This window comes from Rutidosis leptorrhynchoides, chromosome 9 (genome assembly GCF_046630445.1).
Source record: "Rutidosis leptorrhynchoides isolate AG116_Rl617_1_P2 chromosome 9, CSIRO_AGI_Rlap_v1, whole genome shotgun sequence".
In the NCBI taxonomy this organism is placed as follows: Eukaryota; Viridiplantae; Streptophyta; class Magnoliopsida; order Asterales; family Asteraceae; genus Rutidosis; species Rutidosis leptorrhynchoides.
This window is the reverse complement of record NC_092341.1, coordinates 218,426,792-218,498,880: the sequence shown is the minus strand read 5'-3', so window position 1 is coordinate 218,498,880 and position 72,089 is coordinate 218,426,792. Positions and strand designations below refer to the sequence as shown.

Genomic DNA, 72,089 nt, shown 5'->3' with positions numbered 1-72,089 from the left:
TGCATTTAACCAAAGAGGATCCTAATTTCCTTAATTACCGAAGAACCAAATCTGATTACGAAGATTTTCTCTAAATTCCTTGAATCCCGAAAATCAACCGTAACTACGTCATTAGTTAAGACAAACTTGCATTTCCTCATTTCACTCTTTTGTGGTAGTTTCACTTATACTCTTTGCGTAATCGAATTTTTTTATCCATATTACTCACTGATGATAAAAACTCTAATTTCTAGCTCGTATGCGTCATGAAAATATATTTATTGTCAGCCATGACCATCCCAACCAAATTTCGGGACGAAATTTCTTTAACGGGTAGGTACTGTGACGACCCAGAAATTTCCGATCAAATTTAAACTTAATCTTTATCTGATTTCGACACGATAAGCAAAGTCTATAATGTTGAGTCTCGAAAATTTTGAACTATGTTCATGTATTCAATTACCCTTCGACCATTACCGACGATTCACGAACAATTGGGTGTAAATAAATATGTAATTATATATATATATATATATATATATATATATATATATATATATATATATATATATATATATATATATATATATATATATATATAAGTGTACATATTAAGTTGAATTAATAAAATACAAAATAATCATTTGGAATTGAAAATGTAAAGTAGTATACAAAATAATTAATCTATTATTTAAATGAATCTATATATATATGAATTCTATAAATAATTGATATTATATGCATATTGTAATATATATATATATATATATATATATATATATATATATATATATATATATATATATATATATATATATATATATATATATATATATATATATATATATATATTCAAATAGATTTATTATATAAAATAAGTAATATATGATTAATGAAATATAAAGATAACATATAAAATCTTATTACAAGTTAAAATATAGTTATTATATTAACAAGGTTATTATTACTTTCATTAAAAATAAGTATTATTATTAATCTCAGTATTATGAATATTATTATTATTATTACATATAAAAGTTAATACATGTGATTTAGGATATTAATGTTGTTGTTATTGTTTTAAAAAGGCATTATTATTATTATAGTTATTATTATTATTATTATTATTATTAATAGAAAATAATACAATTTATTATTATTAACATTAATAGTATTATTATTATCAATATTATAAGAATTATGAAAATAATTAAGATTAAATTTTTTTTTATAATTTAAATGAATTCTTATTTTTTTTATTATCATTTTCATAATATTATTACTAGTATTTATTTATTTTTAAGAATTATTATTAATATAATTATTATTAATATTATTAGTACATTACTATTAATATTTATTAAATTAATTTACAAGGAATCAAATGCAGTTGCATGTACACATCAACACTGTATTTGATTTTTGGTTTTGTCTCCAGTTTGTTACAAATCATTTTCAATCACAATTAAAAACAGAGATTATTCATTATATACATGGTACACTACATTAGTGTTAGAGAATATTAACCAAAAATCAAGAAATAAGCTCGTATCCTCTGTTCTTCATCTTTTTCATCATATTTTGATTTTGAATGAATTTTCAAAATATAATAATACAGTCTTGTTAGGAATCATCTATCTAAACTATCTGTAAGTTTTCAATCCTCAATTCTTTCTATTAATCTCTAATTTGAGAGTCAAAGTTTTGGGTTTTAAAAGTCAACTAAGTATTCTTGAATCAAATTCGAGTTTGTTTTGATGTTTCCAGTTAATTTGATGATCCATAAAGATTATAGGAATGATTTGCAACACAATTCATATTGTAATCATAATCTATAACATTCTTAAAATCAAAATCAATTTTTGAGTTCATGTGTTCTTGACAGTGAAATACAAAAACTTGAATTCTAAACAAATTTCAAAAACCAATAATGCAGAGTTGTTAGGATTCTTTTACTCAAACTTGCTGTAAAATCTCAAGTTTCAATTCTTGATAACGAATTCGAATTTGCGAGTCAAAGTTAAATTGTCAAAAGTCAACTGTTTTGTTCTTAGAGAAATTTGAGCTTGTTTTGGTGTTTTAAGTTCAATTGACGATTCCAATAGTTTTTAGGAATGATTTGAAACTAAATTCGTGTTGTAAGAATTGTCCAAAACGTATTCGAAATGGAAAAATATTATTTTTTAAAAAAAAAATGTTACCAGCTGCAGCAGTAAGCTCAATGCAGTTTTTTTTGAATTTTTTTTATTTCAAGAACACTTTAATTTTTTGTTTCATGTTGTTTATAAATCCTAAGTTCAAAACCCTTTCGATTATTGTTGTTAATTTGCCTCCGTTTGATTTTATACATGGTGAAGAAGATGATGAACTAGGCTTAAAGAGATAATAGATATATATGTTTGGGTTACAATATAAATTAGAAAAACTGATATGGCAGAATGGTTAAGTGTGTTTGTGGGTGAGCGAGACGTCTCGGGTTCGAGCCCTGTTCGGGACATGTTTTTTTTTTTAGAAAAGCTTTGGAAGGTAGATTTCATTACCAAAATTATTATTATCATTATTATTGTTATTGTTACTAAAATTATAATTTTTATCATTATTATTGTTACTAATATATGTATTATTACTATTATTATGATTAGGATTATTATTATTATTACCAAAATAACACAAACTATTACTCATTATTACTCATATTAGTATTAGTATCATTATGTACTTATTAGTATTATTATAATCATTATTAACATATGTATTATCATTTTTATTATTAGTATTATCGTTAGTAATAAGGTTATTATTAGTAGGACTATTATTAGTAAATCATTAATATCAAAACTATAATTTTTTTTACAAATAAATACTTTGTACATAAAACATAATTATTACATATACTACAGTTATATCAATATTCCATATAACTATATATAAATCATATTAACTTTACTTATATAAAAACTTACATACAACAAATTAGGTATTTTTAATATAATCCTATATATATATATATATATATATATATATATATATATATATATATATATATATATATATATATATATATATATATATATATATATATATATATATATATATATATATATAACATATAATTTAAGATATAACATAAAGTATATGTTCTTAAATGAAATCTAGTATAAATCTTATATAACTACAAAATATATATAAATAATATATATTAATAAATGAAATTATGATATTTCTATTATATGTTTTAATAGAAATGCAAATGATATAGGTTTGTGAATCCGAGGCCAACCCTACACTTATTCAATGTCGTCATATGTATTTTTACTACAAAATACAGTAGTGTGAGTTTCATTTGCTCCCTTTTTAAATGCTTTTGCAATATATATTTTTGGGACTGAGAATACATGCGCTGCTTTTATAAATGTTTTACAAAATAGACACAAGTAATCGAAAACTACATTATATGGTTGGATTATTAAATCGAATATCTCCCCTTCAAGTCTAGTAATCTAAGAATTAGGAAAATGGCCCCTAATTGACGCGAATCCTAAAGATAGATCTATCGGGCCCAACGACCCCCATCCAGGGTATGGATGCTTTAGTACTTCGAGGTATTATTTAGTATATTAGCTGCGCGCTGTATACTGGGGGATATTCTATATGCATCTTGTTAAGGTCGGTTACCAGGTGTTCAATTCATATGAATGATTTTTATCTCTATGCAGTTTACGAAATGCCTGATACGAGAAGTGTATTTATGAAAAATAAAAATCTTGTGGTCTATTAAAATGATGGAAATGAATGTTTATGATAAACTAATGAACTCACCAACCTTTTGGTTGACACTTGAAAGCATGTTTATTCTCAGGTATGAAAGAAATCTTCCGCTGTGCATTTGCTCATATTAGAGATATACTTGGAGTCATTCATGACATATTTTAAAAGACGTTGCATTTGAGTCGTTGAGTTCATTAAGATTATTGTTAAGTCAATTATAGTTGGATATATTATGAAATGGTATGCATGCCGTCAACTTTCGATGTAATAAAAGTTTGTCTTTAAAAAAAAAGCGAATGCAATGTTTGTAAAATGTATCATAGAGAGGTCAAGTACCTCGTGATGTAACCAAATGTAATGTATTCGTCCAGATGGATTAGGACGGGTCATAAAATTATGTTCTGTAACACCCTGCCAAAATCGCCATTGACGCGGATGTTAACTCTGGTCCCAGTGCTCGACTTGACTTCTAAGTAACAGCAGAGTTCTACAGCGGAAGCAATATATCTAAGTACCTGAGACAAAACATGCTTAAAAGTGTCAACCAAAAATGGTTGAGTGAACAACATAGGTTTAACAATTATAATAAGTTTTTAGACCACAAGATTTAATTATCAAAAGTAAATGCTGAAGTTATGATATCGAGACATAAACAAAGTTACCCCAGGATAGCTTGAACTGTCAGTGTCGTTTAATCATTATTATGTAACCAAAGACCAACGGTCAAATGGTTAGAGACGTCACTCTCAATAGCGTTATTCACAATAACTAAGCTTGCCTTTATACGTAGCAATTAACGATATCATGGTAGGGATTTAGCATGAATCAAATCATATCAGCACAGTTAAACAGTTTTCAGGTACTTGTGTCTAAACGTAAAACAGTTTGAAAGCAAGCATGTGTCTCACTCCAAAAGTTATAAAATAAGTAATAGAGAAAGTTAAAAAGTGGGGCTATGAAGTTCACCTTAATAGCAAGCAAGAAATTCCACGCAAGTAGTATGAACGGAGTGTGTAATCGTAGATCTCAACCTAGAGATATAATGTTTAATTAGTTAATGTCTAATAGACATAAAGTTTATTTATTAATATATTATACTATATTAACAGTGACGGTTTTCGAGAAAAGTTACTATTTCTCAAAAGTTTCTATATTTGGAAACTTACTATTTATGGAAAGCTTCCACTTATAGTAAGCTTCTAGTTTAAGAAGTTCGGGTTATAATTCTTAACAAAGATGTTGTACAATCTCGCCCAAACTTCGTTGCTATTATATTATATAAGTTGTAATATACTTTTTTATTAATGATGTATTATCATTATTTATTGATCTTTAAGTTAAGATAATTTTATTTAATTAACAAATATATTTTATATATTTATTTAAACAGAATTATATATAATTATATTTTAATTCATCCTTAAATTATATTAATATTCAAAAATTATGTACATAACCTTTATAAACTTATTTAAGTGTATAAATACAGTAGGTAACATATATACCACGTTTTATGTGCGTATACGGCACACTTAATATTATATATTATATGTATTATATAAAATTAACCAAATTTATAATATTCGATGAATTAATTTTAGAGGCTAAATATAAATACATTAACTTGTGTTCTTTTCTTGTAAGCCTATGTACTCCAGAGACTATAAGTTTGAATTATAAATACTTCCATGCTTAATTGTCTTCTTTATTTTACCGCTCCTACGACCATCACCATTCTTTAAATCATTTATATTTAAGTTGTAGACCTATACATAGTAAAATGATTTAAAGTGTAAAATTTATCTTAAAATTAATATTATTAATTAATTCTTTTATGAGTTCATTTGTACAAAAGCATGACACAAAATATGCCTTTCAATCTTTTACGGAGTAAATCTTTAATTAAGATTTATGACCCAATTTGAATATTTGAAGGCTAAACCATAAAATACATTAAGGTATAAATATATATAATTATATATATTATATATATACCTTCGTTATATACATCAAGGGTTAAAATTTCACATATCAAGAAGTTTTCTATTTAAAATTCCAAAAGTGATTACTTTAGCGATTAAAATTGTAGTTTTCATAAAATATCAACTCATCGTTTTAACGATATGTACGCTTGAGCGTATATCAAACCATATGTTTTACAGTCTGTACTCATGAGTATATATGTATTTTTAATTCTTAGTGACATTTGTTTTATAAGCTTCTAACCAGTTAACTGAGATTAGTTATAATACAAAGTAGTTAATATAAGTTCTTAAAACCCGATTTGTTAACTGTAACATCCCGTTTTTCCCGGACGTATCGAAAGGTACATACTTAATCGTTTGTACGTTTATAACTCGTTAGCTTATGCGTAAATGTATGAATATGTGTATAGATATATATAACTGTATACTTGATAAGGTGTGCATAAGCAAGACTATATGTGGGTTTTGATAGCGTTAAGTCTTGCGAGACTATAGTTGAAGGTTAGGTGAGAATAGGAAGCGGGTTTGGAATGTACAGAATTAAATTAAGTCGAAACTTGTTTATGATGGTCGAACTATCCAGTTCCAGCCTTAGGCCGCGAAGCGACGAGTTGAGCCGCGCCGCGGCAATACTGCTGGACAGACTCCGGTTTTAGCTCAAATTAAATGACTTTAAGGGGCAAATTGGTAATTTGGTGTATAAATCTGATGGGAGCATTAAATCCCAACCACACACCCATTTCATTTAATTTCTTTTCCCTTTTCTTTCTATTTTCTCTCCCAAAACTCAACACCCATTTAGATTTAAAGTGAGATTTGAGAGTGAAGGATTGAGGGTTGATCTTTGGAGCAAGAATTAAAGTTGTTTCTCTTGTTTCTAGCTACGCGTTGATAGTCTCGGTAAGTTTCAACTCTATGTTTTAAGTTTTAATTGATTAATGGCTAGGGTTTTGGTTACTAGAGACTTGTATGACCCATTTGAGGGTAAAATGGGTGAATTTGGGTTATGATGTTGTAATGAAACCCTAATGGCCACAAACTAGGGTTTTGGTCTTATGATTTGAGGTTGTAAGTGTCAAATGATATTGCTAGTCACTAATACACTTTTGGATTTATGGAAGAAGTGTTAATGGGTAAGTTTGACTTAATTGAGAGGCTAAGTAATTTAAAATGGGTCAAAATGTACTAGTTGACCTAGTTTGGGTGAAATGAGTATGAATTACCCTATGTTTGTGTTAATTGAAGTTAGTAGACTTTAATGCACTAGCTTCAGTGGTTAAAGTCGGGTCTTGGCCATTTAAGGGCGGTATTGGTGTGATTGAGTCATTTAATGCGAATTGGGTCATTAAATGCTCAAGTAAGTGTAATGTGGTTAATTCCACTAGTTGGTGTATTGATTGTGTACTTAATGAATTAGGTACATTGTCTTGAAGTTCGGACGTGCATAATCATCATCCTTGTGTCAAGGTGAGTGGAATAAGTATACATGTACGTATATGATGTGTTTACCTATAGAAATGGATATGTGTTGTCCAAGTTAGTGATATATGCGTTGTACGCTAACGATTTTAAGAACGGATATATGTTGTCCAATTTAGTATTATATGTGTTGTGCACTAATGATTTATGAATGGATATGTGTTGTCCGATTTAGTGTTATATGTGTTGTACACTAACGATTTTATAAACGGATATGTGTTGTCCAAGGGTTAGTGATATATGTGTTGTGCACTAACGGTTGTTATGAACACCAATGGGAAATTAGAGTACCATTCCTTTTACGAGTGGTTAACCATGGTTGTATGAATTGTGCATTAGCATACTTAAATATGAACTATATGCTTTTGTTATTGCTAGCTCAATATGAATTGCGGTTATTGGTATATGCATAATATTTTGCATGGTTGTCGAATTGCTAGCTTGTGTACGGTATTGTGTAAGTGTTTGCAAGTAGATATATTATATATGTGTATGTATAATTATTGCATTCACTAAGCATTAGCTTACCCCTCTCGTTGTTTATCTTTTTAGTTGCAGGTGCGGATAAGGGCAAAGGGGTTATCGGGCACTAGGTAGCCTTTGATGATGTTTTGTTGAAGTATGAAAGTTGGCCTAACATTTTGGGTAGTTTAGTCCCAAACCATGCTCAAAGGGTCGTTTGGATTATAAACTATCGTTGTAGTAGGTCAAACTTGTATTGAACTTAATTAATGGCCTTCGTGCCTTTTGTAAACATTTAAATTGTTGAACGTTTAAATGGAACTTGTGGATTGGTTTACATATTTTATTGGCGCGTAAATGTGTAGTATAAAAAAATATATTTATCGTATGGAATAAGGGTTGGGTTGTTTCATTAACCAAAGTGATAATTAATTCCCGAAACTTTCCGATGACGATCAATGATTTTAAGATTGTTTCATTTATATCCAATTATATATGTAAATATGGTATGATTCACGGACTCAAAAGAAGTTAATATACGATTTAGATTAGGCGTTACCTTTCAAAAGAAACCGAGTTTGTAACGATCGTACTAACGCCATGACCCTTCTTGTTTGCATCTTAAACTCGTTCTATGTGTATCCCGCTTCAATCCTTAAGACCGTGAGATTTAATATTTATTGAATGGATGCGAGCATATGTTTGTTTTGTGAATGAATAAACTTGGCGAGAGTTATTTGTAGTCACATAATTTAGTTGAGAATTGACGATATAAATGGGAAGTAGATATCCTAATAAAGAAAACGTTTTCAAATCGACTCTTTTAATTAACTATAACTAAACTTGCAGCCGAGGAATAATCACAAATTGAGATATTTGGATGTTTAAAACGGAAGCGATATAGTGTTGGTTACATACACACGTTGATATTTGGTATTTGTTTTTTACTTGTTCTCAAAGATTTATACAATGCAGAGACAATTACTAATTTATGTATCTCGAGTGTATAAGTGATAATAATAACACATACATATCGTTTTAAGTTTCTAAAATTACGGTTTTGAGTACGTAACAATATTAATATTGTACAAGAGTTAATTTAGTAATATAAAATCACTTAACTATGCATGAATATTCGTTAACTTTTATATGTACTTTATCACACTTATTAATTTATACCTTTTCTTTACTTAATTATCAGTGAGTGTTGACTAAAAAGCACAAGAGGGAGAGATTTTTGTGGTTCTTAATTTGTGATGCACTTATGGAAAATCATGAAGTCTTTTTATAGAATGGCAATTAGAATCATGATCAAACAAGGTTCACTAGGTGATAAGCTTGAAAATGATTGAGACTTGGATTAGTTTAGTGAGTTAGAATTGAATTAGGACTAATATAACTAGATTAGGATTAGGATTAGTTTACTTAGTTAATAAGTTTTTTTTTAAATTAGTCCCTAACTTTTATTAATTTATCTCGACTCTAATTAGTTTATATTGGTTTTTAAAGGTTATATAATATCACTTTTAAATTTATACCTATAGTTTATATTTTAGGGTTAGGGTTTAGTAGTTAATAGGTAGAGTTAGGTTTAGTGTTTCAAATAGTATTAGGGTTTCAAATAATATTAGTATTAATTACTTTATTTGTTTTATCCGGATAACAACCCTAATGCTAATACACAGAGTATGACATTAGAACCCTAAGGGTAATTTGGTAATTTTAGAACGAAAATGTGAGGGTTGTTATATGTTCACTTGCTGAAACATAAACATAAAGCTATTTTAACATTCAAAAGTATTCCAAAATGAAGTAGATAATCAGCTTGAAAAGACCATTAAAGCACTTCTCTCCGATGGAGTAAGTAAATTTATGAGTCAAGAGTTTTTTGAACCACCTAAAGAATTGTGAGATTGTCTCATAGTTCACTCTACCTTACACACCACAACATGATGGTGTGGCTGAGTAAGAGGAATCGAAATTTACTTGATATAGTTTGATTTATGATGAGTCTGATTTCTATACTACCGTCTTTTAGGGATATGCATGAGAGTCTACTGCAGGCATACTCAATGTGATTCTAACTATGAAGGTAGAAAAGACACCATATGAGTTATGGCATGGAAAGAATCCCAAGTTGTCTTATCTGAAAGTTTGAGGTTGTAAAGCGTACATGAAGCATGACACTTAAAACAAATTAGAACCCAGAACTATCTAATGTTACTTTGTACGATACATAAAGGAAACAATGGGTTACTACTTTTACTACCAAGCTAAAGACAACGTGTTTTCTGCTCGGTCTGCTAAATTCCTGGAAAAAGATCTTCTCTTACAAGAAGTCAGTGAGAGTAAAGTAGATCTTAAAGAAATTCAAGTACTTTAAAGTAACATACCTTCAGTAAGCACTAGCAATCCACACATTGAAACTGAGCGCACTGTTGGTGAGCCAGAACGTGTTACACCTGCACTTTATAGATCTAGTAGAACTCATCGACTTATGATGTTTAATTATCTGATTAATTCAGATAAACCTCAACTAAGGGATTATGATGAACCCTCTAGCTGCGTGAGGCCATATCAAATCCTGAATCTGAAAATGACTAGATTCTATGAATACAGATATACAGTCCATGAAGGATAATTAAGTATGAGACTTGATTGATCTTCTACCCAATTGTAAGACAATGAGGTAAAAATGGGTCTTCAAAGGAAGACTGATATGGACGGTAATGTAAACACTTTTAAAGCTCAATTGGTGACAAAAGGTAATGATGAAAGTTTTTCACCAGTCGCGAGCCTTAAAATAATTAGGATACTTATTGCCATGGTTACTTTTCATGATAATAAAATATGGCTAATGGATGTCAAAACCTCTTTCCTAAATGGCGACCTAAGCGAGGACGTATATATGGTTCAGACGGAAGGGTTTATGAATTCTAAGCATCCTAATAAAGTATGCAAGCTTCTAAAATCCATTTATGGATTAAAGCAAGCATCTAGGAGCTAGAATCTTAAGTTTAATGGGAAAATCAAAGTGTTTAATTTTTCTCAAAACCAAGATAAGCCCTGAGTTTACATTAGAGCTAGTGGGAGCAAAGTAGTCTTATTGATCTTATATGTTGATGACATATTACTTATTAGAAATAACATTCCAACTTGCAAGATGTCAAATCTTGACTTGGAAAATATATTTTCATAAAGGATCTTGATGAAGCTACTTATATTATTGGAATGAGGATCTATACAATAGATCCAATTGGCTTATTGGTTTGAATCAAAGTACATACATTATCTTGCAGAGATTTAGCATGCAAAACTCCAAGCATGGAGCTTTGCCAATGCAAAAGGGCATAACCGTGAGAAAGTCTCAAAAGTTCTATCACATCAGATGAGATAAGACAAATGAAATGTATCACATATGCTTCGGCTATATGATCCATTATGTATGCCATGATATGTACTATACTCGATGTTTTGTTAGTTTTGAGTTTGACGAGTCATTGTCAACATAATCCAGGTGAAATACATTGGATTGTTGTTAAGAATATTCTTTAGTATTTGCAGAGTACTAATGATATGTTCAAAGTTTACGGTGGTTTGGAAGAAGAGTTAAGTATTAAGTTTTATACTGATTCTAGTTTCCAAACTGATCAAGATGATTCTCGATCCAGTCACGTTGTTTCTTTGTCATGATGGGCAAGACAGTTGATTGGAAGAGATCTAGACAGAGCACTATTGAACAATCTACAACAAAAGCAGAATACATTGTTGACTGAGAAGCTGCTCAGAAAGCTGTCTGGATAAGGAAGTTTGTTGTTATACTCAGAGTAGTACATAACATTTAATCTTCTATAATATGTAATGTGATAGTTCGAGTGTTAATATACTTTTGAAAGAATCACATGTACATAAAAGTATCTGGCACATTCTTCAAAAATTTGACTACATTCATTAAGTCAATAAGAGGAATGATATTAGTATTCTTAAAGGTTCATACAAATGATAATGTGACTGACCCGTTCATGAAGCCCATGATACACAACAAGCATGATGATCATTCTAGTAATACTGGACTTTGTTATGCTGCTGATCTTTTTCATTTGTAATTTAGTATTTGGATATTTTTGGAACATTAAGCAGTTTTATATTAATGAATTGATATATAGTTGGTATGATCGTTTTCATTGATATCACTGTGTTCTATATTAGCATGTTTAATCCATGAATAATTGATAATGCTAAAAACGAACATATATTTCATAGCATTATTCTTCAAGAAAGACAAGCTTTTAGTTGCAATTGTTCTATTTAAAAGTGATATTCGTTTAAATAATAAAAGGTGAAGACAAAAGACAGATTCGACGAATTGAAGACGCAAACGACCAAAAAGCTCAAAAGTACAAAAGACAATCAAAGAGGTTCCAATTATTGATAAGAAACGTCTCGAAATTACAAGAGTACAAGATTCAAAACGCAAAGTACAAGATATTAAATTGTACGCAAGGACGTTCGAAAATTCGGAACCGGGACCAGAGTCAACTCTCAACGCTCGACGCAACGGACTAAAAATTACAAGTTAACTATGTATATAAATATAATATAATATATAATTAATTATATTAATTATATATATATATTATATTTATAAAATAAACCGTCGGTAAACAAAGAGCCAAAATGGAGTGAGCTGTAATTACAAACTCCGCGACTCGCGGAGTTTGAAGGCAAAAGTTGCCGCAAGTCGCGGAGCCCCAAAAACTGAAACTCCCTATAAAAGGAAACGAATTCTGATCGCAAAAACCACATAATATATATCCATCCATCTATCTAAACGTATATATTTATATTTATATTTTAATTTTAATTTTAATTTTAATCCTAATAATAAGGGTATGTTAGCGAAAGTTGTAAGGGTGTAAGTCGAAATTCTGTCCGTGTAACGCTACGCTATTTTTAATCATTGTAAGTTATGTTCAACCTTTGTAATTTAATGTCTCGTAGCTAAGTTATTATTATGCTTATTTAATCTGAAGTAATCATGATGTTGGGCTAATTACTAAAATTGGGTAATTGGGCTTTGTACCATAATTGGGGTTTGGACAAAAGAACGACACTTGTGGAAATTAGACTATGGGCTATTAATGGGCTTTATATTTGTTTAACTAAATGATAGTTTGTTAATGTTAATATAAAGATTTACAATTGGGTGTCCCTATAAATTACCATATACACTCGATCGGACACGATGGGCGGGGTATTTATATGTACGAATAATCGTTCATTTAACCGGACACGGGAATGGATTAATAGCCACTAGAATTATTAAAACAGGGGTGAAATTATGTACAAGGACACTTGGCCTAATTGTTAACAAAGTATTAAAATCTTGGGTTACACTCAGTCGACATCCTGGTGTAATTATTAAACAAAGTAATAAAACCTTGTTACAGTTTAAGTCCCCAATTAGTTGGAATATTTGACTTCGGGTATAAGGATAATTTGACGAGGACACTCGCACTTTATATTTATGACTGATGGACTGTTATGGACAAAAACCAGACGGACATATTAAATAATCCAGGACAAAGGACAATTAACCCATGGGCATAAAACTAAAATCAACACGTCAAACATCATGGTTACGGAAGTTTAAATAAGCATAATTCTTTTATTTCATATTTAATTTCCTTTATTTTATATTTAATTGCACTTCTAATTATCGCATTTTTATTGTTATTGTATTTAATTGCACTTTTAATTATCGTACTTTTTAATTATCGCAAGTTTATTTTATCGCACTTTTATTATTCGCAATTTCATTATCGTTATTTACTTTACGCTTTAAATTAAGTCTTGTATTTATTTATTATTTTACATTTGGTTTTAACTGCGACTAAAGTTTTAAAATCGACAAACCGGTCATTAAACGGTAAAAACCCCCCTTTATAATAATAATATTACTTATATATATATTTGTATTTTTACAAAAGTAAACTAATATAGCGTTAAGCTTTGTTTAAAGATTTTCCCTGTGGAACGAACCGGACTTACTAAAAACTACACTACTGTACGATTAGGTACACTGCCTATAAGTGTTGTAGCAAGGTTTAAGTATATCCATTCTCTAAATAAATAAATATCTTGTGTAAAATTGTATCGTATTTAATAGTATTTCCTGCTAAAATATAAAGCTATTTTATATACACCTCGCATAACATCAAGTTATCTTTGGCGCCGCTGCCGGGGAACAATCTAGCTTAAAAGCCGGAAGCGCAACGCTACATAAAAAAAAAAGATTTTTATTTTTAGTGAACTTTTATTAAAATTCATTTTTGTAAAAATACGTTTTTAATTATTCGAAAATATAAAAAGAAAAACAAAAATTTATATATTTTTAAGATTTTATTAAATATTTAAGTTTTATAAAGTTTCTTTATTTTTATTTTAGTTTTTAAATATAAGTTTTTTTTATTATATAAATATTTTAGATTTTAAAACAGAAAACAGAAAAAAATATAAAATAAAATAATAAAAAAAAACGCGTCAAATTTTAAACTGTACCTAAGTTGAAAATTGGAACCCCGCGACTCGCGGAGTTTGCTGCTTAGAATACCGCAACTCGCGGAGTTCTCTCTGACGCGCCTGACAGAACCCTAATCAGCATTTATTATGGAGTAATTATTATTATTAATTTTTAATTAAAACCCTAATTAGGTTTATAGTTTTTAATTAGTTTTTAGTTTTTATTATTATTTTGTATATTTAGTTTATTTAGTTAATTAAATTGTAAAATTAATAGTTTTATAAAATAAATAATATAAAAATAATATTTTTATAAAAATTGTAATTTTTACAACTTTTTGTTTATTTTTATATTTTGTCCCTTTTTAATTGTTTTAGCGTAATATTTGTATTTTTCGCTAGTTTTTAGTTTTAAACTTAGTTTTTGCCATAGTTATTTTTTTTAGTTCTAGATTTTTAGGCTTTGCCGTAAAATCCCTTAAGTACTTTTTCTTTAGACTAAAATTTAAGTACTTTAGAATTTTGCGACGCCTTTTAAGTTTTAGTTTCTTTTTAAGTTATTTCCATTTGGGATTTAGTTTTTCCTCTAAGCTTTAATATTTTTAGACGACTTTTACCTATGTATCAATTATCATTCCAATTAGTAATCTCAATTTGTGATTATAATTTTAAGTTAGTTGTAGTAATAAGGTTAGGTTAGTCAAGTGTTTTTAAGTTTTATAAGTTTCTTTTATTTTTCCGTCACCTTTTATTTTTCAACCATTTTTCTTTTTAGACCTTTTTCGACGAGCTCTTTTTCTTTCTTATTTCTCGCTATTCTAGTTTTAGGACATAAATTTTTATTCTACTTCTTATCTAAATTTCTTAAAATTACGAAAATTTATTTTAAGTGGTTAAATTGATAGACATCAAATTTTTCTGGTTCGTAGTAATAGTTGGATTTGTACGTGGACCTGGTTATTGGAGCCAAACAGTCCTCAATTATATTGAGACCAAACGAATCCTGCCCCTCTGATGCATCTTTTGGCTATTCGAAACGTGGACAAAATCAGAAAAGTCTATTGATTGGATAACTTATTATAATTTTTCTTTCCTTTTAAAAACTAATAGGATATTCAGTGAATGCACCGAGCAAGACGTTTACCACCTTTTGTACGTTCACCACATGTAACTAGATCAAGACATTTAGCAAATATTACTGCCGTTGATTTTTCTTTAGAATCGTCATCCAGTCGACCAAGTACTCCAGTTCAAATTTCCGATAATCCATTTTTTGAACCCGACCTCACAATTGAGAATCCGGAGAATATTCAGGGACGATTCGTAGATCCTGAACCACTAAACTTTCCTCCGGAATCACCAATCATTCAAACAGAGATTGTTGAGGAACGAACCATTAAATCAGAATCCTCTAGTGATTCCGATTCAACAAATTCAATTATGGAAGTAACAGAACCATTAAGTATGGAAGACCGAATGAGAGCTAAACGCACTGGCCAAGGTCACGCAATTACTCATCCAGACATTAATGCGCCAGATTATGAAATCAAAGGACAAATTCTACACATGGTGACTAATCAATGCCAATTTAGTGGTGCGCCGAAGGAAGATCCAAATGAACATCTTCGTACCTTTAATAGGATCTGCACACTATTTAAAATCTGAGAAGTGGAGGATGAACAGATATATCTCATGTTATTTCCCTGGACTTTAAAGGGAGAAGCCAAAGATTGGTTGGAATCATTACCTGAAGGGGCGATTGATACATGGGATGTTTTAGTTGAAAAATTTCTTAAACAATTCTTTCCTGCATCTAAAGCCGTAAGACTTCAAGGAGAAATTGTTACGTTTACACAGAAGCCAAATGAAACTCTATATGAGGCGTGGACAAGATTTGAAAAGTTATTAAGAGGATGTCCGCAACATGGTTTAGACACCTGTCAAATAGTACAAATATTCTACCAAGGATGCGACATCACTACAAGGAAAGACATAGATATAGCAGCTGGTGGTTCTATTATGAAGAAAACCGAAACTGATGCTTACAAAATTATTGATAACACTGCTTCCCACTCACATGAGTGGCACCAAGAAAAAGATATCGTTAGATCATCTAAAACAGCTAGAGCCGATTCTAGCCATGACTTAGATTCTATTTCCGCAAAGATAGATGCTGTGGAGAGACGAATGGAAAAGATGACTAAAGATATTCACTCAATACGAATTAGTTGTGAGCAGTGGGGAGGACCACATTTGACAAAAGATTGTCTCAGTATTGAATTAACAATGGAACAAAGAGAGAATATTTCATACATAAACCAAAGGCCTGGAAATAATTATCAGAATAATTATCAACCGCCAAGACCGATTTACAATCAAAATCAGAATTATAATCGAAATATTCCATACAACAACCAACAAGGTCCTAGCAATCAACAAGTATCCAATAATAATTACAATCAGCAAAGACCTAATTTTCAAAACAAACCACCACAACAAACCGATGATAAAAAGCCGAATTTAGAAGATATGATGACGAAGCTAGTTGAAACTCAAACGCAGTTTTTCACATCTCAGAAACAAACTAATGAACAAAATGCTCAAGCATTTAGAAATCAACAAGCTTCTATTCAAAATCTGGAACAAGAAGTAAGTAACCTAGCAAGGATAATAGGTGAAAGAAAACCGGGAAGTCTACCTAGTGATACAAATGCTAACCCCCGGAATGAAACAGCTAAAGCCATTACCACAAGAAGTGGTACAACACTTAAACCACCTGAAATACTTGTAACTTCTGATGAAGCTATTCCTACTCCACAAGAACCACAACCTGATCAAGATAAGGAAAAAGAACCGGTAGTTAAAAAGGTTAATGAAGATAACACAATTAAGGATAAACCTTATGTTAAACCATACCAACCACCACTTCCTTACTCGAGTAAAATGAAGAAAGAGAAACTTGAAGCCGAGCAATCCAAATTCTTGGATATGTTTAAACAGATAAATGTAAATCTTCCTTTCATTGATGTGATTTCAGGAATGCCTAGATATGCTAAATTCTTGAAAGATCTAATCTCAAATAGAAAGAAAATGGAAGAACTCTCGGCTGTTACCATGAATGCTAATTGTTCAGCAGTGCTGTTGAATAAGATACCAGAAAAACTATCTGATCCAGGAAGTTTCACAATTCCATGTTTTCTGGGTAGTCTTAGTTCAATAGAAGCATTGGCAGACTTAGGTGCTAGTATAAATCTAATGCCATATTCACTATACGCTAAACTAGACATTGGAGAATTGAAACCAACCAGAATAAGCAAACAACTAGCCGATAGATCAATAAAATATCCTAGAGGGATAATGGAGAACATGCTAGTTAAAGTTGGTACTTTAGTATTTCCAGTAGATTTTGTTGTTCTGGACATGGAAGAAGATTCTCAAGTTCCTCTCATATTAGGAAGACCATTCTTAAACACGGCTAAAGCAATGATAGACGTGTTCGGTAAGAAATTGACCCTAAGTATAGAGGATGAGAGTGTTACCTTTTCAGTTGATAGAGCAATGCAACAACCACAATCTGCAGATGATACATGTTATTATATTCAAACTATAGATGCACATGCAGAATTATTAGAAGAATTTCCAGAATTATAAGGAACAGGAGAATGTTCTTTAGGAGAAGGTAATGAACCAATTGATGAAGTTGAAATGTTAGCTATACTTATAGCTAATGGATATGAACCAACAACATAAGAAATTCAAATGCTAAAAGAAGAAGACAGATATCGATATAAATCATCGATAGAAGAACCTCCGAAATTAGAGTTAAAGTCACTTCCAAACCATTTGGAATACGCTTATTTACATGGTGAATCTGAATTACCTGTAATAATATCGTCTTCTCTTACTGAAAATGAGAAATCACAACTCATTTCTGTGTTGAAAGCTCATAAACCAGCCATTGCATGGAAGATTCATGATATTAAAGGAATAAGTCCTTCGTATTGCACACATAAAATCCTTATGGAAGAAGGTCATAAAACGTATGTGCAACGCCAACGAAGACTAAATCCTAATATGCAAGATGTAGTTAAGAAAGAGATTATTAAACTGCTAGATGCAGGTCTAATTTATCCAATCTCTGATAGTCCATGGGTAGGCCCAGTTCAATGCGTGCCTAAGAAGGGTGGCATGACTGTCATTACAAATGAGAAAAATGAGCTTATTCCTACTAGGACTGTAACAGGATGGCGTGTGTGTATTGATTATAGAAAATTAAATGACGCCACCAGAAAAGATCACTTTCCCTTTTCATAGATCAAATGTTGGAAAGATTAGCCGGAAATAGTTACTATTGTTTTCTAGATGGATTTTCCGGATATTTTTAAATTCCAATAGCACTCGAAGATCAAGAGAAAACCACATTCACGTGCCCTTATGGTACTTTTGCTTATAAACGCATGCCATTTGGACTTTGTAACGCCCCTGCAACCTTTCAAAGGTGTATGATGGCGATTTTTCACGACATGATAGAAGAATGCATGGAAGTTTTCATGGATAACTTTTCAGTCTTCGGTGATACATTTGAATCATGTCTAGTTAATCTGGAACGAATGCTTATTAGATGCGAACAATCAAATCTAGTTCTTAATTGGGAGAAATGTCATTTTATGGTTAAAGAAGGCATCGTTCTTGGTCATAAAATTTCAAAAGAAGGAATTGAAGTGGATAGAGCTAAAGTAGATGTAATTGCTAAACTTCCACATCCCACCAATGTTAGAGGAGTTAGGAGTTTTCTAGGGCATGCCAGTTTTTACCGACGTTTCATAAAAGATTTTTCTAAAATTGCCACTCCTATGAATAAACTCCTAGAAAAGGATGCTCCATTCATCTTTTCAGATGAGTGTATCAAATCTTTTAATATTCTTAAAGAGAAACTCACTAATGCGCCGATCATGATAACACCAAATTGGAATCTACCATTTGAACTAATGTGCGATGCAAGTGATTTTGCAATGGGAGCCGTTTTAGGACAAAGGATTGAAAAACGATTTCAACCTATATATTATGCTAGTAAGACGTTACAAGGAGCACAAACGAACTATACAACTACTGAAAAAGAACTCCTTGCTATTGTCTTTGCTTTTGACAAATTTCGATCATATCTCGTTCTAGCAAAAACGGTGGTCTATACCGACCATTCTGCTCTTAGATACCTATTTTCAAAACAAGATGCTAAACCAAGATTAATCCGTTGGATCTTACTATTACAAGAGTTTGATATTGAAATCCGAGATAAAAAAGGAGCAGAAAATCTCGCCGCTGATCATCTTTCTCGTCTTGAAAATCCCGAATTAGAAGTTCTAAATGAATCGGCCATACAAGACAACTTTCCTGATGAATATCTATTGAAGATAGATTATAATGAAATCCCATGGTTTGCAGACTATGCAAACTATTTAGTATGTGGATTCCTTGAAAAAGGATTATCGTACCAAAAACGAAAGAAATTCTTCAGTGATATAAAATACTTTTTTTGGGAAGATCCACATATGTTTAAAAGTTGTCCCGATGGAATAATACGCCGATGTGTATTTGGAGATGAAGCTAGTAAAATTTTAAACCATTGTCACACAGGACCAACAGGAGGGCATTATGGGCCTCAACTAACAGCAAGAAAAGTTTATGATGCTGGATTCTATTGGCCTACAATTTACAAAGACGCACACCTTCTTTGCAAATCCTGTGATGCTTGTCAAAGGGCCGGAAAAATAAGTCAACGTGATGAAATGCCACAAAATGTCATTCAAGTATGTGAAGTATTTGACATTTGGGGTATTGACTTTATGGGTCCATTTCCAAAATCTCATAATAATCTATATATACTCGTAGCCATTGATTATGTATCTAAATGGGCGGAAGCACAAGCTCTCCCAACTAACGATGCACGAGTTGTAGTCAACTTTTTAAAAAGTCTTTTTGCAAGGTTTGGAACACCGAAAGCTTTAATAAGTGATCGGGGTACTCATTTCTGTAATAATCAACTTGAGAAAGTTCTTAAAAGATATGGAGTAACTCATAAAATCTCCACCGCATATCATCCACAAACAAGTGGACAAGTTGAAAATACTAACCGAGCTTTAAAACGTATTCTAGAGAAAACCGTAGGATCAAATCCGAAGGAATGGTCCATTAAATTGGAGGATGCACTCTGGGCTTTTAGAACAGCCTACAAAACTCCAATTGGAACCACACCTTTTAGACTTGTTTATGGAAAAGCATGTCATCTTCCAGTAGAAATTGAACACAAAGCATTCTGGGCTTTGAAGACATGTAATCTTGATTTACATGATGCCGGACGTCTACGATTAAGTCAACTAAACGAATTAGAAGAATTAAGACATGAAGCATACGAAAATTGGTTAATCTATAAAGAAAGAACGAAGAAATGGCATGATAAAAGAATCACAAGTTCAAAAGAATTTAAAGAAGGAGACAGAGTTCTTCTTTTCAATTCACGATTCAAGCTATTTCCTGAAAAATTGAAATCAAGATGGTCTATACCATTCATAGTCAAAAGAGTTTTCCCATACGGAACGATAGAATTAATAAATTCAAATGGGATTGAATTTAAAGTTAATGGTCACAGAGTTAAACATTACATACATGGTCCGATGGAAGAAGACAATGAAGTTAATCACAATTTCGATACCACATCTAACTAAGTATAGGGGATTTATGTATTTCTGTTAGAGTTAGATTGTCTGTTTTCGTGTAGTTCTCAAAAATGGAACCCGAACGGTCTTTCCCTAGCAGACCCTAAAGAACTAGTCTTCTCCCCCCATTCTGAATTTTTATTTTTTTAGGAAATGAAGACTGCCTGTGAACTAAACCATGGTCTAATGCTACACGCTTTGATCACTAAACGTAATAATGACACACTTCCGAGTGAAATAGTATCAGTAATCAGAGAAAGATTGGACGGAGTTAGAAAAGAATCCAGATGCGAAGATAATAAGTTACAATTTGGTAAAGGAAAATCAAAATCCGCAGCGAAAAGAAGAGCACGACACCTAGAAAGATGTCACAAATGCGGAAAATGGTCACATAGAGGTAAATGTTCAAATAATCAAACCTATTCAAACACCGAATTTGTTACTTTATGCAGAGACGGACCGTTCAAATGTTTAGAAGAAAAAACACTGAATGCTCGAGGTTACGCCTATGTAGCAATGGAAAACCAATTAAACCGACTATCTTATGAATGGGATAGATCATATAACTAAGAAATCTATTTCACAGGTATGTTTGTACAGTTTTTATTTTTTTATTTTTATTTTTAACCTTTTGATAATAAACGCTAATTTGTTCGCTATAAAGTATTAAATTGGTATTGAATAAAATTAGGTTTGGCGACCGAAATTATTGATATCATTCAAAAATTTATTACATCACTGCGAAATTTAACGTTTATTCTTAAGGTATAAATATCTTTAATCAATCAACCCAAAATATTTCAAAAATTCGTCATGAGTTAAATTAGGTCTTGGAACCGAAATTACTTTACCGAAAAGAGGGGCGCATATTTTTGATAATATTTGATTGATTAAAGTGTGACAACCCGGAAATTTCCAACCAAATTTAAACTTTAATCTTTATATGTTTTCGACACGATAAGCAATATTTGTTAAGTTAAATTTCAAGAATTTTAAACTATGTTCATACATTCATTCAACCTCGACCAAGTTCCAACAATTCATGAACCATTAAACGAATATGATTATATATGTATGTGTGTATATATATTATAACTTGAAACGTAAACAAAATATTAGATTAAATATTTTATATGATTGTATCTGCTTCAAAATGTTTATCAATAGAATTAGAAGATAAGATCAAATGATTGAATTATCAGATATATTGAATTATGATTATAAATATCTGTTGAAAGGCCCACGTTGATTTGAGAAATCTTTCCATTTTAACAATATTCGGAAAATGGTAAAGTGATTCATAAATAAGAACAAATTGTCAATCATTGAGAACTAGACAAAGGATAGTGGAAGATTGAATCTCATAAAGAATTGATTGATCTATTTAGTTTCAAACGTACAAAAACGTTTTCAGTTTAAAAAGAACTTTATTATTAAAACGTATATAACTTTTATAAATATCTAGAACCACTTTTGACAACTCATTACTTAAATAGTATGATAAAGATAACGATATTTATATTTTATTTTATTAAATATATATAACGATTTAAATTAATATTATATATATTTATACGCGTATTATACGTACATAGTTTTATACTTTTACTATACTTAAACTTTACCTTTACTTTATTTTTACTTTAATAATTCACTTTAATAATTCATACTTTAATAATTCACTTTAATAATTCATACTTTAATAATTCACTTTAATAATTCATACTTTAATAATTCACTTTAATAATTCATACTTTAATAATTCACTTTAATAATTCAAAAATCTATTATAAATAGAATTCAATAGGTTTCATTATTTCATAGAAACTTGAAAATATTTTTCTCTAAACTCTCTCAATCGATTTACATATATATATTTACTCCGTATTATTTCAAGATATTATTAGTATACATAAAATATTACGACGGAGTGCTGTCCGAGTGGTTTCGAAATTGTTTTTCGAGTAGGATAGGATTAAGGAAATTATGGGTTATAGCTATGGAGGTGATTGAGTATGGTTCATGGGTATGCTCGTGAGGTCAATATAGTGTTTATCATTTCCGTTGCGTCTACGTACCTTTCCTGCAATATTGAATCTCAATATTGATACGTGAGTACTCATAATTTAACTTTTACATACTAATAGTGTATCCCTGACTAGTGCTCGAGTATTTAGGATTATGCATGCTTGTACTTTTGATATTGCCCTTAGACAGGTTAGGTTGAATCTTGAATTAGTTACACTTGCGGTTGAGATAAGGTATAAGATATGCATGTCCTTGGAAAGCTAGCGAAAAATTAAGAACTTTTCCTTTAGATATCGAATGGTTTCGATGAACGGATTAGAAGTTATAATCAATTGAATTTTCGATATTTTTATTAAAAATGATTATTATTATCGTCGTTTTTATCGTCGTTCTAGTTTTATCTTATTATTATGATTATTATTATCTTTATCAATAAAAGGGATTTATCATTAAAAATTATTATTTTTTTTATTATTACTATCGTTATTATCGTTAAAGTTATAATTAGTATTATTATTATTATCCAATTATTATTATTATTATTGTTAGTATTATTATTATTATTATCATTATTAATATATATAGCATTATTTAAAAATGGTTATTGTTATTGTTATTATTATTATTACTATATTATCATTAAGATAATTATTAGTATTATCGTTAATAATGTTATAGTAACTATCATTACTAATATTAGTGTAATTAAAACAAATATTTGTAACACCTAATTATTTTGATTACTATTATTATCATTATTACGAACACGATATAAAAGACGATTAAAAGCTATTAAACGAAACGATTAGGAAATAATGGGTAAGAGTATCATGATGAAATTAAAATATTATAAGATATTGATTTAGATAAAATTATTGTTCTTATTATTTTTATCATTACTAATATTATTAAAATTATCGTTAGTATTAAAACTATCATTTTAACAAAAATTATCATTTTAATTGAAATGTCATTGTTACTATAAAATATCATTATTATTATTATTTTAAATAGAATTATTATTTTAAAGATAATATTAAAAATTATCGTAAATATTAAAGTTATCATAATTGGAATTATCGTTTTATCATAATGTCATCTTAGTAATTATAAATATTGATATTTTTATAATAATAATTATTATTACAAAATAATACAACTTTTACTTACTATCATTATAGATATTATTTTATCAAATAAATATTTGATACAAACATATTTTACTACGTGTAATAACTTACTTTAATAATACGTATCATATTATCTTTATAATATTAAATGAACCCTATAAATTTTATTACTTAATATATATAAAAGTATATTTTATTATATAAATATAATATAAAATTTTATTTATTAATAAATAAATTATATTATTTACTCTAATAAATCTTTTAAAAATATTTAAAAATATAAAACGACGATATTTAAACTATATATTAATCATGTATAAATTTTTGGAAATTATTTTGAGTCAAATTTACTTTTGTTGACTTTTGCATATTAGTCTCGAGCATTAGGATTGTGGTACACTATGACTTGACCTAATTCGTTAGACAAATATTGACCAACACATAAATATATATAATTAATTTAGGTTCGTGAATCCGAGGCCAACCTTGCACTTGTTCAATGACGTTATATGTATTTTTACTACGAAATACAGTATGGTGAGTTTCATTACTCCCCTTTTAAATGCTTTTGCAATATATATTTTTGGGACTGAGAATGCATGCGCTTTTATAAATGTTTTACGAAATAGACACAAGTAATCGAAACTACATTATATGGTTGAATGATCGAAATCGAATATGCCCCCTTTTTATTAAGTCTGGTAATCTAAGAATTAGGGAACAGACACCCTAATTGACGCGAACTCTAAAGATAGATCTATCGGGCCCAACAAGCCCCATCCAAAGTACCGGATGCTTTAGTACTTCGAAATATATATCATGTCCGAAGGAGGATCCCGGAATGATAGGGGATATTCTATATGCGTATTGTGAATGTCGGTTACCAGGTGTTCAATCCATATGAATGATTATTTTTTGTCTCTATGCATGGGACGTATATTTATGAGAACTGGAAATGAAATTCTTGTAGTCTATTAAAATGATGGAAATAAATGATTATGATAAACTAATGAACTCACCAACCTTTTGGTTGACACTTTAAAGCATGATTATTCTCAGGTGTTAAATAAATCTTCCGCTGTGCATTTGCTCATTTTAAAGATATTACTTGGAGTCTTTCATAGCATATTTCGAAGAACGTTGCATTCGAGTCATTAAGTTCATCAAAGATTATTATTAAATCAATTTATAGTTGGATAGTGGATATTATGAAATGGTATGCATGCCTGTCAATTTTTGATGTAAAGAAAGATTGTCTTTTAAAAACGAATGCAATGTTTGTAAAATGTATCATATAGAGGTCAAATACCTCGCAATGTAATCAACTATTGTGAATCGTTTATAATGTATATGAACGGGTCCTTTCAGTTGGTATCAGAGCGGTGGTCTTAGCGAACCAGGTCTGCATTAGTGTGTCTAATTGATAAGTCGATAGGATGCATTAGTGAGTCTGGACTTCGACCGTGTCTGCATGTCAAAAGTTTTGCTTATCATTTTGTGTCGAAAATTAACTACTTATCATCCTCAGCAAATTACCTGCTTATCATTTTTAGTCTAAGACACGTCTTGCTGCATTGATTGCATGAATAATGTATAGACAAAAATTCATATCTTAGCATATCTCCTAAATCATATCTTATCGTATCTGTTACTTTAAACTTTGCCTGACATATCCCGCAAAGTCCTCCGTAATCTACGAAATCTTTTGATCTATATATATATATATATATATATATATATATATATATATATATATATATATATATATATATATATATATATATATATATATATATATATATATATATTCTATGTAATTAGAATACCATCCGTTAGCCAAAATCATTTCATATCGAAAAAAAAATCCTTTATCCAATCGTACGAAACGGAATTCGTCATCAGTTCAAGTCACTCAGATTCTGAAATGGAATCCCATTCAAGCTCCGAAAGCAGTGTGACCGGAATAGATCAACCAATTAGTCATCACCTATTCTGGATGAATTGGGGATGGGTTCGTAGCCTCCTCAATCATTGGAGACAAGAAGAAGGTGATCCCTTCCATCCACCACATTGCCCTCTTAACGAAGAACCTAAAGCACTTACCGGCAAACCTGTCCGAAACACCATTTTGTCGCTCATTTCCAGAGTATCTCGTCACGATTATATACTACATCAAATTCTAGATTTTATTTATCCGCTCGTTCCGACCGACAATCATCCTGGAATAATAGAAGAAGTCAACGAACTTCGCGCTCGGGTAGTGGCTTTGGAGAATATGGTGCAGAGATTACAAACACCAGCAGCACCAGCAGCATAACCAGTACCACCATCATCAACGCCAGCAGTACCATTACCACCTCCAACCACAACCGCGTTGTAAACCTCAACTTCAAAATCTGTCCCACGAGCATCAACGTCATACGCACCATAGATACCAAGGAGTACCAAAAACAATAACTGACGAAGTATTAATTCATAACTTCATTGGAGAAATATTCCGCCGTGATTATATAATCTCTAAAGTCTTAGAGATTATCTAATCTAGCCCTAACCATAAATCAGTTAAGCGAACCAAAATGATAGAAGGAAGAGTAGAAACCCTGACAAAAATGGTGTGTGATTAACAAGTTAAACTTGTTTTACCAACAGCATCAACAGTACCGTTAACGTCACCAGCATCGTCAGTTCAGTCAACATCAGAATCAACAACACCTATAACATCACAAACTCCGTCAGTTCAAGAATCACTGTGGACATCATTACGAATCAATAACGTGTATATTGTATCAACAAGTTATGAAGAATTAACTCATTCCCTCTGAAGAAATTATATATATATTATATATATATATATATATATATATATATATATATATATATATATATATATATATATATATATATATATATATATATATATATATATATATATATATATATATATTTTTGAAATAAAAAATAAATCTTTCCGTGCTAAGCTATTGTGTGTGAATCTTAACTACTCAGTTAATTCATATTACAAATATGAAATAATGTACGTCCTTCGGCAGCAACTTAACCAGCGTTAACTACAATCTCTGTCGCAATTCAACAAATTCCAATTCATAATAAATCAAGTATATATTTGATTTTACACTTTTATCATCGATGTACCCGAAACTTTTTAGATAACATCATTCGTACTTTACGAAATTCACAAGAATTCCAAGAACTGAACATCATACATCAACAAATAACGAAGTATTGATTCATAATTTCAATGTCATTAAAGAAATACTGCATAAAAGTTATGTACTTTTAAAAGCCTTTAGAGAATATTCAATTCTAGTTTCAACCGTAAATCAAATGAGTTTAATTTAACATTAACTCATTAAATCTATGTTACATCTGAAGAAAATATACATATATATATTTTTTCATAAAGACTGTAATAAAATTCTTTTGTACAAAATATTAATTGTGAAATTTTTTTTAACGGGTAGGTAATACCCGAGAGATATATAAATTCACAATTAATATGTTACATTCTTCGAATCTGATTCAGCAAATCATCCATTATACTCCCTGCTTTCACAATAATATACATTCTTTTATAGAAATCAAAACAACTATACTCATTCAAAATTTAATTACATATTCTGATTTTGAAATCTCAAAATTCAACTTGAGATATGACCAAAATAATCACTCTTAGATCCTTACATCTTTCACAAGCTATATTTTGACTTCAAAACTGTGTTAGAATATCAAATGTATGTTAACGATTACAATCTGTGTTCAAACCCTTCGAAAATTTTTGAAGACACTTCGAATGATGAGCAATCGAGATGATGATCCAACCACATGTTACCCACAGTTATGTACCCGAAAAACTCTTGAAACCAAAGTAAAAGTTTAAACAACGTATCCGCGTCAGATTCTTTGTCATTTATTAGCAAAAATAACTTGGCGACTCCTATTCAAAGTAGCCAGTTTTGTCACAGCTCCAGCAAGTCAACTTCGACTTTTCAGTCAGACTAACCTTATTATAACCTTGAGATATACACCATCGTTACCAGTGAACCTTTTACATTCCACCAAATTATTAGCAGATGTACCAACAACTTCATTACCCTTTGACTTTAGCCTCTCCAAAAAGTCATTATAATTATTTATTGAAACCCCATCATTTACTCATTCGCATCTTGTAATGAGAATTGCCATACGAATCATTGGGAATTAGCAATCAGTATTTTGAAATCTCGCAGCATGTCTACGCCAACAGTTATATGTGTATATATAATGTCTATCTTCTGGACTTAATTTGAATGTGAAGTTTCTGAAAAACACTCCGAACTACGAATTGGTTCTCCGAAAATGGAAAAAATGTTGATGAAGCAGCAAAAACTATAAACGACTTTAAATGGTAAAAGCTGGATGATAATGATGAAGTGTGCTGGCAAAACGCAGAAAAAGAGAAGTTTTGGAACTGAAAAACGGATTGAGCAAAGTAGGAAGGAGGCTGTGGACAAATTACAAAGACTGAACCTGACTTCAAAGGATCCAAATGATTCAGTATATACTGAAGTCATTAATGAATACCTTGCTACTGACTCTAAACCCCTGCGGACAATATTCTTCATCATCATCTGATATTAGAAATTCTAAAATATCATCATATCTTTCATTATAAATATCCTCCATATTTCTGAAGATATTTTCTTAATTTTTCTTATTTGAAATCATTTACCTCTTCGCGCTATCTGTATTACATCATAAAAGAAACTATTTTAGTTTCTAAATTCTGAAACATTCAAGTTTAGAAATAGGAATATTTTGAAGTAGTATTGGAAACTGAAGCATGAGTTAGTATAATATAATGACACTTGATCAACGTGATTATATTACAGTAATTCATGCTGAGTTTCTAAATGGAATATGATGATTCACATATCATAACATCATCATGTGCCATGTTATACGACTCTTGTATTCTATTTAACCTCTAAAATATCAAGAAAATATTTCTTGATGATTCGGCCTTTTCCAAGGTATTCTAGTAATTTGACAAGTCAAGATCGTGCCATCACAATTTCCTTCCTAGAACATTAACAATGTTCATTCCGAAATTCATATCTGTGAATTCTGGACCATTACAAGCGGTGCTTAATCGCAAGAAGAAGAAACGAAAGGACAAAACTCCGAAATAGAAATTGGGGTATAAATTGCAGCAAATAAAAGAGAGCATTAACTGTGAATGATAATGATTATAGAAGACAGAAGCAGAGACTTTGAAATATAAGGGAACATATAAAGCCCAACGACAAACCAGAAATTATAAACCATATATATCGATGCATATAGCAATATAAAGACACGGGAGAACTAGAAATACTATAAACCCAAGAGTATAGTAGAAGTAAATAGATTCTTCCTGCACTAGATGAAAAAGAAGAATGACCGATATGAAAGTTAGAAGTATATCGAGAATCAGAACTGGATGGAGCATATTGATGAATACTTTAAAATATGAGTTGAGGGGGAAAGAATATAAGGTGATGAAACATGACTAGGAACTTAGAAATCAATAGATTTAACTCACACAATGGTGGAATAAGTGAATCAAACCCTCTAGTGAATAGGTTAAGTTTTTTTGATTAATTTAGTCAAACCACAACTAAATCAAGTGTGATTAGATCAACACCTAGAGCTATTATTCACCACCTGGGTGATTTGGACTAAGAGAGAATCAGATGAGCTCACTAGATCTGAGTGTGTGTAACAAATGAGAGGCTTAACTTAAAATGAAGAACATAAGACTTTATATAGCCCTGCTATTGACTCACCCATACGATTCATTCATCACACATACAAGTTGGCTTCATCAGCCGTACGGGTGATCACTCACTCGTGTCTTCTCATTTAGGTTGTAATTGTGACTTAGGTCAGCATCAACCGTGCGTATGAGCCTGTCAGCCGTACTAGTGAGGCTTCACTCGTACGTCTGACTAAGTCTAACATAGTCAAACATCTAAATCTCGTTTCTGCAGTTCCTGTAACCACATACAAACACGGATAGGATAATAACGAGCAGTCATGGTGGCCTGTAAATTGTTGTACCTGCAATAGACGTGGGTAGATGTCTAGGGACTTGCATAAAATGCATCAACAGAAGGTGTGAGTTGTAAGGAAATGAAGGAGGTGAATTTATAAGAAAATCTCCGACAGAATAATTAAAATGGACGATCGCATTTAAAGCGGATCCTAATTCCCTTGATTACCGGAGAGTCAAATCTTATTAAGAAGATTTTCTTCAAATCCCTTGAAATCTGGGAATCAATCATATCTACGTCAAATGATAAGATGAATCTACACTTACTCATTTCACTCTTCTATGTTAGTTTCATTCGTACTCTTCATATAAATGGATTGTTTATCCAAATTATTTGCCGATGATAAAACTCTAATTTTCAGTCCGTATGTATCATGAAAACATACTTATTATCATTCACGACCTTTCCACTCAAATTTCGGGACGAAATTTCTTTAACGGGTAGGTACTGTGACAACCCGGAAATTTCCAACCAAATTTAAACTTTAATCTTTATATGTTTTCGACACGATAAGCAATATTTGTTAAGTTAAATTTCAAGAATTTTAAACTATGTTCATACATTCATTCAACCTCGACCAAGTTCCAACGATTCATGAACCATTAAACGAATATGATTATATATGTATGTGTGTATATATATTATAACTTGAAACGTAAACAAAATATTAGATTAAATATTTTATATGATTATATCTGCTTCAAAATGTTTATCAATGGAATTAGAAGATAAGATCAAATGATTGAATTATCAGATATATTGAATTATGATTATAAATCTCTGTTGAAAGGCCCACGTTGATTTGAGAAATCTTTCCATTTTAACAATATTCGGAAAATGGTAAAGTGATTCATAAATAAGAACAAATTGTCAATCATTGAGAACTAGACAAAGGATAGTGGAAGATTGAATCTCATAAAGACTTGATTGATCTATTTAGTTTCAAACGTACAAAAACGTTTTCAGTTTAAAAAGAACTTTATTATTAAAACGTATATAACTTTTATAAATATCTAGAACCACTTTTGACAACTCATTACTTAAATAGTATGATAAAGATAACGATATTTATATTTTATTTTATTAAATATATATAACGATTTAAATTAATATTATATATATTTATACGCGTATTATACGTACATAGTTTTATACTTTTACTATACTTAAACTTTACCTTTACTTTATTTTTACTTTACTTTAACTTTAATAATTCACTTTAATAATTCATACTTTAATAATTCACTTTAATAATTCACTTTAATAATTCATACTTTAATAATTCATTTTAATAATTCATACTTTAATAATTCACTTTAATAATTCATACTTTAATAATTCACTTTAATAATTCAAAAATCTATTATAAATAGAATTCAATAGGTTTCATTATTTCATAGAAACTTGAAAATATTTTTCTCTAAACTCTCTCAATCGATTTACATATATATATTTACTCCGTATTATTTCAAGATATTATTAGTATACATAAAATATTATGACGGAGTGCTGTCCGAGTGGTTTCGAAATTGTTTTTCGAGTAGGATAGGATTAAGGAAATTATGGGTTATAGCTATGGAGGTGATTGAGTATGGTTCATGGGTATGCTCGTGAGGTCAATATAGTGTTTATCATTTCCGTTGCGTCTACGTACCTTTCCTGCAATATTGAATCTCAATATTGATACGTGAGTACTCATAATTTAACTTTTACATACTAATAGTGTATCCCTGACTAGTGCTCGAGTATTTAGGATTATGCATGCTTGTACTTTTGATATTGCCCTTAGACAGGTTAGGTTGAATCTTGAATTAGTTACACTTGCGGTTGAGATAAGGTATAAGATATGCATGTCCTTGGAAAGCTAGCGAAAAAATTAAGAACTTTTCCTTTAGATATCGAATGGTTTCGATGAACGGATTAGAAGTTATAATCAATTGAATTTTCGATATTTTTATTAAAAATGATTATTATTATCGTCGTTTTTATCGTCGTTCTAGTTTTATCTTATTATTATGATTATTATTATCTTTATCAATAAAAGGGATTTATCATTAAAAATTATTTTTTTTTATTATTACTATCGTTATTATCGTTAAAGTTATAATTAGTATTATTATTATTATCCAATTATTATTATTATTATTGTTAGTATTATTATTATTATTATCATTATTAATATATATAGCATTATTTAAAAATGGTTATTGTTATTGTTATTATTATTATTACTATATTATCATTAAGATAATTATTAGTATTATCGTTAATAATGTTATAGTAACTATCATTACTAATATTAGTGTAATTAAAACAAATATTTGTAACACCTAATTATTTTGATTACTATTATTATCATTATTACGAACACGATATAAAAGACGATTAAAAGCTATTAAACGAAACGATTAGGAAATAATGGGTAAGAGTATCATGATGAAATTAAAATATTATAAGATATTGATTTAGATAAAATTATTGTTCTTATTATTTTTATCATTACTAATATTATTAAAATTATCGTTAGTATTAAAACTATCATTTTAACAAAAATTATCATTTTAATAGAAATGTCATTGTTACTATAAAATATCATTATTATTATTATTTTAAATAGAATTATTATTTTAAAGATAATATTAAAAATTATCGTAAATATTAAAGTTATCATAATTGGAATTATCGTTTTATCATAATGTCATCTTAGTAATTATAAATATTGGTATTTTTATAATAATAATTATTATTACAAAATAATACAACTTTTACTTACTATCATTATAGATATTATTTTATCAAATAAATATTTGATACAAACATATTTTACTACGTGTAATAACTTACTTTAATAATACGTATCATATTATCTTTATAATATTAAATGAACCCTATAAATTTTATTACTTAATATATATAAAAGTATATTTTATTATATAAATATAATATAAAATTTTATTTATTAATAAATAAATTATATTATTTACTCTAATAAATCTTTTAAAAATATTTAAAAATATAAAACGACGATATTTAAACTATATATTAATCATGTATAAATTTTTGGAAATTATTTTGAGTCAAGTTTACTTTTGTTGACTTTTGCATATTAGTCTCGAGCATTAGGATTGTGGTACACTATGACTTGACCTAATTCGTTAGGCAAATATTGACCAATACATAAATATATATAATTAATTTAGGTTCGTGAATCCGAGGCCAACCTTGCACTTGTTCAATGACGTTATATGTATTTTTACTACGAAATATAGTATGGTGAGTTTCATTACTCCCCTTTTAAATGCTTTTGCAATATATATTTTTGGGACTGAGAATGCATGCGCTTTTATAAATGTTTTACGAAATAGACACAAGTAATCGAAACTACATTATATGGTTGAATGATCGAAATCGAATATGCCCCCTTTTTATTAAGTCTGGTAATCTAAGAATTAGGGAACAGACACCCTAATTGACGCGAACTCTAAAGATAGATCTATCGGGCCCAACAAGCCCCATCCAAAGTACCAGATGCTTTAGTACTTCGAAATATATATCATGTTCGAAGGAGGATCCCGGAATGATAGGGGATATTCTATATGCGTATTGTGAATGTCGGTTACCAGGTGTTCAATCCATATGAATGATTATTTTTTGTCTCTATGCATGGGACGTATATTTATGAGAACTGGAAATGAAATTCTTGTGGTCTATTAAAATGATGGAAATAAATGATTATGATAAACTAATGAACTCACCAACCTTTTGGTTGACACTTTAAAGCATGTTTATTCTCAGGTGTTAAAGAAATCTTCCGCTGTGCATTTGCTCATTTTAAAGATATTACTTGGAGTCTTTCATAGCATATTTCGAAGAACGTTGCATTCGAGTCATTAAGTTCATCAAAGATTATTATTAAATCAATTTATAGTTGAATAGTGGATATTATGAAATGGTATGCATGCCTGTCAATTTTTGATGTAAAGAAAGATTGTCTTTTAAAAACGAATGCAATGTTTGTAAAATGTATCATATAGAGGTCAAATACCTCGCAATGTAATCAACTATTGTGAATCGTTTATAATGTATATGAACGAGTCCTTTCATAAAGTGGGATAAAAAGCCAAAAAGATTTTTAATTTTATTTTTACCATGTTTTTAAAATTAATATATAAATCTTAAATTAATATTGTAAACTTTGTAAAATCAATATATTTAAAATTGTAAATATTTGAAAAATTAATATAAGTTTGGTGTGAATTTATAATATAAATTTTTAAATTAAGTTTGGTGTGAATTTTTAATTTTTAAAATATGAATTTTTAATTTTATGCATTTCAAATTTTAAGTTTGGTGTGAATTTTTAATATTAATTTTGAATTTTATATTTAAGTTGTGTGAATTTAAAAACAAAAATTTACTTTATCTCATTAAGTTAAAAATATGATTTTTAAAACTCGTCGTAAGTTGAAGACTAGGTCGTTGAACCGAAATTGCTTTACCCGAGGGAGGAACGAGAACTTTTATTATCATTATTTTTAATCTTATTGAATTAAAGTATGTCAAAAACATTAAAAAAAAACTAAAAAAATCTAAGCTTTTAAAACAATCGCTTGAAAAAGACAAATTTTAAAATTTTGTCGAAGGACGGACTAGGACATCGATCCGAAACGACCTCGTCCTAAATAACAAGGGAAACAAAATTTTAAAATTAATTACTTAATTGTTTTAATTAGTATAAGATATATAAAAAAAAATACAAACTCCGCGACTCGCGGAGTTTGATGGGTCAAACACCGCGACTCGCGGAGGGACCGAAATACCGAAAAAAAATAAAATGCCGGAACAGCTCAGTTGCACACCACAGCACAGAAAATACTGCGAAAACAAACCGCAAAAACCCGAAAAAACACCCCCAAATTCACAATTTTTGACCGTTAATCATCAAATCTTTTACTAAAATCATCTTGAGAAGGATGCTATCAAGAAATTACTCAAGAAAAACGGTAAATTTCTACACCTAAACACCATTTAATCCGAAAATTAGTGTTCTTGAGCAATTTTTTCCCCAATTTGATTTTGATGCTTTTTAGTGTAATTATGCTTAAATTATTTATGTATTATGCTTGTATAACCTAGATTGATGCTATTTAACATGATTAGAAGCCTTAAACTTCAAATTTTGAGTAATCTAGGGTTTGTGTTCTTGAGCAAGTTTGGGGCTTTTTGATATAAATAGGTTATGGCCGATTTTTGTCATGAATTGTTGCTAAATTAAGTAGTGTAACATGTTTAGGTAGTTAAATGATCCAAACTTTGAGCCTAAACATGATTTTGAGAATTAAAGTGGACTTTTTCAAGTCTAAAATTCATGAACTTGATTTTTGAAAGATAATGCCATTTGAAACTTGTTTAATTGCTAGTAATGATTATTTTGACCTGTTATTTGAGTTAAATGCTTATGAACTTGGCGAACATTTTCGTATATGCTTATTTGAAAAAGTGTAGATTTGATGAAAATATGAAAATGAGCTTAAGTTTGATATAAATTGATCATGTCATTGTAATTATTTTGATTGATGATTTTGCTGACACTAATGCATATTTGGATGCACAAAAATTGTGTTTGATGTGTTTTGCAGACTGAAAGGGGTGAATCTTCATCCCAAGCTCGCAATGCTCCTGCTGAAAATGCGGAACAACAGGAGGTGGATAACTACTACAAACAAGATATACCTCATCCAGTCATGACATTTTCTGATATGCACTTGGAAGATTTGCACCCTAACCTGAGATTTGACAGACTTTGGATAGATTATCCAAAATACCAAAGGGGTTTGCATACTCTTCATTCTAAAGTTGTTGAGGTACCTAGGGTCATAGAATGGGGACCATTAGAAGCTGTAGAATTGGCCGGGCCAATTAGGGAATTACTTGCACAGAGGTATGGTAATTCTACTTTTAACGACTGGGTACGTTTATTCACCATGCGTAGACCTGTATATAAAGTATGGTGTAAAGAATTGTTGTGTAGTATAGAATTAAATGATCGGGTAGCTAGTTTAACCGATTGATCTTTTATTAGATTTTTGTTAGGAGGTTGGATGCACCACATGTCTTTACTAGACATGGCTCAGGCTTTACGTATATATACGCCTGAGGAGTTAGCATCTGCCGATTGTAGAGGGTTGATACTAAATGGTAGAAAGATAGATGAAAATTTTGATACATATGGTGTATGGAGTCAAATGACAAGCCATCACCGATTCAAAGGGGGAAATTACTCTTATTTGGATATAGATAGAGCTGAATTAAGAGTAATTCATAGGTTTTTAGCTAATTCGATTACACAAAGAGGTAAGAACAAGGAAAAGGTAAATGAACAGGATTTGTTTTACCATATGTGTATTCGAGACCCACAAAGCGCTGTAAGTATACCTTATTGTGTGAGTTATTATTTATCAGCTATGGTTAGGGGATGAGACCGCATAGCATAATAGGAGGTAGTATATTTATTACTTTGATTGCTGAATATCTCGGTGTGGATATAAGTCGGGGAGGATTATTAGTCGAAGAACCAGAACCCCGCGATACAATAGGTTTAAATGTATACCATGGTGCGAAAGTTTTGAAGAGGCGAAATAACGCCGCAGTACAATACCATGGTAGACATCCACAGGTTGAGAGAAACCAACAGCAAGGTAATGTAGGAGGGGGAAATGAAATGCAAGAAATGCAAAGGTTTATAGCTTCACAGGAGTACGAAAATGCTAGACATAGAGCATTTGAAGATTGGCAAGTTCATCAAAACCAAATCATAGCTTATTGCCAACATATAGGTAGAAACTATATTCCTACTCCAAAGCCCATATTCCCTCCCTGGTCTATAGAGATTCAACCACCGTATCCTACGTATAACCCAGCCAAAGCATTTTATAGCACCTATGGTTATGCATGGAACCCCTACTGGTATCAGTATCATCCCTAGTCTACTTAGTTTTATTTATTTTGTAATTTGTAATGTTGATACGTTTAATACTTATGTTAATATTGTAATAGTTTTTATAATTTTCTAACTTTTATTCTTAGATTTTAATAATTTTTGAATGTGGGGTAATATACCAAACTTCAAAAATATGTATATATGTTTGCAGATTATCTTATGTACACAACAGGGTAAAACAACGCATTTTCAAAGACTGGCATTAAGTTCAGCAAAAGCAACTAATTTTGACGACAAGATGCAAAATATATGTGAAATAACAACAAGACGGAATAAACAAATGATATGCACCATTTATCATTCAGCAAGCAAACACAAATATGTTTGGAAACTTTGGTAAAATTTAATCATTTTCACACAAATCACCCTCAATAATTTAAATTGTTACTGATTTCTTGCAAATGAGGGCATTGCAAGATCTTAAGTGTGGGAAGGGGTTAAATTCTTTCGGATTTTAAAATTTTTACTTTATACACTTGGTTACCATTAGAAATACTAGTAAAGTAGTAGTTGTATTAGAATCTAGTGCTCTCTGATAATAAAGAACAGCCCTAGTCTTATATACTGACTACCCAATTCTAGTAAAATTTTTCAAAATTTTCAATTAAATGAACTCAAAATCATGTTTATACATATTTATGAATGATAAAACTAGGTTTTAACACCGAAATTATTGTTACCTCGGAAAGGACATAAATTGATAAACAAACCAAAATGTTAAAATTCATTTAAAATAGAATAGAGGACAATAAAAAGGAAAATAAAAGCCAAGTGTGGGAAAATTCTCCAAGTTATTCAAAACATATGTCACATATTTTTGTACAAATAACTGAAAATACTTTTGCTTTGGACCAAACTAAACTGCTTTACCCGATGAAAGAAAAGAAGAGATGGATCTACACGATGAATCAATCCCATCATTAAAAGGAAGTAAAGTCTTCCGAAAAAGAAACGCGCTTCTTGATTTAGGTCAGGAAGTTGTCGTCCAGACCAACTGTAGGTTGACAAAAAACCTAGAAAAGTCATCACTAAAATCAGCAGAAAATCCACGGACCTCAGCATTAAACAGGGTCGCCAAGTGGTCAGATTTATCCTAACCATGAGAAGGTTTTATCTCGTACAATGGGGGGGCACCATGCAAATTAGCTGGATAAGACTAATGAATCAAATCCCCAAAAAGGATAATCTCCTTAAAAGATCAAAAATCAGCCTTTAAGCCTGATATTACTCAATCCTTGAGATTGGCCTTAAAGATTGAGAATTACAAACTCATGGAATTCAATGATATCTAAACTCGAGCCTGAACGAGAAAATATTTTGATCAAAATTACAAACCGATTTGTTTTCTAAAAACCCATTTTCAATGCGTTCATTACCATTGAACGTAAAATCTTAGGAATTCACCTGGAATTCATTAGGTCACCTGAACCAAATCGGGTGTCAACCGTAAGAACGGTGGTTGCATAGTGGTTAAAGACAGGACCTTGTGCCAAACCTACAAATTATAAGGGTGAGCTTTACTATTGCTCCTACCAAGGATAGTAATTGTGTCTGACACGTTATAGACCATAATTAAAAGCATGTCAGGGGACATTGCCTTAACAGTTGCTTGTTCAACGCTTTCCTTTACAACCGGACGGTAGTTTACCGAAAGGTAATATACGGGACAAGTAAACTGGACGTGTTGCTTTCCAAATACAAGGTTAGCAAGTGGGTGACACAAAACCATAAGTTTTGAGCTAAAATTTTCAAATCTGAAACCCACCAAACCCACAAAAATATTTTGCAAACACCGGTGAAGGGTTATTCCGGAAAACTTATCTAGGGTAAAAACTAGATTTAATTTTCAAAAGATCAAATGTTTTCATAAAGATCCAATTTCCTTAATGGATCTAAATTTTTATAGTCATGTGGGACTGTAAACCATATCGTTACTACCATTGTTTATACCGTCGTATAAAAATCACTGATGTACAAAGTGTGAAGAATAAAGAAGTGATTCTAGTATTTCAAGACGATATTGCTTGAGGACAAGCAACGCTCAAGTGTGGGAATATTTGATAATGCTAAAAACGAACATATATTTCATAGCATTATTCCTCAAGAAAGACAAGCTTTTAGTTGCAATTGTTCTATTTAAAAGTGATATTCGTTTAAATAATAAAAGGTGAAGACAAAAGACAGATTCGACGAATTGAAGACGCAAACGACCAAAAAGCTCAAAAGTACAAAAGACAATCAAAGAGGTTCCAATTATTGATAAGAAACGTCTCGAAATTACAAGAGTACAAGATTCAAAACGCAAAGTACAAGATATTAAATTGTACGCAAGGACGTTCGAAAATCCGGAACCGGGACTAGAGTCAACTCTCAACGCTCGACGCAACGGACTAAAAATTACAAGTTAACTATGTATATAAATATAATATAATATATAATTAATTATATTAATTATATATATATATTATATTTATAAAATAAACCGTCGGTAAACAAAGAGCCAAAATGGAGTGAGCTGTAATTACAAACTCCGCGACTCGCGGAGTTTGAAGGCAAAAGTTGCCGCAAGTCGCGGAGCCCCAAAAACTGAAACTCCCTATAAAATGAAACGAATTCTGATCGCAAAAACCACATAATATATATCCATCCATCTATCTAAACGTATATATTTATATTTATATTTTAATTTTAATTTTAATTTTAATTTTAATCCTAATAATAAGGGTATGTTAGCGAAAGTTGTAAGGGTGTAAGTCGAAATTCTGTCCGTGTAACGCTACACTATTTTTAATCATTGTAAGTTATGTTCAACCTTTGTAATTTAATGTCTCGTAGCTAAGTTATTATTATGCTTATTTAATCTGAAGTAATCATGATGTTGGGCTAATTACTAAAATTGGGTAATTGGGCTTTGTACCATAATTGGGGTTTGGACAAAAGAACGACACTTGTGGAAATTAGACTATGGGCTATTAATGGGCTTTATATTTGTTTAACTAAATGATAGTTTGTTAATGTTAATATAAAGATTTACAATTGGGCGTCCCTATAAATTACCATATACACTCGATCGGACACGATGGGCGGGGTATTTATATGTACGAATAATCGTTCATTTAACCGGACACGGGAATGGATTAATAGCCACTAGAATTATTAAAACAGGGGTGAAATTATGTACAAGGACACTTGGCCTAATTGTTAACAAAGTATTAAAACCTTGGGTTACACTCAGTCGACATCCTGGTGTAATTATTAAACAAAGTAATAAAACCTTGTTACAGTTTAAGTCCCCAATTAGTTGGAATATTTGACTTCGGGTATAAGGATAATTTGACGAGGACACTCGCACTTTATATTTATGACTGATGGACTGTTATGGACAAAAACCAGACGGACATATTAAATAATCCAGGACAAAGGACAATTAACCCATGGGCATAAAACTAAAATCAACACGTCAAACATCATGGTTACGGAAGTTTAAATAAGCATAATTCTTTTATTTCATATTTAATTTCCTTTATTTTATATTTAATTGCACTTCTAATTATCGCATTTTTATTGTTATTGTATTTAATTGCACTTTTAATTATCGTACTTTTTAATTATCGCAAGTTTATTTTATCGCACTTTTATTATTCGCAATTTCATTATCGTTATTTACTTTACGCTTTAAATTAAGTCTTGTATTTATTTATTATTTTACATTTGGTTTTAACTGCGACTAAAGTTTTAAAATCGACAAACCGGTCATTAAACGGTAAAACCCCCCCTTTATAATAATAATATTACTTATATATATATATTTGTATTTTTACAAAAGTAAACTAATATAGCGTTAAGCTTTGTTTAAAGATTTTCCCTGTGAAACGAACCGGACTTACTAAAAACTACACTACTGTACGATTAGGTACACTGCCTATAAGTGTTGTAGCAAGGTTTAAGTATATCCATTCTCTAAATAAATAAATATCTTGTGTAAAATTGTATCGTATTTAATAGTATTTCCTGCTAAAATATAAAGCTATTTTATATACACCTCGCATAACATCAATAATTGTTGATTATTCAAAATCTCCATAATCGGTCATGTTATGGGAATAACATGAATTAAGATTAATGTGAAATTTTGGTTATATTCATTGATGATGAATAGTTAACTTGTTGAGACCAAAATTCATATGTATTCATTGATGATGAATATTGAAATGACCCAACCATGAGATGTCACTACATGGATCGTAGTCAGTAGTGAATCTTTTAGTAATTATGTCTTTGTGTCCTTAGACTTGAGATGCACGCCCGTCTTGATGAGTGTAGCATTGTACTTTGATATGGTTAAACGCTGTCCTGAATAAGACTGTTATAAAGGCCATTATTGGGTATAATGTAAAGCTCGTGATAGACACGTGTATGCAATATAGGATTTGTTCCTCTAAAATATTTGGAGTTAGATACTTTATGAGCTCCTCGATGAATGAATAAGATATTTGTGTGGCCGCACCCAGATGTAATTAAGATGATACTTAATTAATTTGGTGATCTAATTCAGATCCAAAATCGAGAAACAAAATTGTTAAACAAATGAGAATGACCGATGATCTATATCTCAAGTTTAACTAAAGTATCTGAAACAAAAGGACGAATGACATTTAAAACTTACTATAAACAGTTTCGAGAAACTACCCTCACATGAATTTGGGGACAATGACGTGTTGCTAGACGCTTACCATTGTTTGTATAGTTACTTGGTATTGTGCCATGCACAAGTGGGAGTCTGTATGATTAATGTGCAAGGTACAACATATAACTATATGGCCAACTTCATTTGAGCCTTTGGGGTCACACACATATACACCGAGACGTCAAATAAAATATATATATGATGTATATATATATATTACTCAAGTAACAAAATAGTAAATCGAAATTAATTCATTTACTATTCATATGAATAGTAAATGAAACGAAATTAATTAATTTACTATTCATATGAAAGCGACATGATAGAAATTATTAATTATAAGTTACATAACATACTCCTAAAGTATTTGAGAAATACGACTTTATCGTTTAATGAATTTAACACTCCGTATCTTATTTTTATTTCAATATCTTTGTTTTGAAAAAGTTGTTTGTCTTATAAAGGAAAATATATCCGTGATCTAAATTTTTGATTCACTTCACTTTACTTCATATTATATATATGGATGAGAGAATTGAAAAGAGAGTAAGTAAGAAAAATAACATTGTTTCATATGGAGTATCATTTTGAGTCCATAATATTAATCAAAGGTTGATTAATTATTACTTGGGTTTGGACTAGCATCTATTGACGTTGTTTGAAGTGTAGTGTGGACTATCCTAAGAGACGGTCATATTTTTGATAGTAGGTTTCTCTCCTTCAACCAGTTTCTTCAAGAAAGGTATATCGTTTACTCACTTTGTGAATTACATATTTTGACAATTATTAATGGTGTAACTGGATTTTTGGGATCGTTAATCATGTGTATGTTTCATTAAATAAGTGAAAATTTAATCTTGTTAAATTTTGTTCATAAAATTATAAAAGATTATTATTTTAACTATCCGCTGCGTTAATCTGAATTGTTAAAAGTACACACGATTTTTCAACACGGATTAACCTGAAATAACATGTAATCATCTAATTCGATTCACTGTAGAAACAGTTGACTTTTTCTATGAACTTTGACTCCGAAATTCACGATTGATTCTTCGAGTTAAGATCTAAAAAATTTCAGACACATTCACGAACACATAATGAACATATCCACATTTTCAGAATTCTTCAAATGTTTCTGGATCGATCCGAACCTCAAATCAGTTGACGTTTTTTGTATAATGACGAACACGATCTGACTTGCTATGAATCTCAACTTCAAAATTAAAATCTGATGATTGAAGAAGATCCAATAGATGTTAAGGATCATGAGACTAAATTTCGTTTGAATTTATAACCTCACGATAATGAACGCACAACTTTCTGGGTTTGATTCTTGATTCATGATTCCAACTTTTTGGGTTTGAAATATGTGAAATGGGTTTGATTTCACCTATTTAATTTTGAACGGAAATACAAAATGAGTTTGGTTTTTGTGGGTTAACTCATGGATATGAGATGGGTTTAAATTTTGCTTTTCAGAGACATAGATAGTAAATAGATGCTAGGTTAAAGATGAAGGTTAAAATGACGAAATTACCCTCACATGTAAGGCACATGTCAAGGGTTAACGGACATTTTTAACGGAATTTAGACGGAGGGTCTCGGATTGCAAAATATTACAATTTTAAGGACTCGAAAAACCAAAAAAAACTTAAGGGACTCGGATTGCAATTTCGTGTATAATTGAAGGACCAGCGGAGCAAAATAGTCAAGAAAGAAAGTTATAAGGGTGTAAAATAAATTTGGGAGTGAATATGAAAAAATTGAAAATAAGAGACAATATGAAAAATTAACATGGTGGAGGAAAAAGATAGTGGGTCCATAACAATGAAATAAATAATAGGTAGTATACTCCATTTATGACACAAGGGATTTTGAAAATGTGCATAGGGTAATAAAAAAAAAAGAAGCAAATCCGAAGTTTGAAACTTCGGATTTGAGGTACATGGTCAAAAAGCACAAAAACCGAATTTTGAAACTTCGGGTCCACCAAAACCGAAGTTTCAAACTTCGATTTTACCATTTTTGTCCAAAAAATAAATTTACTTTTTCTATTTTTGCAAGTATGCTAAAAAAAATTACTATTAAAAAAAAAAAATCGTAATTACTGTATGTAGAAGTAGTAACGTCACTTGTTTGCTTTTTAAAGAAAAAATTGTACGTATGGTATATTTTTGTTGTATATAATTGTGCTCATTTTTTTGAACTAGTTTTGTTATCATCTGATCTTAATTATAACTTTTTGACTGATAATAATATGTAAAATTGCAAATTCTTCTTCCTTTCAAGAACACATATCATTTTCTTTCGGAAAAATTGATTGAAAATGCATGGAACTTTCACCTTATTCCTATTATATGCATTCAACTTTCAGATCTCCTATTATATGCATTTAACTTTTTAAGTTGTTCTATTGTATGTATTTAACCTGTTATAGCAGATAAACTTCAAGTCACCTCAATTTTTTATATATACAATATTACATCATTGATCCCTCAACTATTGAATGCTAGTCATTAATATTTATTTTTGACGCCATTAGTCCATCATGTTCTATAACTATGTTAAAACATTAATACTTAGCTTGATAATTTAGTAAAACTACGAACTCGCTAACAGATTACTTTTATAAAAGCTAAACAATAACTTTATCAAAACATTAATTCATGATAAAGAATACTACAAATCTAAATCTAAAATGTATACATTACTTCGTGATAAAAAAATGCTACAGACCTTATATGTATGTTATTTTAAACTTCTCCATCATCATCATTATCATCAAAGCAGCTCTAACAAATCGATAACCATATATGAACAAATCGATACTGAACAAATTTTGTGTTCGTGTTCTTCAATATAACCAGATCTGAACCAAATCGATAAACAAATTTAATATAAACACGATCTGGTTTCATCTTTTCATCTCTTCAACTCGCAGATCCAAAATTGAAACTTCTCTATTCGACTTGTTTTCAATCAAAGATAAATGATATTAGATTGATCGGAGTTATAATTATTATTTAACGAGATTCCGTGTTTTCATCGATGGTAGAACCCAGATGGATAGTTAAGTTGTTTTCATCAAATTGACCTAATTAATTAACACAATCAATTAACTTTAACTAAAATCAATCAACACTAACCTCCATTATTATGTTATACATAATTTTATCTAAAAAGTCTGGTGACCAGAATGCAAGCGACGACGCTTGAAAGGAATCGCGTGAAATAAAACCCTAGATGTTACGTAATTGAACTAATGATTGTGGTGATGTGAAGAATATGCTTAAAAAAGAGATGGAGAGTTTTAGTTTTTGCAAATGAAACCAATTTGAATTGAAGGAATTGGATTGAATAGTTGTTCTAAAATTAATTACTTACGGAGTAATGTTTTTATCTATATCTATATCTATATTTATACAATATAATATAAATATAAATTTATGATTTATGATTGTGGGATGAATTTGTTATGAAGTTAAAGTTTAGGAACAAAATAAAAAAAAAAAAAATCCAAATTAAAAGGACTATTTTAGTAATTATTTATACATATAAACCGGTTACCTAATATACAAGTTACTTCAAGTTACTTCATGCATACAATAAAAAAATTTAGGAAGTTCAACGCATACAATAGAAGATATGAAAGTTAGATGCATATAATAGGAATATAGTGAAAGTTCGATGCATTTTCAATCAATTTTCCCTTTTCTTTCTTACTCGAAAATAATAATACAGTATATATATTCTATTCTTTTTCAATCAAAATCTTAATCACCTCTTTTATTTCCTCAGAAATCAGAGTATGACAAAAAAAATGTTGAATTGTTTAATTCGAAGTTTTAGTTTGAAAAGAAAATAGATAAACATAGAGAAATAATTTTTCTATTATTCTTAACATTTTTCAAGGAAAAAAAATAAGTGAAAAATTTGTGACTGCTTTTCTCTCACTCTACCATTTAAGGGTGTATTTGGATGAAACTAGCTGGAACTGAAGTTTTTAGCTGGAGCTTATGAACTTAGAGCCGAAGTTGGAATTTATTTTTGAAATTGGTAGCTGAAGCTTATTATTTTCTACAAGTGTTTGGTAAATTAGCTGAAGCTAATTTTTCAATTCATAAGCTTTATTTTTTTCATAAACTTATGATTTTCATAAGCTCTAATTTTTATGTCTACTAAACAAAATTTATTACTTGAAACTTATTAAAATCATAAGCCTAATCTTTCATAAGCTCTCATAAACTTTCATAAGCTCCTCTGTCAAACACACCCTAAATTGAAAACATCCATTTTTTTCGTATCATTTCTAGTCACTTCTTCTCTTTTATTCTTTTAAAGGAAAGGATATGAAAGAATAAAGAATTGTAAAGGACACATCCTACAACAAAAACACTTCCATAAAATACATCCATCCACCTCATCAATCCGCGTGAACGCTCCTTCCTCACAAACTCATCAACCGTCCACTCAATACCCTACTCTTAATTTCAACCGTTGATTTCTTGTATCAAACAAAAACAGTCCTAAATTTGTCTTCATAAGATAACCCCTACACCAACACTTACTTTGAAGCTGACATCTCACAACATCAATCTTGTTTTTGTGTTTCTCAAATGGGTACAGAACAAGTTAGCAAACCCACTTCACTTCCCCCATATCCTCAGGTAATTTTAATAAAAATCCTTACTTTTTATCTTTTTAATTCTTGGATTTAAATCTTGAACCTTTTTTTATTTTGTGTTTGTAGATGATATTTGCAGCAATTGATGGTTTGAAACAGAAAGAAGGTTTAAACAAATCATCAATATCCAACTTTATGGAATCAACATATGGAGTCTTACCAGCTGGTCATATAGCTTTATTAACTCAACACTTGAACAATTTAAAAGAAAGTGGTGAACTTGTGTTTGTGAAAAACAACTATATGCGACCCGACCCGAATACCCCTTTGTTGAAACGTGGTAGAGGTCGTCCACCAAAAGCTAAGGATCCAAATGCTGTTGAGACCCTAAAAGAAGTGTTGGTTCAGGGTGAGTCTGGTTCGGAGGTTAAGAGAGGAAGAGGGCGCCCGAAAAAGGACCCGAATACGCCTTCGGAGCCTAAGAAGGTTAAGGTTTCGGGTCAAAGTGGAAGTGGTAGGGGAAGAGGGAGGCCTCGCAAGGTGCAGCCAGAGTTCGGTGGTGTTGAAGCTATTTGAGTTTGGGTTGAAGTGGTTATTTGGGTCATGTGTTTTAGGGTTTGGTTGTGTATGGTTGATGTATTTGTAGGCTAGAGAGTTGGCTATATGTATATTTATGATTATGAGTGAATGTATTCATGTTGTTTAGTTCTAGTTTTATTAAAATGGTTATTAGATGTTTTATTTGGATGTGTTTTATTAACTTCTGTTCAATGGTTAATGATGTGATTTCAAGTTAAACAAAGTATAATAATAATAATAATAATAATAATAATAATAATAATAATAATAATAATAATAATAATAATTTATAGTATGTTAAAATGTTAATCCATATTAGTATTTATTCCTCTTCATTGAGGAATATGTAGATTTTTTTTTTTAGCACTTTTTGTATTATTAGCTTGACAAATTATGAGGTTGTTTGGACATCGGGCTTGATTTCTCTACCTTGAAATTCAATGGCAGCTACCAAACCAGTAAGGAGTAGGATTTGTACTCTGTGGACCCAAATTTTGTGGTCGTTTTCTTTTATGTGCGTCAGCTTTGACTGAAGGGGTCGTTTAGGTGTCCTAATCTACTGATATTATTGAACACAGAGAAAACTATTGTAAAACTTATAAAGAAAGTACAACAGTTCTAAAGAGAAAACAATACAGTAAGATGTTGAATGCAGCTAAAATGTGTTCTTGTGTTGTAGCTCATGTGATAGTAGTCTGTTTCTTTTAGCGAGAAGTAAGGGGTTCGATTCCCGTAAAGTGCAACATCGAGTTGCGGAGCAATGGGCCGGGGGAGGAGAGTTTTAACGCCAATACTCTCGGATTGGGTCGGGTTTCTTCCTGGGCAGCAGTTGAGGGCGAGTTATGCAACTGCGAGAGATGAACGCATACGTGATTTAATCACCCTGGAGTGATCTTGAAGTGGTGTTAAAAAAAGAAAAGAAACATTGTCCAATAAGAAAAACATGTTTACAAATATATTGTTATAATTCAGTAGGCTTATAACTACCTTTAGTGGTTTGATTCTTGATGTTATAATTCAGTAGGCTTATAACTACCTTTAGTGGTTTGATTCTTGATTTAGAATACTAATAATGAAGTGTAAGAACAAAGATGATAATGGAGAGAAAGAAAGAAACACTTTGTAAGTGTGAGAAATGGTGCAAGTTTAATGCTTGCATTCATGAGTATTTATAGCCTAAAATCTCAATATAAAAATACATACTTTGTGTACCAAAATTGACTATATGTATACACCAAAATTGACTATCCATATCTATATTATTATTATTATTATAACACTCCCCCTTGGATAGCAATTTTATTTTGTTGAAGATCAACTATAAATTACTGCCTCGTTAAAAACCTTGCTAAAGAAAACCCAGTGGGAAAAAACTTTAGCTAAGGGAAAAAGAGTGCAGCATGGAGTTGACTCCCCCTCAAGTAGACATCGCTTCAGCTGTTACATCTTTTGAACATGTCTCATGCCAATGTTATGAACGTGTGTTCTGAAAATAGCAGTTGGAAGTGCTTTCGTGAAAAGATCAGCAGAGTTTTTGCTAGATTGCACATATCTCATTTCAATCTGGTTGTCCTTAATGAGATTTTGAGTGTATGAGAAGAATCTAGGTGGTATGTGTTTTGTTCGGTCACTTTTGATATACCCTTCTTTCATCTGTGCTATGCAAGCTGCATTATCTTCATAGATAGTTGTTGGACTTTTATTGCGTTCTAGTCCACAAGAATCAGTAATGAGTTGTGTCATTGATCTCAACCAAAAACATTCTCGAGTAGCTTCATGTAATGCAATCACTTCGGCATGATTTGACGATGTAGCAACAAGTGTTTGTTTTTGAGAACGCCATGATATTGCAGTACCTCCATTTAGGAATACATATCCAGTTTGAGATTTAGCTTTATGTGGATCAGATAAATAACCTGCATCTGCATAACCAACCAAATCTTGTTTTGATTCGTTAGAATAAAATAATCCTAAATCAGTAGTTCCTCGAAGGTATCGAAATATGTGTTTGATCCCATTCCAGTGTCTTTTGGTAGGAGCAGAGCTGAACCTTGCCAACAAATTAACTGCAAAAGAAATGTCAGGTCTTGTACAATTTGTAAGATACATAAGAGCTCCAATTGCACTAAGATATGGTACTTCTGGTCCAAGAATGTCTTCTTGATCTTCACATGGACGAAATGGATCAGCTTCAACATTGAGTGATCTAACAACCATAGGAGTACTTAATGGTTTTGCCTTGTCCATATTGAAACGTTTCAAAATCTTTTCAGTATATGTTGTTTGATGTACAAGTAAACCATTAGGCATATGCTCAATTTGTAAACCAAGGCAATACTTGGTTTTTCCGAGATCTTTCATTTCAAATTCTTTCTTTAGAAGTTGAATGGCTTCATGGATCTCTTTATTTGTACCTATGATGTTAAGATCATCAACATAAACAGCTATGATCACATATCCGGATGTTGTTTTCTTAATGAAAACACAAGGGCAAGTAAGATTATTTGTATACCCTTTGCTTATCAAGTAATCACTTAATCGGTTATACCACATACGTCCCGATTGTTTTAACCCATATAAAGATCTTTGTAATTTAATCGAATACATTTCTTTGGGTTTTGCATTTGATGCTTCTGGTACCTTAAATCCTTCAGGTATCTTCATATATATATCACTATCAAGTGATCCATATAGATAAGCAGTCACAACATCCATGAGATGCATTTCTAAATTTTTAGAAACTGCCAGACTGATTAAGTACCTAAAAGTAATTGCATCCATAACAGGAGAATAAGTTTCTTCATAATCAATTCCCGGTCTTTGAGAAAAACCTTGAGCTACAAGTCTAGCTTTATACCTTGTAACTTCATTTTTTTCATTTCTTTTTCGGACAAAAATCCATCTGTATCCTACAGGTTTCACATCTTTAGGAGTGAGAATGATGGATCCGAAAACTTTTCTTTTATTGAGTGATTCTAATTCAGCTCGTATTGCTTCTTTCCATTGAGCCCAATCATGTCTATTTTGACATTCAACCATAGATGTTGGTTCTGGATCATCATCATTATTCATGATGTCATATGCAACATTAAATGAAAATTTCTCATCAAGATTTTTCATTTCATTTCGGTTCCATAATATTTTTGAATATGCATAATTGATTGCAATTTCTGTATTGACATCATCAATCTCCTCTGCAGTAGGAGTACTGATTTGTGGTTCTTCTTGAACACTTTCTTTTACTTCATTATCAGCTGATTTTCTTTTTCGAGGATTTTTATCCTTTGAACCGATTGGTCTTCCACGTTTCTGACGTGGCAAAGATTCATGAGTGACGTTATTGCCAGCTTTTGGAATTTCAATTCGAGCTGGAGTATTTACTGCTGGTATATATGATTTTGTCACCGTTTTTGTATCTGTAAATGCATCAGGCAATTGATTTGCAAGTTCTTGTATATGCATTATCTTTTGAACTTCTGTCTCGCATTCTTTTGTGCGAGGATCAAGATACTTTAATTGAGGTTCACACCATGAAACATCATTTTCTTTATTTTTCATTTCTCCCCCTAATCTAGGGAACAATGTTTCATTAAAATGACAATCAGCAAAACGTGCTGTAAAAACGTCACCTGTCATAGGTTCAATATACCTTAATATTGAAGATGTTTCATATCCAACATATATTCCCAACCTCCTTTGAGGACCCATTTTTGTACGTTGTGGTGTCGCAATTGGAACATACACTGCACAACCAAATGTTCTAAGATGGGAAATATTTGGCTCTTGACCAAAAGCAAGTTGTAGGGGGGAATATTTATGACTTGCACTTGGTCTGATGCGAATCAATGCAGCAGCATGTAAAATTGCATGACCCCATATAGATACAGGGAGTTTTGTTCTCATTATCAATGGTCTAGCGATTAACTGTAAACGTTTAATCAATGACTCGGCTAAACTATTTTGTGTATGCACATGAGCAACAGAATGTTCAACAACAATTCCTATAGACATGCAATAGTCATTAAATGCTTGAGATGTAAATTCACCAGCATTATCAAGTCTCACCCTTTTAATGGTGTAATCAGGAAAATGAGCTCTCAATTTAATAATTTGGGCAAGAAATTTTGCAAATGCCACATTACGGCTTGATAACAGACAAACATGAGACCATCTGCTAGATGCGTCTATTAGAACCATGAAATATCTAAATGGTCCACATGGTGGATGAATTGGTCCACATATATCACCTTGAATTCTTTCAAGAAACATTGGTGATTCTTTCTCAACCTTAAGTGGTGAGGGTCTAGTTATCAATTTTCCAAGAGAGCAAGATGTACATGGAACCATTGTATCATGATGGATTTTTCTATCCTTTAGTGGATGTCCATGAGTACATTCAATAATCCTTTTCATCATTGTTGATCCTGGATGGCCTAATCTGTTATGCCATAAACTGAATACACCAGGATCAATATATTTTTCGTTAACTACCATATGTATTTCTGGTACATTTATATGTGTATAATGTAATCCAGAACTAAGTCTTGGCAGTTTTTCAACCACATGACTCTTGTCAGTGATACTTAAATATTTCTCATTTTCTGTTGTCACTGACTGATAATCATACCCGTTAAGGTATATGTCGGAGAAACTCAATAAATTTCTGCTTGACTTGGGAGAAAATAAGGCATCATTTATTAAAAATTTTGTACCATTTGGTAGTATGAAATTTGCCTTTCCTATCCCTTTTATCAAGTTAGCAGGTCCTGATATTGTATGTATAGTTCCTTCCGTTGGTTTTAGATCAATAAAATATTTCTCGGATTTAAGTATAGTGTGTGTAGTTCCACTGTCTGCTATACAGAGATCTCCACCACTTGATTGATGTTGTATTCCAGCAAAATTCATATTGAACTTCATATATAAGAAATAAATAGTGAGTACATTAATATTACACAATATTTTAAACGCAAATAGATAGTACTGAAACATTTAGCAAACATAATGACAAAGACAGACGATATTAAATCGTTTATTTTTCAAAAGACACACAACTTAAACATTCAAGAAATCTTCATATAAATCAGATGGTTTCTCAGTGACTGTTGGATCAATATTATCCACAAAATTTACTTCCTTTTCTTTACCTTTCAGCGAATCCTGATACATCTTAACAAGATGTTTAGATGTTCGGCAAGTATTAGCCCAGTGGCCCATTCTACCACATCTGTAGCAAGATTCTTCAGAATTTTTAGAAGAATTTTCTTCAACATCTTGTTTAATGGGCTTGTTTTGTGGTTGATATTTATATTTTCGTGGATTACTATTTCTTTGACCACCACGGCCACGACCACGACCACGTCCACGCCCATTACCATTACCATAAGGATAGTTTCTACCATAGTTATGGCTTTTGGCATGATGACGGTGATGGTTATTATAACCACGACCTTGCCCGCGTCCTTGTCCCTGTTTATAATTATTTGCAGTATTTGCTTCAGGGATTGCAAGTGTACCAGTAGGACGGGATTGCTGATTTTTCATTAATAGCTCATCATTTTGCTCTGCAACTAAGAGATATGAATTAAGTTCAGGATATGTTTTGAACTTTAGCATTCTCAAATTTCTTTGCACTGTGATGTTTGCAGCATTCATTGTGGAGAAAGTTTTCTCCATCATGTCTGCATCACTAATTTCATGTCCACAGAATTTAAGTTGTGAACATGTATTATACAGAGCTGAGCTGTATTCATTTACTTTCTTAAAGTCTTGGAACCTTAATGTTCTCCATTGTTCCATTGCAGCTGGAAGTAAAATTTCTCTTTGATTATTGAATCTGCTTTTGAGACCTTCCCATAAAACATGGGGATCTTCTACAGTCACATAATTATTTTGTAAGCATTCATCAATATGTTGATGAATAAAGCAACATGCCGTAGCTTGTTCTTTTTCAGAACAAGTGTTGTTTTCATTTATGGTTTCAAGAATGCCCATTGATTTAAGATGTATTTTTACTTTTATAACCCATGGCATGTAGTTGTTTCCAGTTGATTCTAAAGGAGTAAATTTAAGCTTTTCCAGATTCGACATTTTCTATTATCAAAAATTAAAACAAACATCATGATAAATTAGAGTCAATTTATATTCATAAGTATATAAACATTAAACATAAATTTAATATAACATAAATGATAAGTAGGTGACAGTGTCGACCATGTGTAAGCAATCATAAATAAATGTTATATAACAAAAATATAAATATTAGTAAACATAAATGAAAATTTGGCGACAGTGTCGACCATATATTTTTTTCAGGTGGTATAACCGACCTATATCATTCTGGTGGTATAACCGACCATATATCATTTTGGTGGTATAACCGACCATATATCATTTTGGTGGTATAACCGACCATATATCATTTTGGTGGCAGAGCCAACCATATTTAGTATTAAGATTATCGTGCTGATAACGTGTTATAATTCAGTAGGCTTATAACTACCTTTAGTGGTTTGATTCTTGATGTTATAATTCAGTAGGCTTATAACTACCTTTAGTGGTTTGATTCTTGATTTAGAATACTAATAATGAAGTGTAAGAACAAAGATGATAATGGAGAGAAAGAAAGAAACACTTTGTAAGTGTGAGAAATGGTGCAAGTTTAATGCTTGCATTCATGAGTATTTATAGCCTAAAATCTCAATATAAAAATACATACTTTGTGTACCAAAATTAACTATATGTATACACCAAAATTGACTATCCATATCTATATTATTATTATTATTATAACATATATGTAGTTTTCAACCAATCACAAATAAAAAAAAGAGAGTAAATTGTAGGAATGGTCCGTGTGGTTTTATTACACTATTAGTTAAATTACAAATAAGCCCATATTGTGATGGGCATACCGCATATGCCATCACTTAACGAAATTACTTAACTGACGTCAATATTTGGACCATCGCTGAATAATTTTGAAACCATGGGACGAACGGTATAACTTTTAAGAACTAGGGATGACCGATGTAATTTTACCTAAGCCATAGGGACCACTCGTATAATTGACTCAAAAAAGAAAAATAAGAGAATATTGCTCTAGTAGTTAGACCACCCCCTATGGTTAGTTACCCGCCCATTACCCACTCATTACCCGTAACTAATCATAGGCACCACTTAGTTACCCGCGTTAGTTATCCGCTTTCACCATAGATTTAACGGAAGAGTTATAGGAATTGCGGATCCCAGTGCTTTTTATTGTTGGACTTGATACTTTATTGCTTGTACGTTGTATATTAAGAGGAATATTGTTTTAGCCATGATAGGGAGTGTTTAGTTATGAGTTAGTTAGACCACCCCCTATCGTTAGTTACCCGTCCGTTACCCGCACATTACCCGTCATTACCCGTAACTAACCATAGGCACGGGCTCATTACCCGCTTTAGTTACCCGCATTCACCATGGATTTAACGGAAGTTTTAAGTTTAGTTATAGGAATTGTGGGTCCAGTGGCTTTTTATTGTTGGACTTGATGCTTTATTGCTTGCACGTTGTATATTAAGAGGAGTATTGTTTTAGCCATTATAGGGAGTGTTTAATTATGAGTTAGTTATAGGATATTGGGGTTGATGTGGCGCTGATGTGGAAGATTAAGATGATGAATAGTTTAGTTACGATAGGGAGTGGCCTTATAGGATATTGGTGTTGATGTGGCGCTGATGTGGAAGGTTAAGAGGATGAATAGTTTAGTTACGATAGGGAGTGACCTTTAGTTACGATAGTTTAGTTATTGACCCGAGATATAGGCACGTCCTCCTCCACTCCGTATACACTAGGTGTGCATATCTGAATGAAAGATATATATTTGATTTTGATTTGAAGGTAAGTTGGAGGTTTATTTATTTATTTATTTATTTTTTGAAAGGCAATAATTTTCATTAAATCTCAAATAAAGTCGCATACAAGTAGTAGTAGCCAAATTTTGAGGCTACAATTACAATTCTCAAAACATAACTAACAAGATGTAAGCTACGTTCAACACACTACATACAATTCAACGAAATAAGCTTTGAGGACTATGAAGCCAATTATGTCAATCGATCGTCTTCGCTTTATACCTCTTCGCAATCCATTCAAACGACATGACTTGGATCTCACATAAGGCCACGGGCGGGGTCCAACACTTGTTATTGAACACTTTTTTATTACGGTTCTTCCAAATGTAGTACCCGCTTGTCCAAATCACCGCTTGCCACACTTTCGATCCCAAATCCGACAGCCACGCTCGGCACCCCTATGAAGATCTCGTTTACACTTAGGTTTGCGCTCAAATTCATGCCCCACCAATCGAAGATTTTGACCCAAACATCTAAAGCATGCTTACAATCGCACAAATAAATCTGATTGAATCTAAATGTATAAATCCCTATAACTAAAAAGTTTCAGTAGTTTTTTTTATACGTTCTGTGATTCTTATTTAAAACTTTGAATAAATATATTTTGATATTGAAAAAGGGGTTTAGAAAATAGAATTATTTATTTATTTATTTTATTTATGGATTTTGATTGTGTTTTTTTTTTCTACCAAAAAACTATCCATTAATTCAAAAAACTAACCTTGGCCCGGCTCGGCTCGGCTCGTTTTGCACCGTACCTCAATAAACAACTTCAACTCCGTTCTTGCCCACACACCCATCTTGTCATCTTCTTGCATAGAACAATTTGAAGATGGAGGAAAGTGGGCGCACTGGTATTAGAGCATCTCAATTGGGAAAAAAACTTGTTACTAACTGGTTTTTGGTTTACACTACATTTTCAATAATTTTTTTTAATATATAAAAAGCGACAGACTTAAATGGAAAAGATTTTGACTTTTTCTTAATTTGAAAACGCACACTAAACTACCAATGGTAAAGAAAGTCTTCGTCTCCACTTGTAGCTAGTAGACGTCTTCAATGACTTTCTTACACACAAAAAACCTTTGAAAACACCCTTATAGAAACCACCGTAGCGATTAGCGAAGTTTCATAACGATGGAAATGTAGTAGGATTACACACATGTTTCACGGTTGCAGCCCATAAAACAGCTAAAGCCTCATTTTTGGAGTTCAGAAGAGTATTGAGATTAGCAATAGTAGGAATGCTCATCTCATCGTACCTCCAAAACATTTTAAACAAGCAAACCCACTGCCTAAAAAACTATTTAAATAAAAATAACCCACATTAAGTCGCATAATAAGTTTTGAGATCCATAATGCATTTAAGTCGCATAATAAGTTCTGAAATCCTTGGAAGAAAAACACAACAAACTTAAATCCAGTTTTCAGGTATACCTTGAACTTCTCAACCCTCGTGATTTTCTATTCTATATTTTACTTGATAAATATATCTGGATATGAGATGCTGCTATTATGAACTCCTTTTATCTCTCACCCCATTATTTGATATATGGGTAACCTTCATCTATGTACCTCTATGCACCAGTTGTATATTTCTGCTTTAGAAAGAGAGAGAAGTTAAGGCACGAAAGAAGTCAAAATCCATCGCTTCCTTCAAGTTTAAGACTGTAGGGTCCACGATGATCCAAGCCACACCAACAGCCATTGTAACGGAGAGAAAAGCTGTAGCCTTTAAGCAATGATTGCCATTTGAAAACTTTGCTAGTATAGCTTTGCAGTGCTTGTCTGCATCTTTGATCAATGGTTCACCGATACCACTAGCCAATGCCTTCTCGTTCTAAATAGTCACAATTAGAAGACTTCTTTTCAAAATCAATGAGTTGTTACAAAGATAGCAGAAAATCACCTTTCCGATCACCATACCTCTTTTAACAGGTTATTTATTTATTTATTTAAATCAGAAGGATAAAAAAAATCTACTATCCAGGGATGCTTAAGGTTAAAGGTGCCAAATATAGGGACACATTTTAGTCTTTTGACAAAAACGATGCCCCGTTCATTATTTGTAAAACGAGTAAATGGATATAGAGATTGATTGCTTGCAACATTTCACAAAATTGTAATGTTAATAGACAAATTTTAATAATCTATAGTCATAGAGATTAAGGGTTACCTTATCCCTGAAACTCTTCACGGCTTCTTTCAAATGATCAAGACTTGAAAACTTATTGGATTGCATCCTCCAATCATCAGACAGCTTTCTTAAAACAACCACACTAGCTTGAAGGTTATCCACATAAAAATTGTCCTGTTTCCAGATTTACAGTGTGAATCCCAGAAATATATCCAACCACAAACGAATCTATGTACATGTTAAGTGAGATTTTATAAAGGTTACCCATTGCTTGTAACAGTCTGCACTTTGGCTTAAACACCATATGAATATGTCACTTGCTTCATCTGCCAGGGCAGATTTGCCTGTATACCATTTACAGTATTACACATTATTTAATGATTTGTATTAATAGATAGATGAACAGCTGGGTCAAAACACATTGTGTTGGTGGGTTGAACGCCAAGACTTCTTTGTTTTATTTTGAAATTCATAAAACTAATGTACTACTATTAAATATGATAACAGAAACCATTACATGGATACCTGAATATTGTTTGGGGGACTCTGTAACAGTTTGACCCGTTTCTTTTCAGCTAAATATTTTAGTTCACCCATTTACCATTAGCAATTATGTGTAACCCACATTGACCAATTCTGAATTGGATGAAATGAAATCACCCCCACACAAACTATAATATGATAGCATTAAAGAATACCGAAAAAAAATTGGATAAGCAAAATAAAACAGATAAAATTAGAAAATGAATCTTGCCTTGTCCAGCAGCTTTAGCAGCAATAGGCAATAACTGCTGTGTAAGTTGCTTCATAGCTTTACTGCCGGGGGCAACAGCAAGCGCAACCTCCTTCAAGAGCGGATACACGGCTTCAAATCTCTCAGTTGCCTAGTAATAAATACACCAAATGTAGTTTCGGTAATTAGATTTTATATTTAAATTTTATGTTTAATATAAAAATTCAGCTAGTAGTACTAAATTTAATAGTCAAAATATCCCCCCAGAGATAAGTCACCTTCACACGAGCTGCAGGAGCAGGAAAGGTAGATCCCATTAGAAGCTCCAAAGCTGGGGGAGGCACAACACGCTCCCCCTTTCTCACAGCACCATTAACTAGAATTGTACGAGCTTTCGGTGAAGACACAATCCTACATATATGAGTAAATTAATTATTTTCCTAGTAATATAAAAATTTACAGATAAAGAAAATTACAATAAATAGCATAGTCATAAACAGTCCGGGATTAGCAAGACTTGGGCACATTAACTTCATTTCAAATTTGCTCATTGGACTATAAAGATTGCTAGTTAAATCACTTAACTTGCAGAGACCTCTATCAAAAGTAGAAACTCACATCAGCATTTACAGGTTTCCTACTTAAACTGATTAGATTTAAATATTGTAATGACTAAATTTGTAATGGGCTAAAAATGGAAATTATTATAAATTACCTTCGCAAATTAGCGCAAAACGCAAGTACAAGCAACATAATAAGCACTTCTTATTTATATATGCAACTACACTTATTAGTCCTTAATTGGAACATAATGCTATATCTTACAAACAAATGCAACTTGGTAAATAAAATGGGCACAAAATGGTATGTATCAATTAAATGGTTACTATATGCGTAAAAATTTGTCATTAATGGTTAAAATATTATGTTTCCATATAGCGATAAGAAGTGAATATTACATAGCATTGTATAGCAATTTGCCCTAAAATAAATCTACAGATAACAGTAACCGAGTTTTATGTAAGTGTTACTTACCTCTCAACCAATTGCAAAATAAGATCTCTGGATTGAGGATTACAGCCTGATTTACTGCACACTATTGGCAAGAGTAAGTGCACCCACATGAACAGCCCCACAACAAGGTCTCCTTGACAACCCTATACAAAATGCAGTTTTATTTAATTTGATTCAAATCTTACTAACGAAAGTAGGTATTATAAGTAGTTAGTTAGTTAGTTAGTTAGTTACCTGAGTGATAATCCACAATAGGAGTGGAAGCTTATCTTGCCCTAGATACTTAGAAGTATTTTTCATGATAGGCAGAAGACTGATCAAAACATCAGGTCTACGCCGTAATACCATTGCTAGAACCACAAATATGGCAACCTGAGAAAATAATAAATGCATGATGCTGATTAGCATGAAAGCTTAGTCAAACATTTAGCTGCTCATGTTCTACTTCAGATTACATAGCATACAGATCTATCTCCAAAAACAAGAAAAACGCATAACCATAACCATCAGATTATAATAATTGCATACCAGATCAAGAAATATTGCTTAGTAGGACTTTTAATGGCCTACTGTCCACCGGTTTCACTTGATTACTAAAGTTACTTGTAACTATTGATCACGTTTCCTTTCAGATTTCAGTTTAAAAGGAAACTTCTCATGCGTAATGAAGATGAATCATAAACTACATGTTGCTTAGTAACTTGTAGGTGTATAAATGACATAAGTTAACCCTTAAATGATCTATTTCGAGTATCCGAATGACTCTGAAAGCTTATTAACGTGGTTTGCAGTGCATGAACTCTAAGGGTATCTTCTGCAATTAAACATGCAAGGGGTTATTTCTTGGTTTCATCAGATCATTAATTACTTGATTATATTTAGATAGAAACGATGCTACTAAGGAGTACTCTTTAAACATACATTCACTCACGGTAACTCCTTCCATGATGAACTTGAATGGTTGAAGAATTGGTACATAATTAGGTTAAAACTATTGAACAACTTAATAATGACCCAATGGAAATGTCAACAACTCATGAAAATTTAGAATTTCGTTGATAGGGGTGTACGATTAGATTCAACCATCACAAGATAGCACAGTGGTTGGGACCCTTAGTTCCTTGCAAGAGGTCTCGGGTTCTAATCCTGTCTAGGACGAATATTTTGTGGTGGCCACATACCAAACGTACAAGTTAAAATAAGATACACATCAAAAGGAGCAGAGGTCATCCCCCTAGAACAGGAACAAATCGACCAACAATGACTTGAGGAGATGTTGTATAGAGACTTGCAAGGATAGAACATACCTAACAATTTAACTACTTATATTTGCTTTTAATATGTATCAACCTTAAACACACACAAACTCGCTAAGAATCATTATTGTATATTGGAACTCAAGATTAATTTTAAAATGGAGGTTTTATAACACAAAAACTAAAAGTTCAACGAAATATCTAGTACTGTTCCAAACGGCTATTTAGAACGTAACTTCTCATCATTTATGGTTGTAAAAGTCCCCCCACTAGTTGAGATTTTAAAGTAGTCCGACTAGTCCCATACTAGCCTCCAACTTGGCCAATTTATTCGGTCAAAGTTGTCAAAAGTTCACATTTTAATGTGATAATATGAGCACCATTTTATTCATTCTCATATATTGCAACAGAAGAAGGCATACAAGTTTCTAAATCATCAACCACAGGATACATGGTATACAAGATTGTGCAGATAAAAATAAAGGACTCCAATTGCCGGTTTAATTTATTTATTTTATAATAATTACTGAATAAGTTCCTGAAATGATATAATCTACACTCTCATCAGTTAATCATTATCATCAATAACAACATATGAAGCAAGAAGATTTTTAGCGAAACCAATACCTGCGATTTTGAAGGCGCCTGCTGAACCACCTTCTTTGAACCCTTGACAGTTCCTTGATGAAGAGCCAGGTCGGCTATTATACTATCCAAGCACCACACCACAAACGACCCAAGGGCATCTACAGGCTGAAGGTTCAGCCAGTCAGCAGCTGTCCTGCAAACATCTTCAGATATTTGAGATAAAGGAATCTGCATAAAAGTCAACAAAATCAGTCAACAAAAAGGTATTCCGTAATCATTACATAAAGCGAAATTTAATTACTAATTATTGTTAGCTGTTACATCAATCATCTTTTCAACAGAAGCTTCCTTTAGTGTTTTTGTCCATGGAAACTGAGATGCATTCACATTAGCATATGCTCGACCAAAATAATCAGCAAATCTCATCAATCGTATATCCGCTTGTGATTCATACGATTCCTAATTCACAAATTCACCAATTCATTCAATTCAATTCAAATTAATTAAATCGGATCAAAATTATATATACATTCAATTCAATTACCGTTATATCAGCAAGAAAAACAGCCAGATCATAATCATTAATCTTCGATGAAGCTTCAGCAACAGTGATTTTAGGTTTCTTCAATTTCTTAGGTTTACTCTTCTTAACATCAACACCGGCCAAATTATCGGCATCAATGACGTCATCCTCGCCGTCGTTACGAGCAGCATCATCCTCTGGCAGCTGATTGATCGAACGGAAAACAGCACCGGAATCATGATCGGAGAATTTTTCAGTAACATTATTAGCATTTTTACGTTTCGATTTCTTATACGACACCGTTTTCCAGCCGTGATCGTCGTTTTCAGCGTTGCTGCTATTTGCACGCTCTATATCTCTCAAAATCGCTTCAAATTCTGCTGAATTTTCGTCCATTGTAACAGAATTTGTTATACGACAACGTTTTGATTACTAGTAGGTCTCCGGCTATGACTGGTAGTCGCCGGTGAAGAGAGATTGTAGGTGTGTAATGAGGAGAAAGAAACGTAAATATAGGCAGAGAGAGAAAGCTGAGTTCAGTTGGGATTAATTAAAGTGTAAATTACGTTTCTATCCTTTTAAATTCAAAAGTGGAGTGCATAAACTTTTGCATAAATAATTTTGTTATTTTATTTTTTCTCCTACCCCTACAAAATAAGCCTATATTAGTATGAGAGTGGGATTAATGGTATTTAATAATTAGACATTAGAATTTGATATAGAGACGTCACCACATTATAAGTGCTTAAAATAGTACTGTAGTAGTTTTCGAACCCTCGCTTCGCGCCGGGGGTTCAGTTTTCAATATATTTGTTAACACCTATTTCCTTATGAGGTAAGACTTAGTGTATCAACACAATACTAGAAGTGATCTAGCTAAAGGTGGGGGAATGTTGCCGATTGATTTTTACCTCGGAAAATAATCCCTGCAGACCCGGTTCACAAGTATAGAAACTTGTGGGGTGGCTTTATCAATCTTTTGTCCGTTGAGCGTATAGCTGTTAGCCGGATGACTTCTAGTGAGAGAAAGTACTGTGAGAGAGAGAGAAAGGTGAAGTCTCTGCTCACAAGTTGTCAGAATGTCTGAATGTGGAAAATGACGACCCAGAGAGTCTATTTATAGTGATAGATCCACCGGATTGTTCGGGAACACGTGTCAGATGGTCATACGTTCTGTTATTCGTGATCCGAAATATGCGCTGGATGTGACGTTCTCCGGTCAGGGCTTAAGCGCTAGGCGGCCTTCAGGGCTTATGCATGACGGAAGCAGCCTGCACAGCGGAGAACGCTTGACGGACAGTTTCACAAAACCATTGTTCTCAGTGTTCCTGATGCTATTTTCATGCGAATATTGTGCCTTTATGCGTGTATACGATAGGATACACCATTAAGTCCCCCCAGTTTAATGACTTAAGCATTTGAAAAAGGATTAAGTTGTTAAACTTCTGCCAACGCATGCCAAACAAGTCTTCACATTTGCCATTTGCATCGGGGAAAACATTATTGATAATGATGACAGACGAATTTTACTGACATTATGATGATTACTTTTAAATGGTTGAGATTCTTTACGCGCCACCAGCTGTAAAAAGCGTTTCTGTATATTCCACTTTTAAACTTGCCCATACACGTGTCACGATCGTGTCCATAAAAAATACATTGATGAATCTCTATATAAACCGTCATAACCTTTGAACTTCACTTTTTTACTTTTGCTAAAGATCTAAAAAGCATATCTCTGCCCAAATCTTCATCGCCTTCTTCAAGCTTTTACTTTCAACTTTTTAAGGTTTTTCATCTTTCAAGGTCAGTTGCATTTTACCCCGCTGTTACTTCTTTTTCACTTTTACTATTCATATTATTACCATGGCTTCTGTGTCGAGTACTGGCCGAGAGAACGTGGAGCTTTCTTCTTCAGAAACAACCGACCTTCCTGAGGTTAGCACAATAGCATCGTCATTATCGGAGAGCCTGCTGGCAATCAAAGGGCCAATACAACCCTATTCTTCCTACTGGCAATCAAAGGGCCAATAAACCGCATGCCGGACAAATTACTCTGTATGCTTTACAACTTACTCACGGCAACCTCCGTGTTCCTCTTACTAAATTTCTTCTCCGTATCCTTAGATACTATAGAGCCTGCCTGAGCCAAATCCATCCCACGGCCTTCAAAAAATTATCCTTTTTGAAATGTATTGCCTTAAAGTTTTCATATCTCTTTTTAGAATTCGAACGATTAGCCAATGCTGGCTTACGATTGACAATAAACGAAATACATATTTTGTTGGGAAAATTAAAGTTTCAAACTTGAAGGACTGAAAAAGTCCATTTTTCTTTGTTGACGAAGGAGTTATTCTGGAGGAGTATTCCGTGGTCCGGAAATGGAAGCCTATAGATGCTGGTGTGGGAAAGGCCGTTAAGGTAACCACCGCAGAGAAGCGAATAGTAAATAATCTTAAAGCTCTCCGCCTTTCGCCTAGATCATATGAGAAATATGAGGGTATTCTTGTGCTGTGTAAAGTGAGCCAAGAATGGCCAAGTACTTCTGTGCCAGTACTCCACCAGAAAAACCAAGGTAGGATGTGATATGATCATCCTAACATATATATTTGTCTATCTTTTTTATGCCATTATTGCTTATGTTTGCTATTTTTGCCCTTGTTTAATTTTTGCAGAAAATACCGAGATGCTTGTTCGTTCTGCTATCTTATCCCTCGATCTTGAGGATGACGTGGAGATCACTGCTCGTGACAAAACCCCTGCTGAACTAGAGGCAGAAAGGATTGCTGCTGAAGCTGAGGCTGCTGCTGCTGCTAATGTTGAAAAGGAAGGGGAAGGCAGTGGCAATAGTTCAGATAGCGAGTCCGAGTCCGACACTGAACGGACGGCGGACGACACCACTACCGAGCAGGAAACAACAGGCTCGATAGACATTACTGGTGAAACGCTTCCTAGCCCTCCTGCAACCAAAAAGACTCGCAAGAAGAGTATAGGCTCTAAGAGAGCAAAAAGTGCTGAGGGAAGCCCTAAGCTAAAACGTAGAAGAAGTATACCAACATTGCCCTTTCTTGATATTGCATATATCTTTGCTCATAACTGTTATGTTTGCTAATTTATTTATGTTAGTGGTTTTAGCAGATTCTGATGATAGCCAAGGAAAGGCTGCTGAAGGTGGTGAGCAGAGGCCAGAGGAGAATCTTGAAAGTCAAGGAGATAAAGTTCTGAAAACTCCTGAGCAGAACTTTACCCTATTTGATGAAGCTGAATTCCATGAGCAGAGGCGGAAGACGATGCCTCCTATCATTCTCCACCTCCCAGTACCACTATCCCTCCTGTCACATCATCGAATGTTCAAGAGCCATCCATTCCTGCTCATGTGAGCGCGCTGCAGGCGTTCATTGATAACCCTGCCACTAAGGGCACAGATTTTTCGACTCTTCTTCAGGTATGAATGATAAAATATCTTGCAATTATGTGCTTGCATTCTATTAACATGAATTGTCAATATTGATCATAACATTTTTCTTTTGCAGGGTTATGCTATCCCTGAGCTAAAACCTCATTTCAACGCTCTCCGCTCTGATCAACTTAGGGAATCAACCGCTGCAATTACTGTATTGTTAATTAATCACTAGAGTCTTCTTTGCAACTGCAGAAGCATCAGGAGTCTGTTCTTGCCATAGCCCGTACTGAGATGGCTGAAGGTGCAAATGCTCGCAAAAGAGCTATTGATGCTGAACGTGCCTTGACTGATGCTCAGAAAACGCTAAAGGCTAAAGAAACTGAGCTAAAAAGTGCTCAAGATGCTGCTACTGCCTTGCAAGAGGAGAAGGATAGAGTGGTGGAGGCTGAAAAGAAGAAGGTTGAGGAGGAGCAGGTGAAGGTTAGTGAGCTGAAGAAGCAGCTAAATGCTGAGAGGGAAAAGTTGTGCTGAGCTTCTGCGGAGGGCAGAGGCCGGTGAGGGTAACTTTGCTGAGCTAAAGAAGGGAATACCGGGTGTGATAGCGAAGGTTCTTGGATCCAAGCTTGTTGGGGAGCCTTACAATGACTATGTTGATGTTATTCGTACCCATTCCATTTCTGATGTTGCGGACAAGTTAACTAAACGCCTTGCCCCAAACCAGACTCTCCCTCCTGCCATTGCTAATCTCATGCGTTCTGGAACCCTAGAGAAAGTTGAAGAAGCTAGGGACAAGCTGATAAATCTTAAAATTGATGTTTATGACGAGGTGTGCAGCAGGGAAGAGTCGTCTGCCCAGGATGTTCTTAGTGTAGAGTTTTCATGATTTGTATAAAAATTTTTGAACAATGTTTGTAATAAACTTCTGCTGTTTTTGATGCCATAAATATATACTACTTCTGTGACTATGTTTGGCTTTATGTTTGTTCCAAATAGTTTAATATTTATTGCTAAAATAAATCTCCTATGCACCAAGTACGTAAGAAATTCTCTATGTACAATTGTATATTGTATAGCTGAACAAGGCATTTTTTAAAAAGTGTTTAAGATAATGCAGATGCCTTGCATTGTTAACTTCTGCTGAATGAACAACATATCAAATATTGAAAATTTACTTTGCAAACATTATGCCTTCAAATAATTAGTAGAACATTTGTAGTCCACTATATGCTTTCCGTCACAAATTTAATGAGGAATATGAAGTATTTTTTGAAGAATGGTTATGAATTAGTAACCTGTCCGTCATACGCCTTCCGTCATAAAGTTTATGAGAAAGAATTGTGAAATATTTTTGCCTTCATATAATATAGAAACTTCTTTCGTTCTATGAAGTAAGTTTTTTATAATGTTTGTCATGACAAGTATCTGATTTTTGTATTTTACCTCGGTGCGTTCTAGTAAAACTTTAACTTTTTCTAGCCGATCCCTTGTGCCTGTTGCTGGCCGGCACAAAAGCTTCCGCCATCGGAGGTATAAAAATACTCTCATTCTGTGGGCAGGATATAAATGCAATATTTTACATTTGTCACAGGCAGCACTTTGCATAAGAAAAATATAAAATTTTATTGATCGATACTGTGCAATACATAAACAATTAATGACGAATTTAGGTGGATCAAGCCTAATTAGTACATCATGAACGTTTAATGTATGCTATTGTAAACATAGGCACTGTAAAATAACCACAATGGTTTACAGTAAATTGATAAACTTTGCTTTTCAGAAAATGCTAATAAACTGGTCTTCACACGCCAAGCGCCCAGCGTTGTCTGGCTTGAAAATTTGATCATGGTATGAAAAATTCCTGAACTTCATCCTCTCTGAACAACCGATTACGCCTTCTCTGATTTTTGCTGCCGTCTGGCAAATTTGCAAATGTGGATCGTTCCCTAGTTGGTGCCACATACTGTGAATGTATGGCAGCTACTCCGTTAGGAGTTGGGAATCTGATCTCTGCATGAGCGGTTGATGTAATTGTTCCAAATTTAGCCAACGCTGTCCTTCCAAAAAGGACATTAAATCGAGAATTGCCATCCAGAATAGTGAAATTGATTGTTTCAGTTCTTAGTAATGGGAATGTTCCCATAACAACCTCCAAACGAATTCGCTCCATGGCGTTCACCGGTGCTCCCGTCAATCCTGAAACCTTCAAACTCGTCCGCCTAGCTTTATCCTGCACATGCCTTGGAAAAGTCTTCAAACAATGCCAATAAATGATATCAGCTTCACTACCGGTATCCGTATAGATACGGCTGATGAACTTGTTTGTAATTTCTGCTGAAATGATCACTGGCTGAACGGACAAGGTCCAATTTTGAATTGGTTGAAAAATGATTGGAGCATATCTCCAGCTATCAACATTGTTATCCGACTGCTCACCGTCCTCACAGTGACTACCATTCAACCACATCATTTTGATTACAACATCTGGAGTTGGCTCACGCTCCGTGATCCGGATTCCGTACTGGTTTCTATTATCTCTTCCGCCATGCTCTTCCCTTCTTCTGTTCTCACCTCGACGACCTCTTCCACCATCATTCTTCTGCCATGCAAATTTCCTGCAAGGATCATTTCTCCTGTATTGTTTGCCTGGCAACAAGTGGTTTAACTCTCCTACTTTGATCTTTGCGATGATTTCTCTCATCAGAGATTTGCAATTATCTGTATCATGACCCCATGCCTCTTGAAAGTCACACCATAGCTCACTATTTGGACCGTCTCTTTCCTCCATAGGTGCTGGAGGATTGAAAGTAGTCCGGATTGGCTCAGTGAAAAGAATCTCTTTTGGAGTTTTAGTCAGCGCCATTATCAATGGATGCCTCTCTATTGGCTTTCTGTTGTGATGAAAATCATTGGGATGATTGTTGCCTCTCCATCCACCATTAGAATTGTCATTCCTCCTCTAATTTCTGTCAAAGTACTGCCCTTCGTTGTGCGGTTTGCTACTGCTGCTACCATCAAACTTGTTTAGTCCTCGCTCACCAGCTCGAACATGTTTTTGTGCAACTTCCAATGCCTGGTGCAGAGTTTTTGGCAGGTCATACCTTAACGTATGAACGAGTGTACTAAACCTTCGCTGATCCAAACAGAAAATAAAGCCATACACTAGCTGTGACTCTGGGCAATCAGGTATCTTTTGTGCTTCAAGTGTATATCTTTTCATAAACTTACTCAAGGACTCATTATGATGCATCGTTATCTCATGTGCATCAAGATGTGTCAAGGTGCAGCTACGAAGATTTTGATACTGCATAACAAACTTCGCACGAAGATCCAAATAACTTGTAATACTCCTTGACGGTAAGCTAGCAAACCATTCCCTTGCCATTTTCTGCAACACTATTGGAAACATATGACAAGCCACCTCGTCATCCCAATGCTGCAACCTCATTGCACCTTCAAACATAGTAAGAAAATCCTCAGGATCTGTAGTACCATCTTAAACTCCAATTGCCGGTATGCCAAGATTCCTGGGCAATGGATAGTTAGCAATTCGATCAATGAAGCATTGAGTGGACTCTGCCATAGCTGGTAGTTTTGTAGCTTGTTCTCCAGTGATTAGAGCGAAAAAATTATCCACAGCCACAACACGGACAGCGGGCTGCGCTAAGCGTTGCTTATACTTTGCCGGAGCTGTCTACTTAAGGATGTCATTTAAAAGCAATACTGCCTGTTTCTCAGACATGAACTCATCTTTGTCATCAATCTCATCGTCAGAATCATTATTAATATATCTCAAGTTATTATCATCCTCAGAGTCATCAATAAGATTGCACAGCTTGTCAAGTAGTCTGGATAACTTGTGCTTTGATATAGATTGCTTTTTCATGATTTTCTTGTCTTTGCCATCCGCCATCCGTTGAAAAGGTATAAATGATGGACATCGCCGTGGTTGCATCAATGGTCGCCTCTCTGGATTTGTAACAAGATTTTGAAGCCTTTCTGCACTTTTGGTTGTTGTTTCTTCAATTACTGGCATTTTCTCTGAATTAGTTGCCAAACGCTTAAGCCTTTATGCAGTTTAAGCAACTATTTCTTCAATTGTATCCTCCGTTGGCTGAATAAGTACATCCCCTTCAGGCATTAACAGATAGATTTCCAAGTTGTCACTTAATAGATTGTTGGATTTTTCGAGCACACCAGTGGACGGGGCCTCAGTTGTTTTGGTTCCTTTTCCGTTTCGCGTGTTCTTAACATTAGTGGATGGCGCCATTGTTAACACCTATTTCCTTATGAAGTAAGGCTTAGTGTGTCAACACAATACTAGAAGTGATCTAGCTAAAGGCGGGGGAATGTTGCCGATTGATTTTTACCCTCGGAAAATAATCCCTGCAGACCCGGTTCACAAGTATAGAAACTTGTGGGGTGGCTTTATCAATCTTTTGTCCGTTGAGCGTATAGCTGTTAGCCGGATGACTTCTAGTGAGAGAAAGTACTGTGAGAGAGAGAAAAGTGAAGTCTCTGCTCACAAGTTGTCAGAATGTCTGAATGTGAAAAATGACGACCCAGGGGGTCTATTTATAGTGATAGATCCACCGAATTGTTCGGGGACACGTGTCAGATGGTGATACGTTCTGTTATTCGTGATCCGAAATATGCGCTGGATGTGACGTTCTCCGGTCAGGGCTTAAGCGCTAGGCGGCCTTCAGGGCTTATGCATGACGGAAGCAGCCTGCACAGCGGAGAACGCTTGACGGACAGTTTCACAAAACCATTGTTCTCAGTGTTCCTGATGCTATTTTCATGCGAATATTGTGCCTTTATGCGTGTATACGATAGGATACACCATTAATATTTTATTACGTTTGGTTTTTAAAATTATTTCGTGGCTAACGATGATGTCATTGAAGCGCAACTCGAGTCGAACTAAAAGGTATAACCCGTGAAAGATTTAAATGTTATTTTAAATTAACAATATATGTGCATCTTCGCGTTTCGCTATGGAATTGTTGACTTTTAAAAATTTAACGCAAAATCAACGTGTATGAAAAGTACCCCAAATATTTAGCCTTTTTTTAAAAGAATCCGTTTTGCGTATATTTAGTGATATTGTGCTCGTAAAATTATTTCGAGTTTAACGATGATGCCGGAAAAATTTAACTCGTTACAAGCGAGAAGATATGACCCGTTGAATATTTGGGTGGAGTTTATTTAAGTTTTTTTTTTTTTAATGAAAATGTTGATTTGGCACGTTACCCCCTGTTTGGGGGTCGGTTTTAATGTTTGAACAAAGTGTGAGGGGGGGTGGGGGGGTGGTGGTGTTGGTAAAGTGGAAGTTAATTTTTTTTTTTTAAAAAAAAGGTGAAATGACAAAAATAATCTTGATACTATTCATCTTTTTTATCTAATAGTTAATATGATAATGATAATTTCCTTGTCCCTATCTACGTTATTGTCCTATTTCAATTTGTTGAATTTGTATTTTCAATCAAAATAAAAAGAAGTTATTTAATAGAAAGAAAAATTTCTAATCGATGAAGAATAAAATGAGTAGCATTTTTTAAAACTATTTATATAAAGTAACTCAAAACATATAATGAAATGTAGATAATATTCACAATACTTCATCCCTTTTAAAATAAATTCCAACTCCGTATCTACAAGTATTCGAATATAAATATTTAGTTGCAAAATAAAAAAAATTTATTCAATAATATTATACGTTTTAATTACACTCGTTTATTAATATCAATCACTCATATTTTAATTAACTCTATGTAAACTTATTCTAAATATACGGTAAAACTTACATTTTTTTGGGTAAGCGAGAAAAATCTCCTATGAACGAGCACATTGCCTCCTTCATAGAAGGTAAAACCTCGGGTAATCAAGCTCCCCGAGCAAGAGACCTGGTACCCGATAATTTGCGCATTATGAGCACCCACTAGTGACACTCACTTTTAGAATAAATGTTAAAATTCAATAAAAAATTAGATTAGACACTCTTTTTCAAATGAAGAAAATATAAGTTTTATATATATATATATATATATATATATATATATATATATATATATATATATATATATATATATATATATATATATATATATATATATAGGGGCAGGACAATGGGGAAGTAACCAATCGGGGGGGAAGCGGGGGGAAGCAATTTTTTTTTTCGTTTTTTGAAAAAACTTTGTTCGCGAACATTATAGATTGGATGAAAATAAGAACATTTAGAAAAGACACTTCGTGATGAATGTTATTATTTTGGCGGAAAAACGATCGACAAAAATAACATTCAAGATAATATTGTTCGTGAAGAATGTTAACGTTTTTTTTTCCATGTTTTGTGAAGTAAAATTTAGCCCGATTTAGAGTTTAGGGTTTGGTGTTTTGGGTTTATTCCATAAACCCCAAACACCAAACCCTAAACCCTAAACCCTAAACCCTAAACTCTAAACCGTTCGTGTTAAAAACTCAATCTAAATTCTAAATCTAAACCCTAAATCTAAACCCTAAACCCTAAAATTCTAAACCCTAATGTCTAAAACCTCAACATACGCTCGAAAAACACGATAATTGTTATATATTACTTCTTCGAGCGTTTTTCCGCCAAAATAATAACATTCATCACGAAGTGTCTTTTCTAAATGTTCTTATTTTCATCCAATCTATAATGTTCGTGAACAAAGTTTTTTCAAAAACAATTTTTTTTTTGCTTCCCCCCTTTTCCCCCCCGATTGGTTACTTCCCTCTTCATCCTACCACTATATATATATATATATATATATATATATATATATATATATATATATATATATATATATATATATATATATATATAATTACTATGTCAAACAAATGTTCATATGAATTTTTGTTAAATTAATAAAAATTTGACAGATTCCGGTATTACTCTTAGTTTTGAGGTAAAATTTAATTGAACTTATTTAATAAAAAAATAACTAGGCACTAATTATAAATAAAAATAAACTGTGAAGTTTAGTAATATCTAATAGTTATTTTTTGTAACAAAAAAGTTAATATAAATAAATATAAATATTGAAGTTGACAATTATCTAAGACGAAGAGAGTATTATAATATTTATATAGATATAGAAATCTATTTAATATAATATAAACTATAGCATAACTTATGTAATATTAAAATATTATATATGTATATATAATAATAATATTATATATGTATATATAATATATTATTATATTATATAACATTATATAACATTCTATAACAATACTTACTATATTTGTATTATTATTATTATTATTATTATTATTATTATTATTATTATTATTATTATTATGTTACATTAAAATTGAAATATTTATATTATATTATATTATGATATATTATTATTGTTATTATTATAATATAATATATTATATATATTATACGGAGTATTATATTATATTGTGTTTAATCAAGAAGGAAACACTTTTTTTGAGGAAGTAATTTTTT

The 72,089-nt window shown here is 32.1% G+C and overlaps 2 protein-coding genes and 1 non-coding gene across 3 annotated transcripts; 1 reads left to right on the top strand and 2 right to left on the bottom strand.

Moving 5' to 3' along the window:
- Positions 1-16,019: 16,019 nt before the first annotated feature.
- Positions 16,020-16,126, bottom strand: LOC139869839 (small nucleolar RNA R71). The gene has a single exon (XR_011766413.1). It is a non-coding gene; the product is annotated as a small nucleolar RNA R71 (small nucleolar RNA).
- Positions 16,127-46,360: 30,234 nt separating this feature from the next.
- On the top strand, positions 46,361-47,213 carry LOC139866980 (HMG-Y-related protein A-like). Its single transcript, XM_071855283.1, has 2 exons — positions 46,361-46,515; positions 46,599-47,213. Exons 1-2 carry the CDS (start codon positions 46,465-46,467, stop codon positions 47,046-47,048), a joined length of 501 nt encoding a protein of 166 aa, XP_071711384.1. The 5' UTR covers positions 46,361-46,464; the 3' UTR covers positions 47,049-47,213.
- An 8,892-nt stretch (positions 47,214-56,105) lies between these two features.
- On the bottom strand, positions 56,106-61,674 carry LOC139868529 (uncharacterized). The gene is made up of 10 exons (XM_071856866.1): positions 61,222-61,674; positions 60,999-61,136; positions 60,717-60,905; positions 59,068-59,205; positions 58,855-58,976; positions 58,098-58,230; positions 57,841-57,970; positions 57,351-57,430; positions 57,126-57,260; positions 56,106-56,789 (listed from the first exon to the last, which is right to left on the bottom strand). The coding sequence occupies exons 1-10, from the start codon at positions 61,594-61,596 to the stop codon at positions 56,553-56,555; spliced, it is 1,677 nt and encodes a 558-aa protein (XP_071712967.1). The 5' UTR covers positions 61,597-61,674; the 3' UTR covers positions 56,106-56,552.
- Between the last annotated feature and the right edge of the window lie 10,415 nt (positions 61,675-72,089).

Excerpts from the sequence above, each read along its gene's own strand:
- LOC139868529 (XM_071856866.1), bottom strand. The coding sequence starts at position 61,596 with ATGGACGAAAATTCAGCAGAATTTGAAGCGATTTTGAGAGATATAGAG. Across the intron at positions 57,971-58,097 it reads CTCCTGCAGCTCGTGTGAAG|GCAACTGAGAGATTTGAAGC; the intron begins GTGACTTATCTC and ends ATTTATTACTAG. Across the intron at positions 57,431-57,840 it reads TGCTAAAGCTGCTGGACAAG|GCAAATCTGCCCTGGCAGAT; the intron begins GCAAGATTCATT and ends AATGGTATACAG.
- LOC139866980 (XM_071855283.1), top strand. The coding sequence starts at position 46,465 with ATGGGTACAGAACAAGTTAGCAAACCCACTTCACTTCCCCCATATCCT. Across the intron at positions 46,516-46,598 it reads CACTTCCCCCATATCCTCAG|ATGATATTTGCAGCAATTGA; the intron begins GTAATTTTAATA and ends TTGTGTTTGTAG.